This window comes from Cryptomeria japonica, chromosome 7 (genome assembly GCF_030272615.1).
Source record: "Cryptomeria japonica chromosome 7, Sugi_1.0, whole genome shotgun sequence".
Taxonomy (NCBI): domain Eukaryota; kingdom Viridiplantae; phylum Streptophyta; class Pinopsida; order Cupressales; family Cupressaceae; genus Cryptomeria; species Cryptomeria japonica.
Genome location: NC_081411.1, coordinates 294804756 through 294876844, shown reverse-complemented (window position 1 = coordinate 294876844; position 72089 = coordinate 294804756). Strand labels below are relative to the sequence as shown.

The window sequence follows — 72089 nt, the reverse complement described above, 5'->3', positions numbered from 1 at the left end:
TTGATCAGCTACCTCCTATTCCACCCTCAATTGATCTTCACACAAATCACCTTTCTCTTTCAATAAGGATCAATGTATTTAGGAGACCAAACTGAAATGTTGAAGAAACCATTAACCCATCTACCATGAAAAAGGAAACGAAACACAATAAGCTCAATGTGAAGGAGAAAAGTTACCCTTCACTCTCAACTGCAACCCTTCGAATGATCTTCCACCACCTCAATTATGTGAATCAAAGGGAGGTATCATTCCCAATGACCAAAATTTGTAGAAACCCTAGGCTCCACAATACCAATACAAGAGAAGATGTCAAATAACCATTCCATAACAATGAGCCACATCCCCTATTTATTTGTTTCCTCTCATGGATCAATCAACTTCTAGAAACTTCTACTTTTAATAAAATAATATTTAATATTATTTTATAAGTGACTTATTAATTTTTTTATTTTGTACTTAGCCACTTTATTAATTCAATAAAATATAAAGTCATCTCATGTATGTTTTCAAATAAATATAACGAGATAACTTGTATAATATTAAATTAAATAATGTGGAGGTGTAAATGTAACTATTTTTTAAATTAATAAAATTCTTTGGCCTTGGCCTTTTATCGATCAAAAAAAAATATTAAATTAAATAATTTCCCCTTATTTCTCCAACAATCAAATACAAACAACTCCAGGCCAAAATGGGGACATTACAATCCGCCCCTCCTAAAATTACTTGTCCCCAAGCAATCATGGCTGCAAGGAACTCTCTTCCCACCTGGATCCCAAGGGAAATTCTGTGTAATGTCCCTATCATTGTGAATTAGCTCCAACTGAATCCGTTGAACCAACCCAATCTCCACATTAAGTGTCACGGGAGTGTAAGTCTCAAGAGGGAGCAAGTGAAGTGACTGACCATACTTGCTCCCAACCTCTGCAAAAAGTGAGCCATCAAATAAACCATCTATCACATGTGCCCTTGAACTATGCATTTGAAATAAGTCATGAATATGAGGATCAAAGGCGAAGCTGTATAAACTCCTCACTATGTACACTTTTGAATTTCCCTCCATGAGACTTGTCTGAAATCCTAATGCACAAGAATAATCTAGAACACCATTATTGGGACTGAAATCAAGAGAGTGATCTACATCCAAATCATAGAGTGGATTATCCAACAACCATGGAGCATCAAGCTCAAACAATGGATTGTCCATCATCTCAAGCTCCTCTTGAATAACCACATGATCCCTCTTCCTGCTCTTCCCTTTACAAAGAGAAATAGAATGCAAGCTCCCATCTACAATTCCCCTCAACACATAAGTCTTGTCATTCAATTCAATCTTCATTTCCAACTTAGGCACATTGAGGGTAAATACTCCAATGCCTTGGAGCCATTTCGTGCCCAAGACTACATCCACTGCACCCATATTGACCACATAGAAATCAACATGTAGCTCATAATAATGATATTGTAAGGTAAGATTACCTGTCCATTTGGTGCACATGAGGGTATATCCATCTGCAACTCTAACTCTAAATTCATTGAAGTCCTCTGTCTGCAACTTGCAACTAGCCACAAATCCCCCATCAATAAAATTGTGTGATGAGCTCCAATGTCTAAGAGTGCAATGGAATGTTGTCCTTTGACTGTTCCTGTAAATTTGAAAGTAACCTCATCCTACTCGTCAACAAATAAAGCCATAGGAGATAGATTCTCATCCAGCTCACACACTGCTAAAACATTTCCACCCTGATTGTCCCTTGAAGCAGTTGGTTGATTCGAATTTTCAGAATTAGGATCCTCATAATATACCCACATTGCATGATTTTCCTTACCTTTAGGTCTCAAAGGGAACTCATGCTCTCTATTGTAAGGCTCCTTGCACCAAAATCATAATTTCCTTCTCCTTAGATCTTCTCGTGTCTCCTCATCCATCATGGGTGTTGATTTATTTTCTTTTCAGCAAGTTGTTGAGGACTCTCATTGTTGGTTGAAGGAGTTTCTTTATGTGAAACTTTTCTTTTGGGGGCTATGAACTCCATACACCTATCTTTTTTCATTGCCTCCTATAGTGAGGGTGGATCAAATTCTTTCAACCAGACTCTTAGTGGTTCCATCAATCCCTCCATGAACAAGACAACCAACCTTCTTTCGCTAATGTTAGGAGCCATAACTATTAATCTCTGAAAAATCAGCAACATAAATATCAATAGTTCCATGTTGCTTCAATTGTGCCAACTCATGAAAACTAACTTCAGGATCCTTGACATCGAACCTTTCAATCAGCTTATCAGTAAATTCATCATACGTGGTAATGAGATTGTGGCCAAGTGTGATCAAACCGTGGTATCACCACTCATGAGCAACACGTTCTAAATGTAGTGTGGCAAATCTTATAGCATCCTCTTTAGGCATAGGTCTTAGTGATAGATAATTATCAAGTTTTTGTACCCAAGACCTACATTTGTTACTTCCATCAAAATATAGCATAGTGATCTTACCAAGTGTCTGTTGATAATCATTTATTGGCGAGACATAATGATCATTTCTTCCACCTCCTCTCCTATTCCTTTGATTCATAAATTGATCAAAAGTCCATTGATCCTTCAAATCAATAGGTAATGCATTATACTCTTGGTAAGCTTTCCTCGCTTCATCTCTAAAGGTAGTGGATGCAACAACTGGTGGTTGTTCTTCCCTTGGTATGAAAGTAGGGAAAAGTAGTCTAGAGGTTGATCCTCTAGTAGTAGTTATGTGGACAAATCTTTCTCCCTCAGTATTCCTGATATTTTAATTGTTTTCACTATGTTTAGCTTCATGATGTTGATGGAAGTTATTGTTATTGGACTATTGTTCCATTTTTCCCAGGAATCGAGACATCATGTCAAGCATGGTGTCAAATTTCATCTCAATTTGCGCATCTTTGTCTTCTTCTGCCATAGTCTGAACTGTTTTACCAGTGTCGCTTTCTCTTAGTGCCACTGACAATGTATCCACTTCGAGTACTCATGGATTTTGGTACCATTGTCTCCATTGTTCCCTATTATAATACCTAACTTCTCTTGCACTCATTCAACAAAATCTAATCATAGGATGGCAAGATGAAAGATCTGATACCACTGTAATATCCCTGGTGCTATAAACTGAGATGTCCAAGGGATATTGTCAAACAATAGACTGATTTCCTTGCTTCTCAAGCTTCCTATCTATATAATCTGTGTGTTATGTGGTTTCTAAACTACTTGAATGTTATGTTGTTCTGATTGATGCAATACTTTAGACTAGTTCTGACACTATTAATTTTGGTTTACTAACATGACTGACTTGTAAACAATAGGACAACCATCTAAGTAGATAATGCAATTGTACTTTTATGTTTTTGATGCAATAGCATGAATAGATATACAAAAATATGTAACTACAATAAACTATAATTTTGACAAATAGCTGGCATGCAACCCATGTAATCATATATATATATATATATGAAATCAATCTTATCACTCCTTATTTAGAAATCATATGCTCATTACATTGGCCAACTTGTACCCAAACACATTGACTATTAACAGTGACCACTTTCAGATTATTTGAACATATATGACAGCCATGGACTCATGCATACAAACTGAGATTACAAGGAAATATCAATGTCAAATGAACCTAGAGTACAACGCCTTGAAGAAGCAAGCAATATCTTTGATCTTGAAACCTCTAATGATATAATTCATCCTTCCACCCAAATCACCCTTGTTGTTGTCATAAAGGTATGTGAATAAATGATTTGCAATACCAATCTCTTCTCCATTACACCCAAAAGAATCGTTATTCCTTCCCAAGAAGATCACCCATACCAAATATCAAAATCGATGCCAAGGTAGGAGTCAAGGAGCAAAATCATGGAATATGGCTGATTGTTGTGGTTTGTTCTCAGAACTGATATATCAACTAAAACCTTCCCTTTCCACCTCCCAATAACTTCTAATATAATCGCCTTGTGCTTCCAGGGCTAGCACTAATCATCATTGACTATTATGATGCTTCAACCAAGGAATATTAGCAAAATCATGGGTTATTGCTGATGAAGTCGATTTGTCTCAGACCTGCAATTTTGATCAACTACCTCCTAATTTCCATCCTCAATCGATCTTCACACAAATCACCTATCTCTTCCAATAAGGATCGATGCATTTAGGAGACCAAACTGAAATGATGAAGACACCATGAACCTGATGGACTTGAAAAACATTGAGAGGGGGGGGTGAATCAGTGACACCAAAAATAAAACTACTTCAAACACTAACCGGTGGAGGAACTTAACAAAACTTTTAAACACAATGCATGCCATCCAAAATGATATAACATCATCCACAAAAAGTAAAACATCCACCATAACACAAGTGTTTGTATGTGGAAAACCCAAATAGGTAAAAACCATGGTGAGATGGAACTCACAAGTTAACTATCTGTAGTAATAGATAACTGACCGGTTAAGGTCTACAAAGTGCTTTGCTAGGAGCAAATCTTGTTAGAGATCCCAAAGCTTGATTAGAAGCTTATACCATGTTAAAGGTAGTACCCTGTTAGGAGTAACCTCGATGGAGGATTTCTGAATCCAAACTAATGGATCACCCTGTTAGAGGATTTATACATTGAAGCTTGTTAGAACTTACCCGGTTAGGGGATTTGATTTTGTTGTAATTGTTAGAAAACAACAAGATTGTTTTGATCTGTTTGAGTAGCACAATACTTGCTTGATCAGATCCTTCTTAACATATTCAACAATGCTCTTCTGCATACTCTGCAACTTAACTCTTTTGACTTTTGCACACAACATAACACTTTCACTTATATCAAATAATCCATTGTGATGTCAATATATAGACATTATGATTTCATGTCGGCCTTAAGAAATTGTAACACAATTTCCTAGGTGCAGTGTATCTGGACAAGTGATCATAACTCATCACAAAAATACCGCCAAGCAGTTGGTGGTAGTAACTCATCACAAAATCAACAAATACTGGTTGGAACAATTAATACCAATTGGGGTTAAATATATGAACCGTTGTCCTTGAATCTCCTGACTATAGTCTCCTCTTGATCTTCATCTTGATGCTGACTAATGGTATTCACTGGTTGTCTTTTGTGCATATACCAGTTGACACAAAGTATCGGTTAGAGATAAACCTCTTAGTATAAACTCTAGCATACTATTTGTAGTACAAACAACTTCAAGTTATACCAGTAAACAATATAAACATGTGTGTGTATGTGTTCCATCAATGACAACATATGATGAATATATTACAATCATTATCAAGCCAACAATATCCCCCTTTGGCATTGATGGCAACACTTAGAAATTTTTTACAGTAATACCGCTAAGTGTGCATACAACAAAATTTTTTTACACATATACACATACTCCCCCTTAATACATGCATTATACAAAATTTTTAAAAACACACATACATATTTCTACTCCCCCTTTGACAACAATGCCAAATTGAAAAAGCAATATATATATATATATAGAGAGAGAGAGAGAGAGAGAGAGAGTGTGTGTGTTCAACATATACAACAATAACTTTAAAAAAATCTGTATCAAAATTTATGCATTCGCCAGTCTCATGAAAATATCATTAAAATTCTGCTTCAACTGTGATATGGTGTTTTTCCATGTCGCTAGCACAGTCTCAGTGTACTCCTTTGTAGATAGAAGTTGTGAATAGAAATTTGCCATTGAGTCCAGTGTACAGGTTTCTAGAGTTGCTAAGATAGCTTTTTCATTTGAGTAGGCACTCTGTAGTATGTCCACTTGTGATGTGGGTAGAATCTTGAGTTTCTTGAGAGACTGGAGTCTCTTTGCCTTCTCATGATCATAAGTTTCCAACCTATGGTGCAAATCATCTACAGATTTTCTAAAAGAAAATATAGAGTCCTAAAGTGGGACGTATGCCATGCATATCCTTTCCAGCTCTTGCTCTATTTCTGTTTGTCTTTTGGTGATACCAAAATAACAGAATGAAACATTAGAGGTAGAAGCAAGATACTTTCCTCTTGTTTCAATAGCTTTGCCCAATAAATCTTTGTTTTGTGATAGAGCCATTTTGCTAGTATTAATGTCCTTTGCAAGTTTCTCTCCATACTTCTTGTTGTGATTTTTCTCAGAATAGGTCTGAGCAGCTTCTTCAGGTGACTTGATTTAATCAGATGCATCTGCATCTAACTGACCAAGTTTGCTAATAGGGGATGTCAGATGTGCTATAGAAGTATCTAGTAGCAGACCAGATAAAATATCTACTGCATTTTGAATTGTTTCAGCTTCAACCCTTTGCTCTTTCAGTCTCTTCTTATGCACTCTAGATTGCATGACACTTGCAATCTTCATCATTTAAGATGCGCTCATGTTGTCAACATCAATAGGCCCTGAAATACCTAATGAATCATTATCATCCTCATCAATTTGCAGAGTGACTAATGGATTTGTCAGTTCAGAGGATGTAACCTTAATGAAATTGCTTTCTATTGATTCTTCTATGTTTCCTTTTCAAAAGTCTATGTGACAACAATTTCCGTAGACTCCTTCTGAGTATCTTGTAAGACCAGTGGAGATTGGGGTTTCTCCGATTGTTCTGTTTTTGGTGGATTGACCACTTTTAGTTAAGTTGCCAGTTGCTCATCTAAGGTAACCTATATATCAGTAATTACAGGAGGCTCCATATTTGGTGCAGTGTTGTCTCCATATAGATCAACTGAATCCTAAACTTCATCGACAACATGAATAATGGTGTCATCCTTCTTCTTGACAAGATAAACTTCATCAGCTTGAACAATCTCTTCTTCATCCATTTCCAATCGATTAACAACATCTTTCTCATTCTTAGAGCATTGGATGAGCTCTTCCATCTTTTTGATTTCATAGGCTATTCGATGGGTCTCAGTTTCAATAATTCCCCTCTTTCCACTGAGTAGCTTCAATCTTCTTTCTTTGAACATAAACTAAGCTTTGTATCGATCAACTAAAGCACTAATTTCATCTTTAGAAAATTCAGGAAAATATTGTACAAATGCGTATGTGCAGAGGATCATGGTGTGCCAAAACAAGCCCTTAAGTGGCAATGAAATTTCAGAAAATTAGAGTTATGCAACTTGACATGAAAATTTGAATAAGTTGTGAACGTTATTTTTAAAATATGTAAGAAGAGAATATATAGAAAATTGAATGTAGTTTCTAAGCTACTAGTTGTTTTTTGGAAAAAAAAATCCTATTTGATGAAAATTTCAAATTTCAATGAAGTGGTACTAAAATTTTAGGAAAAAGATAAGAAGTAGACGTATGTCTGACCACCCTAATCACAATCAAATCATAATATTTTTTTATAATATTTATAATATAATTATTAGACTCATGTCTGGATGTGACACATATTTTTTTAAATTTTTTTATAAAGTAAATAATGTTTATGATTTTTTTACTACAGCTTTTCAGAAATTCCTACATCTGACCACCTTAACTTGGTCAAAACCTTATGAAATTTAATTTTTTTTAGTTTTTCCCTATAGTAGACAAACCATAGGACGTGATGCATGTTTTGGATTCAAAAAATGTTATACCGTTTGAAAGTTATGAGTGTTTTTCAATCAGTCTATCAATCAGGACTATTGTCAGAATTCAATTAGAAAATAAATAATAATTATTTATTAAATTCAAAATAAGACAAGCCTTATATTGTTGGAAAGCTGAGAACGTCCTTAAAAAACCCTTTTCGTTTTATCAATTTTGGCTTAAAAAAAGTCATAAGCCACCAGTGTAAAGTCTGGAAAATCAAGGAACACTGACTTTCTAGGCTTGTCACTTCCAAGCCAAATCTCAAAGCGTTCCCAAGCCAAAATTTGAAATTTGAAAATTTTACAACACAAGTCGAGATCCGATTTTAATAAGTAAATTCACTAACTAAATTCGCACGTAATTAATCTAATGTTTATTAATATTTTAATATATTAATTTATAAATAAATTAGTATATGATATTAGGGAGAGGGAGAGGGGGGAGAGAGAGAGAGAGAGGGAGGGAGGGAGAGAGATAAAGAGATTAGCGGAGAGAGAGAGAGAGAGAGAGATTAGAGGAGAGGGGGAGAGAGAGAGAGAGAGATTAAGACACCAAATTATGTCGTTATGGGTCATATGGTGTCCTAAGAGGTCGTAGGACACTTGATATGACCCCTTAGGACACCATAGGACCCAAAGCGACCCAATATGGTGTCATAAGGGGTCATATTATTTTCTAAGGGGTCATATGACGTCTTAAAGGGGTCATATGACCTATTAGGACACAATATGACCCATAACGACCCAATATGGTGTCCTAAGGGGTCCTAGGACACCATATGACCCCTATGGACACCATATCGCCCCTTTATGACACCATATGAATCCTTATGACACCATATTGGGTCATTATGGGTCATATTGTGTCCTAATGGGTCATATTATGTCATATGACCCCTTTAAGACATCATATGACCCCTTAAGACACAATATGACCCCTTATGACACCATATTGGGTCGCTTTGGGTCTTATGGTGTCTTAAGGGGTCATAGGACAAAATATGACCCCTTAGGACATCAGAGGACCCAAAGCGACCCAATATGGTGTCATAAGGGGTCATATTGTGTCCTAAGGGGTTATATGATATCTTAAAGGGGTCATATGACACAATATGACCCATAACGACCAAATATGGTGTCTTAGGGGTCATATGGTGTCCTAAGGGGTTGTAGGACATCATATGACCCCTATGGACACCATAGGACCCCTTATGGCACCATATGGTGTCGTTAGGGATCATATGATGTCCTAAGGGGTTGTAGGACATAATATGACTCCTTAGGACACCATAGGACCCATAACAACCCAATATGGTGTCATAATGGGTCATATGGTGTCCTAAGGGGTCATAAGGGTTCATGGGACACCATATGACTCCTAAGGACAACATACGACCCCTTATGACATCATATGGTGTTGTTAGGGGTCATATGGTGTCCTAGGACACCATATGACCCCTTAAGACACCAAATTGTGTTGTTATGGGTTATATGGTGTCCTAAGGGGTCGTAGGACATAATATGACCCCTTCAAACACCATAGGACCCAAAGCGACCCAATATGGTGTCATAAGGGGTCATATTGTGTCCTAAGGTGTCATATGATATCTTAAAGGGGTCATATGACACAATATGACCCATTAGGACACAATATGACCCAATATGGTGTCTTAGGGGTCATATGGTGTCCTAAGGGGTTCTAGGACATCATATGACCCCTATGGACACCATAAGACCGATAACGACCCAATATGGTGTCTTAAGGGGTCATAGGTGTCCTAAGGGGTCGTAGAATGCCATATGACCCCTATGGACACTATAGGACCCCTTTATGACACCATATGGTGTCGTTAGGGGTCATATGGTGTCCTAAGAGGTCATATGGTGTCCAAAGGGGTCGTAGGACACAATATGAACCCTTAGGACACCATAGGACCCATAACAACCCAATATGGTGTCCTAAGGGGTCATAGGACACCATATAAACCCTTATGACACCATATGGTGTCGTTAGGGGTCATATGGTGTCCTAAGGGGTCATAGGACATAATATGACCCCTTAGGACACCATAAGACCCATAACGACCCAATATGGTGTCATAATGGGTCGTATGGTGTCCTAAGGGGTCATAAGGGTTCATGGGACACCATATGACCCCTAAGAACAACATACATCCCCTTATGACACAATATAGTGTCGTTAGAGGTCATATGGTGTCCTAGGAAACCACATGACCCCTTAAGACACCAAATTGTGTCGTTATGGGTCATATGGTTTCCTAAGGGATCGTAGGACACAATATGACCCCTCAGGACACCATAGGACACATAGCGACCCAATATGGTGTCATAAGGGGTCATATTGTTTCCTAAGGGGTCATATGATGTCTTAAAGGGGTCATACGGCACAATAGGACCCATTAGGACACAATATAACCCATAACAACCCAATATGGTGTCTTAAGGGGTCATATGGTGTCCTAAGGTGTCCTAGGACACCATATGACTCCTATGGACACCATAAGAGCCATAACGACCCAATATGGTGTCTTAAGGGGTCATATGGTGTCCTAAGGGGTCGTAGGACACCATATGACCCCTATGGACACCATAGGACCCCTTATGACACCATATGGTGTCGTTAGGGGTCATGTGTTGTCCTAAGACATCATATGACCCCTTAAGACACCAAATTGTGTCGTTATGGGTCGTATGGTGTCCTAAGGGATCATAGGACTTGATATGACCCCTTAGGACACCATAGGACCCAAAGTGACCCAATATGGTATCATAAGGGGTCATATTGTGTCCTAAGGGGTCATATGACACAATATGACCCATTAGGACACACTATGACCCATAACAACCCAATATGGTGTCATAAGCGGTCATATGGTGTCCTAAGGGGTCCTAGGACACCATATGACCCCTATAGACACCATATGACCCCTTATGACACCATATAACCCCTTATGGGTCATATTGTGTCCTAATGGGTTGTATTGTGTCAAATAACCCCTTTAAGACGTCATATGAACCCTTAAGACACAATATGACCCCTTATGACACCATATTGGGTCGCTTTGGGTCCTATGGTGTTCTAAGGGGTCATAGGACACAATATGTACCCTTAGGACATCATAGGACCCAAAGCGACCCAATATGGTGTCATAAGGGGTCATATGATATCTTAAAGGGGTCATATGACACAATATGACCCATAACAACCAAATATGGTGTCTTAGGGGTTATATGGTATCCTAAGGGGTTGTAGGACACCATATGACCCCTTATGACACCATATGGTGTCGTTAGGGGTCATATGATGTCCTAAGGGGTCGTAGGACACAATATGACCCCTTAGGACACCATAGGACCCATAACGACCCAATATGGTGTCATAACGGGTCGTATGGTGTCCTAAGGGGCCATAAGGGTTCATGGGACACCATATGACCCCTAAGGACAACATACGACCCCTTATGACACCATATGGTGTCCATAGGGGTCATATGGTGTCCTAGGATACCATATGACCCCTTAAGACACCAAATTGTGTTGTTATGGGTCATATGGTGTCTTAAGGGGTCGTAGGACACAATATGACACCTTAGGACACCATAGGACCCAAAGTGACCCAATATGGTGTCATAAGGGGTCATATTGTGTCCTAAGGTGTCATATGATGTCTTAAAAGGGGTCATATGACACAATATGACCCATAACGACCCAATATGGTGTCTTAAGGGGTCATATGGTGTCCTAAGGGGTTCTAGGACATCATATGACCCCTATGGACACCATAATACCCATAACGACCCAATATGGTGTCTTAAGGGGTCATATGGTGTCCTAAGGGGTCGTAGAATGCCATATGACCCCTATGGACACCATAGGACCCCTTATAGGGGTCATATGGTGTCCTAAGGGGTTGTAGGACACAATATGAACCCTTAGGACACCATAGGACCTATAATGACCCAATATGGTGTCTTAAGCAGTCATATGGTGTCCTAAGGGGTCGTAGGACACCATATAACCCCTTATGACACCATATGGTGTCGTTAGGGGTCATATGGTGCCCTCAGGGGTCATAGGACATAATATGACCCCTTAGGACACCATAAGACCCATAACGACCCATTATGGTGTCATAATGGGTCGTATGGTGTCCTGAGGGGTCATAAGGGTTCATGGGACACCATATGACCCCTAAGGACAACATACGACCCCTTATGACACAATATGGTGTCCTAGGACACCATATGACCCCTTAAGACACCAAATTGTGTCGTTATGGGTCATATGGTGTCCTAAGGGGTCGTAGGACACAATATGACCCCTTAGGACACCATAGGACCGAAAGCGACCCAATATCGTGTTATAAGGGGTCATATTGTGTCCTAAGGGGTCATATGATGTCTTAAAGGGGTCATATGGCACAATAGGACCCATTAGGACACAATATGACCCATAACGACCTAATACGGTGTCTTAAGGGGTCATATGGGGTCCTAAGGGGTCCTATGACACCATATGACTCCTATGGACACCATAAGAGCCATAACGACCCAATATGGTGTCTTAAGGGGTCATATGGTGTCCTAAGGGGTCGTGGGACACCATATGACCCCTATGGACACCATAGGACCCCTTATGACACCATATGGTGTCGTTAGGGGTCATATGGTGTCCATAGGGGTTATATGGTGTCCTAAGACATCATATGACCCCTTAAGACACCAAATTGTGTCGTTATGGGTCATATGGTGTCCTAAGGGGTCGTAGGACTTGATATGACCCCTTAGGACACCATAGGACCCAAAGTGACCCAATATGGTATCATAAGGGGTCATATTGTGTCCTAAGGGGTCATATAATGTCTTAAAGGGGTCATATGACACAATATGACCCATTAGGACACAATATGACCCATAACGACCCAATATGGTGTCATAAGGGTTCATATGGTGTCCTAAGGGGTCCTAGGACACCATATGTCCCCTATAGACACCATATGACCCCTTATGACACCATATAGCCCTTATGGGTCATATTGTGTCCTAATGGGTCGTATTGTGTCATATGACCCCTTTAAGACATCATATGACCCCTTAGGACACAATATGACCCCTTATGACACAATATGACCCCTTATGACACCATATTGGGTCGCTTTGGGTCCTATGGTGTCCTAAGGGGTCATAGGACACAGTATGACCCCTAATGACACCATAGGACCCAAAGTGACCCAATATGGTGTCATAAGGGGTCATATTGTGTCCTAAGGGGTCATATGACACAATATGACCCATTAGGACACAATATGATCATAACAACCAAATATGATGTCTTAAGGGGTCATATGGTGTCTTAAGGGGTTGTAGGACACCATAAGACCCCTTATGACACTATATGGTGTCGTTAGGGGTCATATAGTGTCCCAAGGGGTCGTAGGACATAATATGACCCCTTAGGACACCATAGGACCCATAACAACCCAATATGGTGTCATAATGAGTTGTATGGTGTCCTAAGGGGTCACAAGGGTTCATGGGACACCGTATGACCCCTTATGACACCATATGGTGTCGTTAGGGGTCATATGGTGTCCTAGGACACCATATGACCCCTTAAGACACCAAATTGTGTCATTATGGGTCATATGGTGTCCTAAGGGGTCATAGGGGACACCATATGACCCCTTAAGACACCAAATTGTGTCATTATGGGTCATATGGTGTCCTAAGGGGTCATAGGACACAATATGACCCCTCAGGACACCATAGGACCCAAAGCGACCCAGTATGGTGTCATAAGGGATCATATTGTGTTCTAAGGGGTCATATGATATCTTAAAGGGGTCATATGATACAATATGACCCATAACGACCAAATATGGTGTCTTAAGGGGTCATATGGTGTCCTAAGGGGTCGTAGGACACCATATGACCCCTATGGACACCATAGGACCCCTTATGACACCATATGGTGTCATTAGGGGTCATATGGTGTCCTAAAGGATCGTAAGACATAATATGACCCCTTAGGACACCATAAGACCCATAACAACCCAATATGGTGTTGTAACGGGTCGTATGGTGTCCTAAGGGGTCATAAGGGTTCATGGGACACCATATGACCCCTAAGGACAACATACGACCCCTTATGACACCATATGGTGTCGTTAGGGGTCATATGGCGTCCATAGGGGTCATATGGTGTCCTAGGACACCATGTGACCCCTTAAGACACCAAATTGTGTTGTTATGGGTCATATGGTGTCCTAAGTGGTTGCAGAACACAATATGACCCCTTAGGACACCATAGGACCCAAAGCGACCCAATATGGTGTCCTAAGGGGTCGTAGGATGCAATATGATCCCTTAGGACACCATATGACCCATAATGACCCAATATGGTGTCTTAAGGGTTCATATGGTGTCCTAAGGGGTTGTAGGACACCATAGGGCCTCTTAGGACCCCGAATGACCCATACCGACACAATATGACCCATCTCTCTCTCTCTCTCTCTCCCTCTCCCTTAATCTCTCTCTCCCCTAATCTCTCTCTCCCTCTCCTCTCTCTCTCTCTCCCCTAATCTCTCTCTCTCTCCTCCTCTCTCTCTCTCTCTCTCATGTGGCAATAGTAAAAAAAAGGCGGCAACGAGAAAAAATTTTGGGACCACAAATTTATAGATTAAAATTGGATATCCGATAAAATTTGATATCCGATTTTTGTAAATAAAAAAGAGCCTTGTGGGCCATTTTGTGGATTCCAACAGCCCACAGTCTACATATTCTATTTTTTGTCAACGTTCATAGGTTTTCAGATAGGTTGAGACAAATTTGTGCTTTTGGGAGATTCTTAAAGTCAAATCTTACATTGTCAATCATTTAGGAGCATCTGTGTGGAGGTAAATGGGGAGTAGTAGTCATCGGAAGTCTAAACTCAAAAGAAAACTTTCAAATGACCAAATTGAAGTGTATAGAGAAAGAGATAGAGAATGTCATAGGAGGAGAAGACAAGGTATGTTAAATATTGCTAATGTTACTTCAAGTGAAGAGGAAATTGAATTTGAAAATGTGTCACAAGTTATTGAAAATGAAAATGTAGATTTTGACAGTGAAAATTTTGAAAATGTTGAAAATGTTGAAAGTGATAATGAAAATGCTCAACATGTGGAAAATTTTGACAGAGGAGGTGAAAATGTGGAAAAATTTGACATTGAAGGTGGAATTGCTCAACCAAGTGAACCATATGTAACACCTAATTACTTTAGAAATGAAGACCCTCTCATGGATGAAAGACAAATTCCAAATCCAAGACCTTCAAGAACCCCAAAATGGTTATTTGAAATCGATGAGAACATCATTGCGAATCTTGAAGCCAAGAGGTCAACAAGAACCGTTCGGTTGTGGGATACACAACTTTCCGAGCAAAATTTTAGCAATAAGACATTGACAGAGCAATGCCAACTCTTTTTTCAATTGCTAAAGATGATAAAGATGAGACCATTGCTAAACAAATTGAAGATTCGTATGAACAAGAAGATGGAGAGAAATTCTATTATTGCAAAAAATCTATTTGATGCTCTCAATTCTATTGGAAAGAATACCAAAGAAAGAGATAAGAGATTCGTTCGAAGAGTGATTACGACCTCCTTAGTAATCCATCAATTGAGGAAGGCTCGTTAAATGAGACAAACTTGTGTTGATTTTAACATAAACCATAAAACTTTGGATAGAGCACTTGCAAGAAGACAAAGACTTGACGATCCACTTCAACAAGATACATGGGCTTTTGGTGGGAGGCTTCCACGTGTTGATAGAAAGTTGTCTGACAATGTGAAGGAGGAGATTCAACAATTTTGGCACTCTAATTCTAGAGTGTCACCCAATGTAAAGGACGTTTTGAAATTAAGAATCGACAACCAAGATCGCACACCGCATCCCAAACATTTCTTGGAATCAAGCCAAACAATGTTGTACAAATTTTTTTGTGAAGTACATCCAACTTTGCAAATATCACAAATGGCCTTTGAATCTTTGAAACCATTTTATTGTGTTCCTCTTAAGATTCGCAATACTTGTTGCAAGTACCATGTGGAGTTTTCAATATACCATGAAATTTTATGTCATATTCGTTCTACGATGCATACTAAGGAGATGTTGCAGGAGTGTGGTGCAATGCTATTTCCGAGATCATCAAGAGACTTGCAAGATCTATTTTTATGCCCTAGAGATGATGACAACTATTTCTATAGAAATGATTGTTTGAATGAGAAGTGCTCAGAATATGGTGGGTTGTCAAATTTTGTTTCATGTTTTCATAAGGGCAGTGAACATGAGTTTGGAAGGAATTATGTTGAGAAAAAAAGATATGAGACAATGAAATATAATTTGAAGAGTGGAGGTGAAGGTTCTAGATGTGAATTAGTCTCAAGAGAAATGAGTATTGCTGATTTTATTTTGGATTTTAAGGAAAATATTTTCTACAAGTATGCAAGGCACACCCATAGGTCTCAGTGGTTGGATCAACAGTTTAGGATGTGTAAGAACTCTTTCTCGATTGGCACTATTGTATCGGTGGTTGATTTTGCAGAGAACTATACATTGCAGCCATAGAATGAGACACAGTCTCAGTACTTCAATTCAATCCAGATTTCTATTTTTGTTCACATTACATATAGACATGCTCCTGATAGTACAAAAGAGGACACAAAGATAATCAGGGAGTATCATTTTTATATGAGTGATGATAGATCACACTCCTCTGAGTATGTGCAACATTCCTTCGAAATTTTTTTTGAGTTCTTGCATGAGAAAGATATTGCAATTGACCGACATATAATATGGTCAGATAACTGTATGGGTCAATTCAAGAATGCCCGTATGTTTTATAGGTTGAGTAGAATGCATGTAGACAGGCTTATACCTCATATTTGGTGTTTTTTTGAGGCAGGGCATGGGAAGGGGGAGCATGATGGAGCAGGTGCATGTTTGAAGTGAGCTCTAGTTAAGGAGAAATTGAGGATTTTAGGTGCAAATTTCTCTGATGCACGTTCTATTGTTGATTGGTGTAGTTCAACATTGTCACATGGAGGTACTCTTGATTCATCAGTGACCAAATTCTTTTGGTTGGTTGAGGAGGACACAATGGGAGATAGATTGGATTATCAAACAATTAAAGATTCTTCAAAGATGCATTCATTTCTCAGCTTAGATGCAAGTACATGGACCATTTGGACACGAGTGTTGGCTTGTTTTTGTCAAAGTTGTGTCTAGTATGATTGGGATTAGTGCGAGTCAAGTGAGTGGGTTGATACGTGGGTTCCCTAATATCTAACTCCTTTATCTCAAACAATATCCTTGTCAAACGATGACATGGAAAGTTCACTTGGGTGTGACTGTCTATTAGATCTTATACAACCAAGACATGTTTTTGTAGTTGTTGCACCACAAGGGAATGAAGAGAGATTAGAATATTGGTTGGCACGATGTGTATAGGGAAAACAAAAGCTAACACAACCAATGACAGATGATGACGGGCTCACATATCCTATAGGTAGTTGTTATTGTGGGAACTTGGTTGCAAACATACATGATTAGAAAGAATGGCATACATGCATTTGAAGACTATGAGAAACACAAAACCATTATAATGTATTCACACCTTATTATAGCTACAAATGTCAAGTTGTTGAAGCATCAAGCAAAACCAAAGACCAAAGAGCTATGGACAGTGACTACTGCTGATCATGAAGCAATATTGGATACTTTTAAGCAAAGAGATGACCCTTCAAGCACACTTGAGTCGTAGGTCTTTAATGGTGCCTTATTTTTTTTATCATGCATTTCATTTCAAATAATGGTCATTAAACCTTAATATTCAAGTTTGTTATATGTATATTAAGGATGTGTTCAAAATGCAGGTCTATTGATGAACGTTTTCTTTTGGCAACACGGTTTTTGCATGCACAGCGGGTACACTCGATATAATCAAAAGGGACGTATTTTTGCAACACGACTTATTATCATGTATTTGATGAGTTTTACCATTTTTGTTATTCAAGAACACTATTTGACAATTTTTGATGATATAATTATCGCAAAACCTTTATGCTCATGCAGGTCTTTTTTGATGATATACAATAGTATCACATTATGATTTTTGCATCAACATAGTGGGTTTTGTTGGTATAATTTGAAGGGACATATTTTTATGGTATATAATCCCACCTTTTCATTTATTATCATGCATTTCAGTTGAAGTGATTATCATAAAGCCTTTATGTTCATCCATGCATTTTATGTGTAGACTAACAATTCTTAAAAATACAGGTTCATGCTAGATCATTCACCGTTGACAAGACCCTCTCTTAGTGATGGTACATATTCCTTTGTGCATTAATGAGATTAAATTTTGTGCATAAATATTAAGTCAAGTGAATGTATTGCTATTTAGAAATGACCATATCTACCATCGTCTTCAACCATGTAGAGAAATGCAGTGAGAAGGGCTTTAATCAACATGTGTCTTTCTTCAAAGTTATGCTTGTATAATTTGCAGAGAAACTGGTAAGTTTCGTAATTATACAATCTTGTACGTCTTAAAAATGTTTCAAATGATCTATTTATAATTTGACAAACTAATCTATATTAAGTGTTATAATTTGTTTCTTGTAGCACATTCATTCCGCATAAAAAGGTTGCTTATTTTGGTCTTCATTTATATGCAGGCATTGTTGTACGTAAGCTTTTCTCTTAGGACATGAGGATGTCTGATGTAGATGAAGTGGGATGTTGTATTTGTATATGGATGTGAATTGATGTAACTTTGTTATGATGTTATATTTGTATATGGATTTGAATTGATGTAACTTTGTTATGATGATATACAATGACCATGAGCAAATTGGTTTAGGTGCCATGGATTTCGAGTTAGGGCCCGCCAAAGTTTGACAATTTTTAGCACTTAGGGTGCTCAAGGGACGACGCTAGTAGGGTATGACCCCGATTGTTCGACCGAGTGGGGGGGAAAAACAGGAGCATGCATAGGGTAACAATGCCTAACTAGACATGTCGGAGCCGACAGTTCATCATCGCGACGAGCAGAATGAGAAATTGGTCACGAGACAACATTCGAATGAATGAGACTGATGATTTTTTCACTAGCCAAAAAATTGCTGCCCTAATAAAATCGTAGGGAAACTTGAAAAACTGAGATACGCTTTTTTAGGGACCCCTCTCGTAGCCCCGTGGGTTCAAACTGATCATTCACAGGTACCATGGATTCCGAGCTGGGGCCCGTCAAAGTTTGACAATTTTAAGCACTTAGGGCGCTCAAGGGATGACACTGGTATGGTATGACCCCAAGCGTTTGACCAAGTGGGGGGGAAAAATAGGACCATGAATAGGGTAATAATGCCTAACTGGACATGTCAGAGCCAACGATTCGTCATCACGACGAGCAAAACGAGAAATTGGCCATGAGACAACATTCAAATGAATGAGACTGATGATTTTTTTGCCAACCGAAAAATTGCTGTCCTAATAAAACTGTAGGGAAAATTGAAAAACCAAGATAGGATTTTGTAGGGACCCCTCTCGTGGCCTCATAGGTTCAAACTGATCATTCGCAGGTGCCACGGATTCCATGTTAGGGCCCGTCAAAGTTTGATAATTTTTAGCACTTAGGGCGCTCAAGGGACGACGTTGGTAGGGTATGATCTCGAGCGTTTGACCAAGTGGGGGGGAAAAATAGGACCATGCACAGGGTAATAATGCCTAACTGGACATGTTGGAGTCGATGGTTCATCATCACGATGAGAAGAACGAGAAATTGGCCACAAGACAACATTCGAATGAATGAGATTGACGATTTTTTCGCCAACTGAAAAATTGCTGCCTTAATAAAACCGTAGGGAAACTTGAAAAACCGAGATAGGCTTTTGTAGGGACCCCTCTCGTGGCCCCATAGGTTCAAGCTGATCATTCGCAAGTGCCACGGATTCCAAGTTAGGGCCGTCAAAATTTGACAATTTTTAGCACTTAGGGTGCTCAAGGGACGACATCGGTAGGGTATGACCCTGAGCGTTCGACCGAGTGGGGGGGTAAAATAGGACCATGCATAGGGTAATAATGCCTAACTGGACATGTTGGAGCCGATGGTTCATCATCATGATGAGCAGAACGAGAAATTGGCCACGAGACAACATTCGAATGAATGAGACTGACGATTTTTTCACCAACCAAAAAATTGCTGCCCTAATAAAACCATAGGGAAATTTGAAAAATCGAGATAGGCTTTCGTAGGGACCCCTCTCGTGGCCTCGTAGGTTCAAACTGATCATTCGCAGGTGTCATGGATTCCGAGTTAGGGCCCGTCAAATTTTGACACTTTTTAGCACTTAGGGCGCTCGAGGGACGATGCCAGTAGGGTATGACCCCAAGCTTTTGACCAAGTGGCGGGGGGGGGGGGGAATAGGACCATGAATAGGGTAATAATGCCTAGCTGGACATGTCAGAGCCGACGGTTCGTCATCACGACGAGCAGAACGAGAAATTGGCCACGAGACAACATTCAAATGAATGAGACTGACGATTTTTTGCCAACCGAAAAATTGCTTCCCTAATAAAACTGTAGGGAAAATTGGAAAATCGAGAACCCCTCTCGTGGCCCCGTAGGTTCAAACCGATCGTTCGTAGGTGCCACGTATTTCAAGTTAGGGCCTGCCAAAGTTTGACAATTTTTAGCACTTAGGGTGCTCAAGGGATGACGTCGGTAGGGTATGACCCCGAGCGTTTGACCAAGTGGGGGGGGGGGAAATAGGGCCATGCATAGAGTAATAATGCCTAATTGAACATGTCAGAGCTGACGGTTTGTCATCGCGACGAGAAGAACAAGAAATTGGCCACGAGACAACATTCAAATGAATGAGATTGACGATTTTTTTGCCAACCGAAAAATTATTGCCCTAATAAAACCGTAGGGAAAATTGAAAAACCGAGATAGGCTTTTGTAGGGACCCCTCTCATGGTCACGTAGGTTCAGACCGATCATTCGCAGGTGCCACGGATTCCGAGTTAGGGCCTGCCAAAGTTTGACAATTTTAGCACTTAGGGCGCTGAAGGGAAGACACCAGTAGGGTATGACCCCGAGCGTTCGACCGAGGTGGGGGGAAAAATAGGACCATGCATAGGGTAATAATGAATTGTATCAAGTATTATTCATTAAATGAATTGTATTGTATTGTTTATTAAATGAATTGTATCATTCATTAAATGAATTATATCGTTCATTATATGAATTGTATTGTTCATTATACAAACAACACTTACGATGAAATGAAATGAATTGTATTGTTCATTAAATAACCATTATTAACCATTTTTAATTATTGTAATGAAGATTAAATATTTCCATGGTGTGTTCCATGATAACACCATGCACAGATGAGCAACAATTTATATGATCGAATATCAACTTCTGTATATATAAAAATGTCAAATGATTACAAATGTATGTCCATACACAAATATGGCATAAACGCCAACTCAAACAAAATGTATGTCTAAATATGTGAATGCATGTCCATATATAAAATATACATGCCAACTAAACATGTAAGAATCTCAAAACTATCTATAACATCCTAAGTTGCTGATGGATCATCAAAATCAATCCTCTTCACTGCACTGCTCGACTCTGAAGGATGTTGCACAAGAAAAACAAACCACGATTAACCTTAACCTTCTCCTTCTCCTTCTCCTCCTCCTCCTCCTCCTCCTTCTCCTTCTCCTTCTCCTTCTCCTTCTTCTCCTTCTTCTCCTCCTGTCTAGATGTGTATAATCACTCTAAGCTATTTAAACTATTCATTCAATCATATTTGCATTCAATTACCTTTCCCTTGTCTCCAACTGCACTACCAAATCCTAAATCATACTGCCCCACACTCGTGGTGCTATTTCCCTACAAGAGTAAAATAAGATATACATGCAAGTTACTACATAATCTAATTAATACCAATATAAATGATGAGCATGTATGTACAATAAAACACAAACAACTAGGTGCAATAATATATGTACCGTCAAGCTATCAAGGCCAAATGAAATGGCCCACAAGGTGCCCTCCCGAATCTGTCTCAACTCCTCCTTAGTCATCAACTGTTAAATAGACCATGTAAATAAAAATGAGTACTTAATATTATCTAGATTATAAATATTTATTTAAAATATAGCATGGACTGTGAAAATACAAATCTTACCACTACATCATCAATGTATGATGATAGTGCCTCCTCGCCTCTAGCATGCGAGGACTCCCCAGGGTATCCTCTAGTCTATGTCATAACATCTGGTGCATCATGCATCTCATGCACCTCATAATCTGCACTATCTGTAGGAGGATCAATAGGATGTCCAACTGGACCCAAGCATATGTGCCCACGCATGACACAACTATGGGGCACACATATGTGTGGAGCCGAGGATGACGTGTCAGCGCCACCGGATGCACCGCTACGATCAAAAGTAGGTTGAGCTATTGACCCAGCCTGAGAAACCAAAAGGCTACTCAAAGAGTGAATAGCTGATATGGTATGTGAAGCCGCCTCACAAATGATATCTAGATGCTGCATTGGAGGTGGGGGATCAACAGGAGGAGGGGAGACATATGGGCCCTAGACTATGCTGACTGCCCCAAGTCTAGTTTGGGGCATACCTAAACCCACACCCTGGAAAGGTTGGATGTCAAAGTAATTCACATGTTTGCCTAAAACAAACTCAGCATACAATTTTTGTATAAAGTAGAAGGGGACATCAAGATTGTTGTTGGGTGATTTGTCAAAAACCATCCACCAACGATCACAAAAGTTTTTCACAATACCATAATTTGTGCACCGTTTAATAGAAAGTTTTATTTTTTTGGGGTCTACGGGTTGACCAGTGCAGGGATTCACAAACAATGAGGCGATATCGACTTTCGATATCTCGAGATCCTTGATCTCCTTATACGACAAGTCATCCGCATATTGTTCCCTCATAGAATCTCACCACAAAAGGGCGGCATTGTGCTCCTTAGTCATGGTTTCCATACTCTTTATGATCGACATGAGAGGATCAAACTTTGGGTTTAGACTAGGGATCCTACGATATACATCTGCAATCCCCCTCAATTCATTCAAATTTTTTTACAATCAAATCTTGAATTGAGGGGGGGTTTGGTTGTTGCACTTGTGGTTGATCAATGTTTTCATTGTTATCCCTTATTTTTAACCTAATTGAATGTAAACAATTGAATTTAGTTAACAAATTTAAACAATTTTGTATTTGATTTAAAAAAACCTAGTTTTCATGAAAAAACCATATTTTCAATGAAAAATCAAATAAACATTTAAAAAAATACAAAAATTGAATGAAAATGATTGAAAACAATAAAAATCTTACCTTTCAATCTATTTTTTAGCAATTTTTGGGCAAAACACCGGATATCGGATTTCTATAAAATCACGCAGCTCGTGGGTTAAAAATGACTCACGGGCTGTCACAGTCGAAACATATTGTCTCAGAAAATCGGATATCCGATTTTTATACTTAAATTATTTTAAAATAACATTATATTATATTATATAATACGTATTATATTATATTATAAAATATAATTATATATATATACTATATTATTACATTATATATATATATATTATATAATATTATATTATATAATATAGTAATATAGTATATAATATATAATATAATATTTTATAATCTAATATTATAATATATAATATATAATATAATATAATAATATATTATATATTATATAATATGTAATATATAATATTACATTAAATATTATATAATATATTTTTTAATTTAAAATTATAAATAAAAATCAGATATCCAATTTGCTTAGGTAATTACCATGCCAAGGTGTACTGACACCCAGGCCAAACAAAAAGTCAACACGGATTGTCGCATTTTTAGGTGAGTGGAGAAGGCTATTTTTTTCACATCACCACTTTTTGGCCCCTCGTGATCTTGCACTAACCCAAATACTTCATCAATGATTTCTTTTTCCAATTTTATATCTTCCTCCCATTTATCTAAAAGAATATTGTACAAAGAAATTGAGATATCCTTTTCCAGATTATGTGGATATCTATTGTAATGACACAAATGAGTGATTACCTATTCAATGACTTGCTTCTTCTCATCTTCAGTTAAGGAATCAAAGTGCTCTTTTACATTGTCAAACCTATTCCTCCCTATTGTCTTCATTGTTCTTTCAAAATCGTTTTTAGGCTTGTAAGATGCTATATCAATAGGCACAGCTACCTTTGGCACTTCCTTAACTGTTTTTGCTACTCTACCGGTAGCCTTCATCTTCTTAGGTTCTTCTTCAGTATCTGTACCCTCAGATTCTGGTTGGAGAATAAGTTTTTGATTCCTCTTCTTTGGTGCATTCTTCTTCTTTGTATAGACTTTAGGTGTCGGCTCCTTTTTGGTTTGGATACTCTGAGTCACCCTTATAGTCTTTATCACTGGAGGTGAATCAATTTTCTTTTTCTTTCCTTTCCCACTTGTGGTAGGAGCAATACTGGTTTTGTCTTGTGCATCCTGGAATACCACAATATCCAGTTTTGCCTTCTTTTTATCTTTAGGAGATGCTAATAGGGTATTAGCATAACCAACTAGCAAGTCATGGTTCACCTCATAACTCATATCTTCCATTTCTTCTTCTCTTGGCTCAATTGCTTGCATCAAACAAAAATCAATGGTAGCTGTAAAAATAATGTCTTTTGCAAAATGACTTACCATATCTTCAATCAATCTCATTCTCATGCTCATCTTCTTTTTAAACTCGTTGAAATACTTATTCATAGTAGCAAGAAAAGTATTCTTTACAACCTTGATGTTGTTCTTGATTTGTGCTGATACGGGTAGGTCCTTTGACCATTCAATATCACCTATTCCCGGTAGCAAATTTTGAAAATAGAAGAATATCTCAACCAATAGCTGACCATACTTGAATTTTAGACTGTTGTCCTTTTTGATAGATTACAAATTTAGAAAGTCTTCTAATTGCCTCACAAAGATCATAATTTGCATTTTCAGCTATCATCTTGTAAGCTGTGTGTACTGCTGCTGATGGAACACTATTTAGTCTATTGGAGTAAAATACTCGGTAGCCTATCACTATTGCTGCCAGTTTCATATCAGGGTCTCTGATATTGTTAACATAAAAAGCACGCTTGTCAGAGGTTGAACCGGTTAGTGAGAATACCGTCTCTTTTGAAATTCGTCTTAACTCAGGGACTACACCGATTGAGAAATAACCATTTACAGTCTGAATGGCTTCCTTGGTAATTGTGTGAGTTCTCTCTAAGTACATGTTCTCACCATGAACCCGACTCAAAATAATTCTGATATGCTCTTCCTCAAAATCTTCTAGAAAATAAGCGAAGTTATGAAAACCCTTCTCAAAAACCCTAGCATACTGTGATTGAATCTTTTCATTTTCATCACAAAGGGATTTAGCTAAGTGTAAATATAAAGTGACCCTATATCCTCTATCTTACAATCAATATAACTTGACAAATCTCCTTTAACCAAAACTCCACTCAGAACTTGTGATAATGCATTATACGACATAATTTGTTCTGCCTCTACAACTTCCATTGGCTCAGAAGTAATCATTAACCTTTCTACAATTTTTGAAGTTGATGCCATTCTAGATGAACAAGATTCAAAGTAGGATGTTCAAAGAAATACCTTGTTTTGCACACGTTGCCCCGTTTACCGGTTGAATGCCCGAGTGCATACCGGTTTGATCTTTTGCAACCTTCAAATCAACTTGATTACAAATCACAATGCAACTTCGACAATTATCAACCAACAATCTTTCTATTCTCAGCAAACACTCCAAATTTCTTTCTCGAATGCGTTAGGGTAAAAATGACAAAGTAAAAAATCACTTTTATCCTTTTTACCTACTGCATTAAATGCTCACCTATTAGGGTTACAAACCCTAATTTCACCACTCAAGGAGAAAAACCGGTTGATAACATATTGACAAAAAGTTACCAAAATTTCATGCTTTAAAATTCTTTTACCGCTCATTTTTCTCAAGGGGTCGGGAGGTAATTTGACCGTTAAGCTCCCCTTAGCCATATTAAAAAGACTTAAGACACTGGTGTAGGGTTCTCTTCACTGGGTGAAGAAACAATTTCTTCTCCAGGTGAGTCATCACTTTTCTTCTTCCAAATCCAGTTCATTTCATCTCTGGTTTCTTCAACATTAACTTTCTGCTTTCCTTTATGATCCTTAGAAGAATTGACCAGTTTGCTATTTCTTGATCTACAAAATTTTGCTAAGTGCCCCGGTTTGTTACAGTGATAACAGGCCATACCAGATTATCTCCAAGGTCCTGCATTTCTTCATCATGTTCTTCTTCTGCAGTTCATAGCCACATGACCAAAGTTATTATAGATGGCACGAATAACATTTGTTACCTTTTCTATCTCAAATGGACTAAATTGGTTGTCGTAGGGTCTTTGTCAGTTAAGATTTACCCGGTTGTCAAAATTCCTCATTCGATCACCATTTGGTCTTGGATGCATGTGTGGTACATGATTGTTTGCTCCATATTTGCACTCAATTGATCTATGTCCATACATTTCACATGTGAAGCAATGACCTTCAAATTTATTGGACACATACCTAGCATTAGTATTGTAACTTTCATTTCTGTTAGGTTTGTCTCTACAAACATTTGCAGTGTGACCAGGTTTATGGCAAACATAACAGACAAGTTTAAAGACCTTCTTACTAGTAGGTTTATTGATCTTAGGAGCATATTTGTTCTTAAGAGTGTTGCTCTTTGTACCAGAGGATTCACCTTTTTCAGATGTGTGAAAACCAAGTCCAGAGATATCACCCTTCATCCTTTGTGATTGAATTTGTTCTTCCAACATGGTAGAACTTCTGTTGAACTTTTCCAATTTCTCATTAGCTTCAATAAGTTGTTTGGTGAGATCTTCATTATGCTTTGATAGGTTCTCTCTCAGAGATGATGCTAGTTCAAGATCTATTTGTAGGTTCTCCTTTCCTTCTCTTTCAGCAACCAAATGCTCATGCATAGTGACATTTTCCTGCTTGATCTTGGCAATCTCTTGATCTCTTTCCTTGATAAGATCTTCAACAGCTCTTCTGGCTTCCAGTTCCTGACTCACGCGGATAGTGAGACCTTCTAACTCTCTCCTCAGATTTAGCTTTTCATCATTTAAATTTTCAACCTCCTCAACTAAAGCATCAATGTTGGCTTCATCTGAAGAACTATTATCAGATATCTCTAGCAATTGTTCAGTTAGCTCTCTCCTTTTGACTTGTGAATCTTTTAGTTTGACCCTAAGGGTTTCAAGCTCATTTCTGCTAGCTTCTATCTCTCTATCCATCTCTAAGTAGCTCATGTCCCCATGATGGTTTCAAGGCTCTTTTCTAAGCGATTAGGTTTCAAAGAAGTTAGGCTCTGATACCAATTGATGGACTTGAAAAGCACTGAGAGGGGGGGGGGGGGGGTGAATCAATGACACCAAAAATAAAACTACTTCAAACACTAACCGGTAGATGAACTTAACAAAACTTTTAAACACAATGCATGCGATCCAAAATGATATAACAACATCCACAAAAAGTAAAACATCCACCATAATACAAGTGTTTGTACATGGAAAACCCAAATAGGTAAAAACCATGGTGAGATGGAACTCACAAGTTAACTATCTGCAGTAATAGATAACTGGCCGGTTAAGGTCTACAAAGTGGTCTGCTAGGACCAAATCTTGTTAGAGATCCCAAATCTTGATTAGAAGCTTATACCCTGTTAAAGGTAGTACCCTATTAGGAGTAACCTGGATGGAGGATTTCTAAATCCAAACTAATGGATCACCCTGTTAGAGGATTTATACATTGAAGCTTGTTAGAGCTTACTCGGTTAGGGGATTTGATTCTGCTATAATTGTTAGAAAACAACAGGATTGTTTTGATCTGTCTGAGTAGCACAATACTTTCTTGATCAGATCCTTCTGAACATATTCAACACTTCTCTTATGTATACTATGCAACTTAACTCTTTTGACTTTCGCACACAACATAACACTTTCACTTATATCAAATAATTCATTGTGATGTCAATATATAGACATTATGATTTCATGTCGGCCTTAAGAAATCATAACTCAATTTCCTAGGTGCAGTGTATCTGGACAAGTGATCATAACTCATCACAAAAATACTGCCAAGTAGTCAGTAGTAGTAACTCATCACAAAATCAATAAATATTGGTTGGAACAATTAATAGCGGTTGGGGTTAAATATATGAACCATTATCCTTGAATCTCTTGACTATAATCTCCTCTTGATTTTCATCTTGATGCCAACTAATGGTATTCACTGGTTGTCTTTTGTGCATATACCGGTTGACACAAAGTACCGGTTAGAGATAAACCTCTTAGTATAACCTCTAGCATACCGGTTGTAGTATAAACAACTTGAAGTTATATCGGTAAACAATATAAACATGTGTGTGTGTATGTGTTTCATCAATGACAACATATGATGAATATATTACAATCATCATCAAGCCAACAATCTTCTACCATGAAAATGCAACCAAACACAATAAGCTCAATGTGAAGGACAAAAGTTACCCTTCATTCTCAGATGCAACCCTTTGGAGGATCTTCCACCCCCTCAGTTATGCGAATCAAAGGGAGGTATCATTCCCAATGACAAAAATCTGCAGAAACCCTAGGCTCCACAATACCAATACAAGAGAAGGTGTCAAATAACCGTGGGATAATAATGAGCCACATCCCCTATTTATTCGTTTCCTCTCATGGATCGATCAACTTCTAGAAACTTCTCCTTTTAATAAAATAATATTTAATATTATTTTATAAGTGACTTATTAATTATTTTTAATTTTGTACTTAGTCACTTTATTAATTTAATAAAATATAAAGTCATCTCACATATCTTTTTAAATAAATATAATGAGACAAATTAAATAATATTAAATTAAATAATTTCCCCTTATTTCTCCAACAATCAAATACAAACAACTACAGACCAAAACAGGGACATTACATTTAATTTTGTACTATTTCCCCAATTCAGTCCAAGTGTTCATGCATATGTTAGATCAAGGTTTCGACCAATAAATCTAATGTATCTTATTTTTACCAGAATCTCATCTTGATTTTTGGCTGATGATTCATCTTTTTTAAAGAAATTTTTTTAGATGAGCCATGATTCTTGGCAATTTTATCTAATGTTGGTCATTTCATTTGTACCATGTAAAGCATAATGTGACATTTAGGGCTAAGCATCATGATGGACTTGTAATACCTTTGGACGCATTCTTATAATGAGAGGAAAAACCTCGCATAATGACATTCCAAGGCATTCAATGGCATTATTAATTGTTGAGAATTTTCAGCATGAGAAAATTTAGTCCTTTATTTGAAAGCTACTTGTTGAGCCTCCGAAAGAGCCGATTGAATGCATACTATCTATTCTCAATATAGTGTGAGATAAAATAATCTAGGAGTAAATTGTAAATGGATCTACAAAAGTTTTCTTGATTTGGCTAATTCCTTTACATACATTTCTTCCAGAGTACAATGAATTAAATGCTTAAACTTTTCTTGCATTGCTTGATTTTTCCTAAATAATTGGGAATTGTTATTATATATGTTAATGAAGTTTAAGAACTTGGAATGCCAAAAGAATTGTGTGCAAAGTCAAGAATTACTGACTGCCAACATTTAAACAACATTTGAAGAAGAGAAAAAAATCTCCAATACTACACAGGAGGTTGGTCTTCCATAAGCATAAGATATTGTGACTAATCTTCAATGTTGTTGATCTACGAACTTATGTAACTGATGATAATATTGTGGCAAATGTTCTAGATGTTAAAGACATTGCTAATTAGATTAATCATTTTTTTAGAGCACATAACAAATTGATAAATGTTATAGGAAAAGGGTTGCATATTGAAGTATTGAAGCAGGGTATTTGTGGTTGTGTGAGGTAAATATGCATGCTAAACATAAATGATTGAAACAATAAGGAAATGAACCAAGCAAACCATTAACTACATACACTTCAAGCTAGGGATGCTTAAAAAGAAAGAAATGAAGAATAATGGTATAAAACGAGTGAATGCAAACCTCATTTTCAAACTTTGATTTGATTATCCCATGTTTGGATGTGCGCTCATGACGTAGCTTGTGTTCAATTGCTCCATGATCTGATTATGGTAATTGGATTTAGGATATAAGGATTGTATGAGTGGATGTAAGGATGAAATTAAGCATTATGATAATATTGATGTGCTAATGAAAGATGGAATTCTACATTATGGTATTATGAATGTATGAAAGTGGAGGATTTGCTAGAAAAAGAGAGGGGCTTAAATAGGAATTGGAAGGAGAGGAAGGGATGGTGAGAACACAACACTAGGACAAGTGGCAATCCTAGAAATGATGTGTGTCTTTAAGAGAGACACATGTCAAAAGAGGTTTGACATATGTCCTTGAGGACACGTCTCTTTTGGGAGGAAGCCACCCAAAATAGGGTTTAATTTCCTAATATTAAGGAAATTAGGGAATATGTGTGTGTACACACATGTGAGGGGAGGTTAGGATAAGGTTAGTTTGGGAAGATAGGGTTGGTTATAACCCAAGGTTAGATTGGAAGTTGCATTAGAAAAGGGTTAGTTAGGTAGTTAGAAGTTAGGAGACGTGTGATCAAAAAAGAATATTTGAATTTAATTAATTCAAATAAAAGGGATGAAAAGGGGAATTAATTAATTAATTCAAAGATTGGAAAAGGGGGAATTAATTAATTCAAGGATTGGAAAAAGGGGGAACTAATTAATTGGATTAATTAATTCAAGGATTGGGGGGAGATAATTGATTGATTGATTAATTAATTGGCTAATGGGGCATGGGTTCATTTAATTAAATTAGCTAAAAGGGATACTTGATCTTAATTGAATAACATGAATTGTTCAACTAATACAAGGAACTTAGGATATTTGATCTGATTAAATTAATTAGCCAAATCTAAGTGTCTACAGTGGTATCAAAGTGTAGCATCCTAAAATTGTGACACTTGCAATTTCGACTGCATTTCGGTCTTCACGATGGCGACGCAACACGCAACCTGAATGGAGACCCCGAAACTTGCTCACGACACCAAAAACTGCATTTTTCAAGTACCCTGACCTGAACCTCCTTGCACCCTGCTGTCCCGGGAGGTGGGACCAGAGCGCCTAGCGCCCTGGTCCCTCAGGACCAGGGCGCCCAACGCCCTGGTCCCCAGGACCATGGCGCCTAGCGCCTTGGTCCCTGGGTCCTATTTTGGGCCTGGTCTCCTAAGGAGATTGCGGGTCTTTTTGTTTGCAATTTGGAAATTACATTCCCTGGTCGGCCTAAGGTCGGGAAAATCAGTCTATCAGCCCTAATTGACAAGTATATAAACTACATTTTTCTCTCTCATTTAAACATAACACATACATGACGGAAAAAGCGTGGAAACTATACTCAAACATTCAAGCATTCAAGCATTCCTTCTAAGTCTCCATTCAAGGCTAAGTGTTGCATTCAAGTCAAGGATTCAACCATTGAAGAGGAGATCACTTACTACATACTACTACAACATACAACAAACAACAACATCTAAACCTTCGCACATAAGAATACAAACATCCTTAGAACAAGGTATTAGTACTTGTTTTACATTATAGTCATTTACATTTACAACACTTGCTCATTTCTTGGTTAATTCCAAAACCGGGGTTTGACCTAAAGGCAAACCCCTAATCCCTAACCCCCCAATCGTCTTCGCTTTTCTGTGTGTAGGTTGCAGGTACGCGGCTGAAATTGAAGATCTGGAATCCTTGTACAGAGACGAACAGATCCCCCTTCGTTTCGCGGATTTTTCGGAGGACCGTGGCGCCGGGCGCCATCATCCCGACAACTTTTGCTCAAATTTGCAGGACAACGTCGTATCGACATTTTACTGCTAATTCTAGGTCCGCAACTTCATACTATATCCCTAACTCAGCTTATAAAGCGAATCTTTGTCACTTTCTATGCATTCCTAGCTTAATTCCTTTATCAATATTCTTTACAAAAGAGGGTAGCCTTGCTGTGTTGACCCTTGAAATTCATTTAGCATCCAATCTTGCATTATGTGGGATTGGATCTTATGAGTTTCAACCCCTCTTTTGAATGTAAAGTCTCTCCCCTAAGTGAAAACCATCGAATCCTAGCGAACCTCCCTTCTCTCTCCTCGAAGTTGGAAGAGGGGAGAACAACTAGGGTTTGATTACGATTTTCCGCTTTACATTTTGGTGAACCCGACGTGAACATCCTTTCTGATTTTTCATGCTTAGATCTAAAAATTGATTCCTTGATTACATTTCCATGTTTGATCTTTTGCAAAATTTTAGAGGTTGATTGCATAAAAACCCTAAATTTTCTTTTTGAAAATTGAACTTGTGAAATGCTTAGTTGTTAATGTTTGTTTCAGATCTACCCTTCTATTACAAATTATCAATTCATATTTGTGCTTTAATTTTGAAAATTAAGTGGTTAAATGTCAAAACCCTAATTTTTGAAACCCTCTTGATTCAACCTTTGTCCGACAATTTCACTGATCAAAACATCTCCAAATCAGCTGTAACTTTGGATTCCGCAATAAAATCACAATATCTTTCATCCCTAAAAATTTGGAAAAAAGTTGCGAGGACCGTGTTGCACTCCGAGCGCCATCGTCCCCGACATTTTTTCCAAAATTTCGGGAGCGAGATCTTACTGTATTTTCCTGCTAAAATCCAAAATTTTGGCTGATTTTGTCAATCATAACACTTTCAAAATTACAGTCAAAGTTGGTCTTGTGATTGCTTGGTTTAAGGCTTCTAATCATTCAAAAAATTGTTGAAATTGAAATTTTGTGTCAAAATTGTGTTCTTACTGTCCTAAATCTGAAAAGTGTGTTTGCATTCACTCGAAATTTCAGTGCTTTATTCAAATTCTTGCAATTTGTGACTTTTGAAATTAAGTGCTTAATTACAACAACTTGGATTTCCGCTTTCAAAATTGAATTTTGCGTGAAATTGAGTCAATTTTTAAATTTCAAAACTTGCATTGCTTTTGGCATTCCCTCTAAAATCATAAAATTCAAAATTTCAGTTTCCCTCTCTTTTTCAAATTTCAAATTTTGCATTTTTCGACAATCTTGATAGGGTTCAATTTTGAGATTGCAACTTTAATTTGGCCTATCTACAGATCGTAAAATCACTCAATTTTTTCAGATTAGCTGTAAAATCATCATACCTTTCATCCCTGCAAATTTCAAAAAAAGTTGCAAGGACCGTGTTGCACTCCGAGCGCCACGGTCCCGAACATTTTTTTCGAAATTTCGGGAGACTGTCGTGATTGCATTTAATAGCTTAAATCTGGAAGATTGGCTGGTTTTACTGAAAATTGCTACCTCTAAAATCAAAATCTTTTCTCTCTCTCTAGTGCATGAGTTTTACAACAACAAGCCCTACTTACACTATTCCCGTTAGACGAAGCCGTAGAATTAAGTCTTTCCGAGGTTTAACTACCGAGGAGATGGAACCTAATTTGAGTAGCCTTTTTAACGAGGACATGGGAAATTCCTCTAATCCTCCTAATGATGAAGAAGCTCTCCATGAGGTTTCTGTTGAACAACTTTCGAAATTGGATAACCAATTTGATGATTTTCACCAATGGATGTCTCATGAGTATCCCGATAGTCAAGCTCTTCCTTTAATTGAGGGTCTAAAACATATGCTTCAAAGTGATAAGAATGGAATTGATATTTTGCATGGTATTGCACACATTGTGGATTCGAATGTGATGCCTATGAAGAGTTGCACTGAAACTTTAGGTTATACACAACCTCCCACTAAAGACAATCATTCTATTCCTTTGTCAACTCCTATTGCTAGCATACCTACCTTTACATCAAACATCATGGCTACTTCTATACAAGATATTCCTCCTGTGATCACTAGTCATGGGGGCAATCCCTCTTCTTCAATTAATCCTCTTCCTTCATTTAATCCAACTTCTTCATACATTCCTTCAATGAGTGTTCCTATTACATCTTCACAAATGAACATGACGCAAGGGGGCAATTCATTTAACCATTCCATTCCTCCTTGTAGTGTCCCTCTTGTCCAATCATCCCCTATGGTTGACTATCATAGGGTCCCACCACCTTACTCTTTACCTTCTTTCAATAACATAACACCTCCATCCCAATCTAACACACCTAATATGAATTCTTCGACTGAAGCTACCATTAACACTCTTGCACAAACTGTCTCTTCTTTACAGCAACAAATTGCCTCTATGAATCAATCTAAGTTTAGTGTGCCCACATTTGATGTTGCGAGCCCACTTTCTCTCGACATTGTTCGAGCTATCCCTCCTAAACATGTTGAAATCCCACATTTGGAACTTTATAATGGTAAAGGTGATCCTCTAACACATGTTAAGACTTTTCAAACAATTTGTACCGATTTTGCTTATGACCAAAGGTTGCTTGCGAAACTGTTTACTAGAACATTAAGAGACAAAGCCCTACAATGGTATTGCTCGTTGCCTTCTTATTCTATTACTTCTTTCGAACAACTTGCAAATGCTTTCATTCAACAATTTCAAAACAATATAAGTCCTAAAGTTACTTTGATTGATTTAATGCATTGTAAACAAGGTGTTAAAGAAAAAGTGACTGATTTCATTGGTAGATATAAGCATTTGTATGCTCAAATTTCTTTTCCAGTGCCTGACAATGATATTCAAAGAATCTTTATTTCTAATTTACAAAAAGATATTCGAGACAAACTTCTATTTTCTGAGTTTACTTCTTTCCAACAGTTGTGTGCAACTCTTCACAATTATCAACTGACTGTGAGTCAAATGGAACAATCACATCCTATGGCTCCGAGTGATAAGGGTGATAGCAGTCAACAACCATTTGGGAAGTTTAAACCGAACAGAGATTCCACCAAATTCAATGAAAACATCATCAACAACAATGTGAATGCAGCATCAGGTGTGCCTCCTATTTCTAAATTTTTCAAGAAACAAAGAAAGTATACTCCTTTGAATGAATCATTGCATAGTATTATGAATAAGTTATTGGAACAAAATGTGCTTACTCTTCCTCCTATAAGGCAAATTGATCCTGCAAAGATTACTTCACCTTATTTTGATAGCAAATCTTTTTGTCACTTTCATCGTCAGCCTGGGCATGATACTGAAAAATGTTTTTCTTTAAAGGGTAAGATTCAAGATTTGATTGATGATAATACTATCTCTGTTTCTGGAGTGAATGATAAAGGCAACACATCTGTAGCTCCTCCTAACCAAAATCTTCAGATTTTTACCGATCCATTACCTTCTCATACCTCTAATGCAATTGAGGCTAATGATTCCTCTCTCTCATCTGATGGTCTTGTGTCTATGACTCCGAATGTGATTAACTTTGTAGAGCAGCAAGAAAATCCTAAAGAACCTTCCATCACGTTTGATTCTAGTGAAACCATTAGGGCACCTGATGGTCCTTTATACATAGTTGCAAAAGTCAAGAATACACCTTGCCGTGGAGTGCTTATTGATCCTTCGTGCATGGTTAATGTTATTACTGAAGAGTTTCTTTTTACTTTGCAATTGAATCAAGTGATCTATGACAAAACAGATGTGGTTGTGAAATTATTTGATGCATTTTCTTCTCCTGCAATTGGTTCTATTACATTGCCTATTGAGGTCCATAACAAATCCCTTGATGTGAACTTTGCTATTATTCCTTCATCCAAACAATTTCGTGTGAAGCTTGGCTATCCTTGGCTATCTTCCATGAAAGCTATTGCCTCTCCTATACATAAATGCTTGAAATTTCCCCATAATGGTGAAGTTGTTACTGTCAATCATAGTCTCTTTAAACCAGCTGAAAGAACTTCTAGTGTTCCTATTGATTACTTTTGGCCTAAACAATTCCAATCTCTTCCTCCGCGAAGTGATCATCTTTTCAAATCTTATCAAAAGTGGAAAACGGATATGATCCTATCTCTAAGTGAACCTAGAACACCTAAACTTGACATTCCTATCGTTCTTGAGAAGGAAGTTCTTCCTTTGAAAGATAAAACTAATGTTTTTCCTCAAGAAGATTCTCAACCCATCCCTATGGATGTGACTATGTCTATGCCTAATAAACCTCCTAAAAGTAGACCTATACCTCCTCGTCATGATGAACTTGGTCTTCTTCCTAAACCAAAAATTCCTCCTTTATATGGAGCAATTCCTCCTCCTTCTTTTTATAGAGAGAAGAGACCTTCTTCTTCTCCTATTATCAGCCTCAGAGACCACAACCTAAACACCCAAGTGATAAGGATGAGAACATTCCTCCTCCTCAATCTTCTCCACTTCCTACTAAGACTAGACGTAATCGTTCTGCACGTGAACGCCGACGAAAGCGTCGTCTTAGGGCTCAAGCAGCTGCTTCTCAAACTTTACAATCTCCAAAAACACCTTCAACAAGCATTATTCCATTTTCTCCTCAGCCAGAAATTGAGCCTAAATCTCCTAAACATAAGATGCATGATGGTCTTGATCCTGTGCAAGTTAAAGATCCTATTTTTATAAATCTTGATGATGCTATAGATGAAAATGTTATTCATGATGAAAATGTTACTCCTCTTGCTTCTGATAGTGAATATGAACTTGTTGACATTGATAACCATTTATCTAATGAATTTTCTAAAGCACTTATCCTAGCTCCTAGACAAAAACACTGTGGCTTGGAACATGAACATAGCCCTTGTTTGGATCTTGTGATAGCTCCATCTGCTGTGTTGGATGTTCCTCCTCTAGCGTGTTCCCTGCCTTCCCGAAACATTGATCAGCAAGATCGGGGGGTAGATGACGTGCTAGACTAGTTACATTAGCATAGCAGATTCTCTCCTCCTCTCTGTTGTTACTTCTTCTATATGTTATTCTCATTCTTCTATTTGTTGTCCTTAGTGTTGTCTACTTGAGGACGATGCAAAGCATTGAGATCTCTTTTGGTCTCTCTCATGTTGACTCAAAAGACACATGTGTTCCCTTCTTCTAGGTGACCTTCCTTGATTGGGGAATGAAGAACAATTATGCATACATACATATGATATATATACATGACTTATCATACAACATACTGACCCCGAGGAAAGCGAAGTCACCTTGTGCTTTGTGTTTTGTGTCTATTATCCTTGGGTTTATCTCACACTTGGGGGCTAAATCTTTGTGATAACGTGCTCCTTTCCTTTCTCATTTCTTATGTGTATCACTACGTTAAAACAATCACCCCCGTTGAGGCGTGTGTGATCGCTTTAACGTAGGGGGGCATACACCCTATCTATCCCTTCAATATACTTGAAAATTTCTTGGCGAACTTAGCTTTGCCTTGAAAATTTTTGGTATTTCTCTTGCATGACTCATAGTGAGGGAACCTTACTACTGACAGCCATGGTTCTCCCTCATGATCTTCCCTTTTACTTTGTCAATCAAAGTTGTAAGATCCTTAGTCCACTGGGGGCTTGGTGTATCTTGCCTCCTTGACATGGTGAAAGTCTTTCAATGTTGTTTCCTTGTACTTTACCGGAAGTATGAGTATACATACTCCCGCTAAAGTGGGGGCTAAATGTAGCGTCCTAAAATTGCGACACTTACAATTTCGACTGCATTTCGGTCTTCACGATGGCGACGCAACACGCAACCTGAATGGAGACCCCGAAACTTGCTCACGACACCAAAAACTGCATTTTTCAAGTACCCTGGCCTGAACCTCCTTGCACCCTGCTGTCCCGGGAGGTGGGACCAGAGCGCCCAGTGCCCTGGTCCCTCAGGACCAGGGCGCCCAGCGCCCTGGTCCCCAGGACCATGGCGCCCAGCACTTGCTTTACATTATTAGTACTTGTTTTACATTACAGTCATTTACATTTACAGCACTTGCTCATTTCTTGGTTAATTCCAAAACCGGGGTTTGACCTAAAGGAAAACCCCTAATCCCTAACCCCCCAATCGTCTTCTCTTTTCTGTGTGTAGGTTGCAGGTACGCGGCTGAAATTGAAGATCTAGAATCCTTGTACAGAGACGAACAGATCCCCTTTCGTTTCGCGGATTTTTCAGAGGACCATGGCGCCGGGCGCCATCGTCCTGACAACTTTTGCTCAAATTTGCAGGACAGCGCCGTATCGACATTTTACTGCTAATTCCAGGTCCGCAACTTCATACTATATCCCTAACTCAGCTTATAAAGCGAATCTTTGTCACTTTCTATGCATTCCTAGCTTAATTCCTTTATCAATATTCTTTACAAAAGAGGGTAGCCTTGCTGTGTTGACCCTTGAAATTCATTTAGCATCCAATCTTGCATTATGTGGGATTGGATCTTATGAGTTTCAACCCCTCTTTTGAATGTAAAGTCTCTCCCCTAAGTGAAAACCATCGAATCCTAGCGAACCTCCCTTCTCTCTCCTCGGAGTTGGAAGAGGGGAGAACAACTAGGGTTCGATTGCGATTTTCCGCTTTACACAAAGGCATACAATAGAATGAGTACTTTTAAAAATCTTGTTGTGAGCTTAAGCTCTTAGGATTTATCTTGGACTCAATTGTGACCTACTATCACTACCTATGTGACCATAATAGGACTCAGAATTCCTTTTGGATTGAGGTTGAGTATCATTTGCTTTGTATCTAGAATCTGAAAGTTAATAATATTTTGTGTTCAGTTCTTACTAAAAAAAATTTAAAAAAAATTAAAAAGTTGTTGTTGTGTAACTATGATTTGCTTTGCTTGGAGTTTGTTGGTTTTATCTGATCTAGCCCAGCTATTGGGTCAAAAAATATTATTTATTTTTGAGTCCTTTTCTCATCTCAAATATATTGTAACTATGCCAACATGGTTAAGATGGGTTCTTATGCGGAGGCCATAGTTCTTATTTATTTTTTGTAGATGAGCCCATTAAGTGTTTGCAAATGTAAGACATGACTAAACAAAATATTTTGTATAGAATGGTAAAAGATAGAAATAATTTGTAATAGATTTCATAGATAGTTCTCATAAGGTGAATGAAATTCATTGTTAAGCACTTGGAATTATAGGTGTAATACATTGCCTAGATAGTGAATAAAATTCACAGGTAATTGGAACTTGAAAGCTCAAGTCACTAGAAATCTCATACATAGAAGATGTAATTTTGCAGCAAATGTCTAAATATAACACAAAATATTCAACCTTTATCAATAAATTAACTTGAAAGGTACTATTTAAAGAATTTATAATTTGATAAATATTAATATTGTTTATGCACTGCAATCTCCATGCTTCTTATTTGCAAACATTTATTGGCTCACTGTCACATGAAAAAACATGCAACTACTAGTTATATATATATATATATATATATATATATATATATATATATTAAATGGTTGTTATGGGGTTTCTTGATTTTAAGGTGTATAGTTTTTACAGATTATTTATGTACTAGCAGTTGCAGGGGGAGTGCCTGCAACAGGAGGTCGATAGGTCTGATTGTAAAGGCAATATGTTAGTAGATGTATTAGAGTTGTAATATTGAGAGGTATACTGATTTACATTCATGCCATAGAAGTATTGTATAACTGAATAACAAAATTCTATTAAAGTTAAACAGATAATTGTACAGTAAGAAAAATTTGGTGTACATAACCCAACCAATGGTTGTTCCCAAAGTTGAAAATTTTCCACCCACCATCCCCCATGTTGGTGTATGCAGCATGATGTACTTGAAGAAAATGTTATGAATATTTGATTTACATTTTTTTTTGTAGGCTATATTATTCCCAACCAAATGTTTTTGTTGGACCTAGAGTATTGTTGTTATCCACCCTCCATCCGCCATGCTGGTAAGAGCAACATGTTATATAGCCTTTTGTTGAATTTCATGTGATATATATGATGAAACACCCGCATCATTGTTTCATTTATATAAGTTAGATTTGGATAACATGTAAGATTGGTGAAGTTAAATACTTTTAAAATCTTAAAATTTTGAAATACAGTAATTTTTAGTAATATAATACCTCACAGATGTGAAATGGCAGAATTGGAATCTCACCTATCATTCATGTTAGTATTTGTTTGTTGTGAGAGAGCTTTTCTGTAGAGAAATTTTTGAAATCAATAATTAAATTTGGTTTAAGAAGTGAAAGCAAGTTAATTTTTCTAAGTGGTTATGATACAGTTATCTACCTAATAGTATTTTGTATTCTGAAAAGATTTACATACCTTGATAGTAATGAGTTTGGTGTATTGGCTGTTGTTCTTTATGGAAAGTTGAATTCTTGAGTGAAGAGAACTTGAAAGTGTGAAGGGGTGTTAAAGAGAGAAGGTATTTAATGTTGAATAGAATAATAGTTACCAATTGAAAACCTTCACAAACCATAATACGTGTAAAAGTGAACATGTCCAGAGATAGTTGAACAACCTAAACAAAGTAAGAAGCCTGCAAGCACAGGTTGGAAAATCTTAAGGTTGTTGTAAATAATATGTATTTTTGCATTATTAGATGATATTAAATATATTGAACAAGTGAGTAAGGTTTACACACCGTGAAAGTAATGACCTTGCTGCATTCGATGCTATGCTGCATTCGATGCTATTCTTTACTGAAAGCTCAATTATTCAATCAAAAGAACTTGAAGGTGTAAAAGAATGTTAATGAGAAAAGGTAGATAATGATAAATAGTATAATACTTACCAATTGTAAAGAGAGATACAATGAACAAATACCATCAGAAACCATTATACGTGTAAAAGTGAACAGGTGCCTTGCAGATTGAAAGTGGTCAAATCTACAAACAGTTAAAGAACATAAACAAAGCAAGAAGCCTGGAAGTACACCACATAAAATCTAAAGAGTGTTGCAAATAATATGTATTAGAACATTAGTACTGGATATTAAATGTATTGAACAAGTGGGTAAGGTTTACATACCTTAAAATGAATGAGCTTGGTGTATTGGATGTTCTTCTTTATCGAAAGCTAACCTTCACTAGCCATAATACCTGTGAAAGGGAAGAGGTGTCTTGCAGACTGAAAGTGGTCACGTCCACAAACAGTTAAAAAACATAAACAAAATAAGAACCCTATATTAGAACATCATTAGTGGATATTAAATGCATTGAACAAGTGGCTAATATTTGTAATTGTTATATTCATATATTTTACAACTTTCTTTGTTGGGTTGCATTTGGAACCTGTGATAAATAACAATTTATGAGAAAGTAATTTTGACAAATAGGAGGGGAAAAAATTGTTGAAAGCAACAAATAGTTGAACAGGAAGTGGGTGTTAGATGTGTACCTTTTGTTGCAAAGTTGGGACATGTAAAAGGGCTCTTCAATTTCATAGACGTTAGTTGTGTTGTTGATCCTGAAAAGTACAAATATTGTTTTGGGTTGATACATTGAATAGAAGATATACAATACGTGAAAACATAATGAAGATGTGATGTGCATACTTGATTGTGTTTGTTCTGTAGGTATGTTTCTTCTGTTTTGTGCGAAAGCTCCAACAAAGTAGCTTCCTTGGTCTTTCGTAGAATTGTTGATGTTGCACCTTTCAATCGTGAGTACCTTTGGTAGGTGAAGGCTGGTTGTATACGTAGGTGTTCAATTGCTTTTATTCTTGAAAGTGTTGTGAATGTTAGGCCTTGTTTCTCTATTTTGCCGATGTCAACTATGGAAAAGTCTAATGTTAGCCCCTATGATTTGTGAATAGTAATGCCCCATGCCATTGCTAGTGGAATTTGTGTGTGGTTTCCTCTAGTAATTGGTGGAATAGGCACATGTTTTTCATTTTGTGGATCCCATGAAGGCCTAGTATAATGTTTGAAAATAATGACCACATATTTTGGCAAATCAGGTGGTTTGGAAGCTGCATCATAGACAATTTGTTTGATTTGACCCAAAGCACCATTTACAAGGCCAGCTTCTATCCATAAATTTACAATAAGCATAATTTCCTGGTCTATAGAAAGAAGAATTTCAAATGGTAGTTGTTCTTCTTGGTGTGCCTGCTTATCTCTTTGATGGGCAATGATTGATGTTGAACATGCAATGGGTGAGTGCAATTATGTTGACATTTTTATGTTGTGTGCACTTGAAGCTGCATTTGTTGCAAACAAATGCTTCTGTTGGCTGAAGTCGTTATTCTGATCAAGTGTCAAAGCATGGGTTGACCGCAATTGGAGGGATTCCCAGTCTGTTTGTAATGGTGTTGTGTTGTGGCTATTAAGCAACATTTCACGGAAACTTATCTGTGAAGAACTTGTGCCTTGTTGACGAAATGGAATATCCAAGGTCACAACAGTATTAAATGTGTGCCATAGAGCCAGTGTCGTTGAGTGAGATGTGTATAATGGCCTATCCATAACTGGGGGAAGTTGTGCAAGATCACCAATCAGAATGACTAAGATAGCTGCAAATGATTCATGTTGTCTACTGGGAAAAGTTTCTCGCAATCTTTTATCAATATTAATGACTAATTAAGGGCCAAGAAAGCTCATTTCATCTATTAAAATGTAACATAAATGTTTGCATTTCTCTTGAAACATTAATAGGGAATGGTCTGTTAAGGGTTTGTATTCTTGAATGGGTATACAGAGGGTAGCATGGATTGTGGTTGCTTGGATATTATATGCGAAAACACCTGTTGGTGCTAGTACAAGAAAAGGGTATTGTGCATGTTTTGAATTTGAATTTAACTGTTTGCGTATGTAGTCAATAAGAAATGATTTTCCAGTGCCTGTTGTGCCTTGAATGATTAATCGTAATGGTGAAGAATGCAAGTTCTGTTCAGCATGAGTTTTAATGATATCAAGTGCAATAATTTGGTTTCTTGCAAGCTCATAGTTAGTAGGTGCATTTAAATGCGGGTTGGCAAGGTTGTGGGGTGCTTGGCTTTTCTTTGTTAAAATAAATTGAGATGCTTTTGAATGGAGTGCTTCATTAGGTATAGAAGCAATCCAATCAAAGTGTAGATCAAAATCACGTCTGCCAAGCATTTGAAGAGCAACAATGTCAAAGTTGTTTGATGCTCCCATTTATGATAAGAACTCCCATTCGTACAAATCTTCATGAGTAGATTGTTGAATGTCTTCTGGTTGTAGCTCTTCACCATTTTCTGTTGTAATGTGTTCTTCAAAACCATTTACATGCCAGCAGATGTAATTTGTACTTTGAAGATGTTTCCAATTTATTATAATTTCTTCAGCTGAGTTCCCTATATGTAGAGGAATGATTCGAAATGGTTTGTAAAGAAGCAATTCACTCAAACAGAAACTTTCAAAACTACTATCCTCTTCTAAAGGTAAAGATTTGTGTTGTGGGTAGACATTTACAATTGCTGGTAGCTTTCTTTTCATCCATTTACATGATTTACGCTGGTCAAAGTATGTATATAGCTAGGCTGAACGAAGCAGAGTCAGGTTTGCAAATTCTGATGGTCGTTTCATGTAGTTTGAGATGTAAGATATTGAGGTTTGAGATCCTTCATCACAATTAGATATGCGTTGGAAGATTCTTTTGCCAACATTGAGTGTTACAAATTGGCATGTGCAAGATATCAATGGGAGTTTAAGCAACATGTGACAAGTTTCTTGTGCGCTAATGTCCCTATCAGCAACAATTCCCATCAGCAGTCTTTGGTATGCTAAGAGAATTGTATCGTCTGAATTTGTTGATTCAACTATGCATTTCATGATATCAATATAAATTTTTGACTTATGTTTAGTTTTGATGCGTACTTTGAGATATATTGTAGAACTGCTTTTTTGGAGCAGACAGGTTGACAGTCAACATTAGGCCTCCATATGGCGAGCATTGTTGGGTTGTGTACATTTAGACGATTGTCATTCCTTGCTAGTTTGTATGATGGGTTATTGTTGTGGTCTAATATCAATGAGGATTCATGTTGTTCAGGCCAAGGAGCTTTGTATCGACATTAAAGGGTTGAGTTTTTTTTCCTCAAGCAGGTATACTCTGAACACTTTGTATGCCGTTCAACAACATTGACCAACTCAGTATAATCAGTGCAAGGATCAGACCTAGATATGATCTTTGTATCTGCAAGACATGGATCTAAAATTGCGGGCATATATTGCCTGTTCAAGCAAGCTTCTTCAAGACGTGGATTCCATGTTGTGATGTACTGGTCAAAGAAGTGTTTAACTGATTGGATACTTGCATGATCTGACCAATCAAGGTTATCAACATTTGGTGCTTCTAGTAACCAAAGAAAGCCATGTATATGTGCAGATCCTCGATGTTTCCATTCATATTTGTACCAGTGGTCAATGGTTTTCAGTTCTTTGACAATGACTTCATCACGAAAGATTTGAAATCTTAAGTGCAAGTATAAAGTTGTAATGTGTGGATTATTGACTAAATTTTCAATAAATTGTCTTCTGTTGTTGGGTACAGTAGTTGACTTTGTTTTTTACAACAACTTATGCAAGTCTGGCCATTTTGTATCAGCTGAGCTTAAGGTAAAGAATAGTGTAGGTACACCTAACTGTTCTATCATTGATGTAAGGTCACTCCGAGATTTGCTCCAAAATGCTCGTGTACCATGCAACGAGGCTGCATATCGCATGATATGATTTGGTAATTCACTTGAGGGTGTATTTTGTAAGTATTCTTTAGGCCGTGAAGATTGCGTGGAAGACTATCTTCTAGATTAGTCTTAATGAACACAACAATTGATTGTTGGGATCGATGTCTCATCATAAGATTGTAGATATAATATATAAAGAAAACATGTTGCCCAAATCTTTGATCATAATATTTGATCAGGTGGAAAGCATATTCATGTAAATGTACATGTCTTATTCTTTGTTGTAGTGGTAAAGCCATTCCAGAAGGGAAAAGTGTTGGGAATGCCATGGAAAGGAGGCCCTCTATATTGTACTCATTGATAGGCGATGTACTGATTTGTGCCCAAGGAACAACGGTGTTGTTGCTATTATCTAGATGGAGGATTTTTTTTATGGCATCAAGTTTAGGTATTGATGATGGTAGTTGTGGGATAAATGAGGAAGTATTCTCCCCTATTTGTTCTTCATTGTTAATATTTGGCAGACTAGAAGTATCTTGAACGCCATCTTCTTGTAGTGAATGCACTGAATGCAGTAGCTCTGTAATGTCAGTGGTTTGTTCTGGCAATAGATGCACTGCATCTAGATCAATGACTAAATCCTTGTAGTATTGATCATGTTTCATTTTGTAAGCCAATGCATTCATGATGTGAAATCTATTCACGTAACAGTCATAAGTTAATCCTTGCAAATTGGTTCTATGGACAATAAGAATTTCTAATTGCTTAATATGACGAGGTAATGTTATTGCAATTTCAGAAATATCTTGTGGGAAGTTTATTGTATGGCCAAAATATTTATATTGGCCTCCCCTTGCATGCGTTACTTGTAAAACATGGGCAATTCTTGATATGAGCATTTCTTCTACTTGAGAGAGAGACTTTAAAACAGAAGGTTGCTCACCTGGGTCCATATTGTTTGATAATGAGAAACAGTGGAGGCCTTTTTCACCATAACATCTCATGCACATAAGTATGTGATTGACTTTTTTAATAGTCATGCCCACATACATTTCTTTACAAACAGAACATGGATCTATGACCTCCAACATATCAATCCTTTTGCGGAAATTAGACAATGTATTTTGAAATGAAGGAGTCTTTAGAGCAAGTTTAGGAGCAGTAGAATATGTTTGATTGACATTAATTTTCTCAAGATCATTGTTTTCTATTTGTAATAACTTTCCTGAGTTATTGCCAGGTCTGTGTAGTGCATGACGTCTCAATTGTCGTTTCTTGGAGATATTGGCTCTGTTATTTTCATAGTAAGTTCTATTGGTCTGGCTTCTCTTCAATTTGATAGCATCAATTTCTTGAGTGCAAGGCTGGATAGATATGTAATATTTCAAATAGAGTAGAGGTATGTCAGAATTTTCATAATTGACGATAGTTAACTTTGAAGTATTTATTAAGAATGTATGAGAATTGAAAATTGCTTCATCTATGGTTATGTGATTTTAGAGGATTTGTTCTGTATGTAAAGTGGTTTTGTGATGTTTATTTGTATGTGTGGTGACTTGTTTTGTTGTTTTGTTTCTCTCATTTACTCAACTTATATGTACACATATTTATATGCATGTAAATGACTTTACTTGAAATGTATGGGTTTTGCAAAGTCATAAATTGACTTTGTAGTGTTCTTCTGCGTACACTTGTTGTTGTTAGTAACTTGGTTTTTCAAAAGCATCATTGTAATATAGGTATGCATAGATATAGTAATTTTTGATACATACAGATGTATGTATACATATACAAATGTATATATAAATATGAATTAAATATTCGAAGTGTTGTATACAAACATATGCACATATATAACTACACATGTATATATCAAAAAAACTAAGACTATGAATATATATATATATATATATATATATATATATATATATATATATATATATATATATATATATGAGTGTATATATGTATAATTCTTTGTTGTTGTTAGTTGCTTGTTGTTTTTAAAAGCATGATTCTAATATAGGTATGCACAAATATAGTAATTTCTGATACATACAAATGTATGTATACATATACACATGTATCATTTAAAAATTCAAAGTTCTGTATATGAACATATGCACATATATAACTACACATGTATATATCAAAAAGACTATAACTATGAATACTTATATATAGATATGTACATATATAAGTATACTTGTATATCTACATAATTCTATAACTATGAATAATTATGGTGTTGTATAGTTATACAAAATAGATATTATAAAAAAAAAAGATATATGTGCATATATGTATAAATTTTCTGCAAATAAGATAGAGTTCAGTACATTTAAAAGTAATGAATATGAGTGAAAATAACTTATGTCAGGAGGAAAAACTTTCAAAGAGATAAGAGATAGATGTAAGAAATGTACATATAGATATTTATAGAAGCAACCATGTGTTCGTAAAAGGTAATTGTTTGTATATGTAAAACTATTAAATATGTAAATTATCTAATGTAATAATTGTATTGTAAATTGAAAGTTTAATAATCAGGAAAGATGCATTATAACTCTAAGCCTCATTACTTAGGCAGCCAATTTTTGCAAGTAGTGCATGACACTTAGCTTTGAAGTCAACAGGAGAGACTTTATTGACTGTGACTTTCATCTTTGATTCTGAATTATACGTGTTAGTGGAAACCAGTAGTGTGAATGAATAGTGATGTGACAATAGTCTCTTGATCATTGAGCAAGGTGTTTCTGTTGTTGTTGCATCATTTTGTAGTGCACAAAGCTCTTTTGCAGTTTTGTGTAGCAAGTGAATGCCACCCTCATCAAATGCAGTGGCCCATAGAGTACCTGTGGCATCTTGTAACTTTACTAGCAAGAGGTAACTATAATTACAGTCTTGCATAGTCATTTCACATATAGGGAAGAACCAAGAATCATCAACTTGCTGTGTACATTTTTTTTTGCAAGGCCTTCCATTGACTATTAGTGGACAAGGTGCGTAATAGAAATTTTGGTCAATTACGTTTACAAAACGTAGAACAACTAGCAAAGTAGTCTAAATTGTTTCTGGTTTGATACTCATCCTCTCACAGATTGAAGAAATAGTCATTCTAGTATATTTCCCATCTATGTGGATAGTTTCTGCAATAAAGGGTACAATAAGCAAAGGCTCCTTTCCTCTTAATGTTAGAGGTTCTGCTTCTGGAAAAGTTGGGTTGATATGTAATGTGGTTGCAGCTATTATGTTTATAAACTTCCCATTGAAATAGCCAACATGAGCATTACACAAAGCAAGGATAACCACACTATCATTGGTTAACATATTTTTCAATTCTAGGCCTTTTTGTTCTGCCATTGGACCCCATAGGTTGATGTCAATTGTTGAACTAGATAGATCATTAATTTTCACAACACGTTTCAATATTTGACTGCCATCATTCCTGTGTATTGGAATGATATCTCCAACGTATAAAACAAGGCCAATTATGTCAACCAACGTGTTATTTGTTAGATGAAACAATTCACTAATGGGCGTGAAAAGAGGACGTTGTTGATCTGCTTGTTCTTTGTTGCTACAACATTTTAGTCTGGATGCATCAAACAAGATGATTTCTAAATGACTATTTAGTTTGTTGTACCTCGCATTTGCCTCCTTAATGGATCCCTTTGAGATAATATAATGTGAACCTTCGTCCACACGGTTAGAGTGTAACTGAGCTATTTCATCAAAGCATGTGACTCTAATTTCACAGCTCTCACAGTCAACAATGTCAAAGCTAAACACATGGCCATTTTTTGTGGCTGTGCTATATGTCTTAATAGGGCGTTTATGAGTAACTCTCCCTTTGATTGTCCATTTATTCTAGTATGGATTCAAAGTTTAGATAGGGCTTATATTTTCAAAAGTTGTTGTTTGTGGGGATGGCAATTCAATGGCAAACTGAAGAGATCATTTAGATGTTGATGGTCTATCCTCAAACATTATTTCTGGTTGTTGTTCTTTGAACAAGTATACTGGTTTACCAAAGAATGGGCAATCACTTTGTTTCACTTCCAGACTAAGTATTACAATAGTCCTGTGAAAACAACAGACTTCTTTTTAAATTACTGTTAATTATACTTAAACAAAATTAAAAAGAGATGAAACATATTGTATTTAATAACCATAGTTTGTTTCCTACCTTGTGTTCCATATGTATCGGCATGTATAACTCGATAACTGGACTATTGTGCCTATTTTTAGAATATCTGAATCTATCAGAGTATCATATTTAGAAGGCAAGACTGCCAACTGCATGTATGTGCCATCAGATAACACTAATTTATGTCTTTCAGTATCATCTGTGTTGTTTTGCATTTTCTGAAATGACAAAACTTGTAGCAATGTTGAAGGAAGGTCATCCCCAGCATTGATAGATTGAATTGCAAAAGGGGTAGGGGCATACTCTTGGGTTTTTGCCTACAAAAAATAATATGAATATAGAGGATTTAATTTTAACATTAAGCAAGTCATATATTTGCTTACTTGTTAATGTAAAGCTTGTGTTATTAAAGTATGCGATCAAGCTATGTTATCTATAGAGTATTCATCTACTTTTGCACTATGCTATGAAAAAAGGATGCATGTGGTAATGAAAAGGTTGGTATGGAAAAGAGAGATGTATTGTAAAAAAAAAGAGCATAAAAGCTTTCTATTTTGAAAAGCTTTGATAATTTAGCTTACCAAACTATCAATTGTGGAGTGCTCTATCGATTCAGAGGTGGCTGTTGAAGATGCCATTGTACATACATACCTTTTGACAATTAAAAGTAAATTATAAACATGATGAATTGTAGTTCTTATATCAGAATACGATCACAACATGATTTAAGATGATCAAAGGTATATATGCACAAGCACAACAAAATTAATTGAGCATAGAGTAACGCTGTTAGAGTTTAAATTTTGTTTCAAATGGTAACGAATTGATCATAATGTGATTGAAACATGTATTCAAAATGATAATTGGTCATATGCTGATAAGCTTAAAAAACATAAAGTATCACTTTATGATTTACATATTTGAGAGCATGTTAACAAAATATGAGTTCATCTCATCAAAGATCATTCCAAATATAAGATGCATCTGTTTGTTTTGAATGTTAATAAAAAAATGAATGTAACTTTTCAAAGATTCAATAATTACAAAAACACAGGATCAACCCAAGCAACCCATCCAAGCTCGTTATCAGTCCATTTAAATACTATGTCTCCCAATGTGAAAATAATCGTTGGATCAGTTAATTGTTCAGTACTTGGTATTGGTAAAGGCGCTAATTCAATACTATGTATGGTTGTTACAACACTACAAAATGTAGAGAGGTTCATTGTTGTTTGGTTTGGTGATTTATGTTCGTAGTGCTGAATTATCTTTCTGAGGTTGCTCTTTAACTTGTTGCTTTCTTGCAACATTCTTTCAATGACATTGTTGATGTCCTTTGTTTCTTTTAATCTTCTATCCATTGTTGAAATTTGATTGTGTTAGTGTGGTTATTTTCTATTGGAATGACAAAATCGAAATTCATTACTAAAAAAAGTGAACATAGAAGAATAATACAACATATCTTTAAGTATATCATTTTTTTTTTTGTAAATCTTAACGAATTTAGTATTGACTGATTATAAAAACTTGTAATAATTAGTTGAATACTTTAAGCTTTGTAAAATGACTAATGAGCCAACTTTGAGATGTGATTACTTTTTTTTTGGATATATAAATTTAAGAACGAATTTACATGTAGGCAATGCTTTCACTCTGCAAGACAAGTGCTTAGTTTGATTTATTTTAGAGTATGTGTATATATATATCCATGTGTATATATACAGGTATACATGTCTATATAGATGTACATGCACGTATACATATACATCTGATATATATACATCTATATCTATATATATATACATGGATATATATTTAAGTATGGGCATGAATGCTTTCACTTTGCAAGGTAAGTATTCAGTTTTACAGTTCGAAGGGTCTGTGAAATGAATACAATAACGAAATCAAATACACTTGTGCATTTGGTTGGGGAGGAAAACATTGAAGACAACACCATTTCAAAAATGAGAATTTATAATTAGTAAAGGAAAGAATGCATCTATCTTATATAATAAGCTGGTCACAAAATCAAAATTATACACATCAATTGCAATATATTAATGTTGTAAATGTGGAACATTTGTTAGTGGTTATTTATCTTGGAGATTAAATGCCTTCATGTGCACAAAGTCAGTTATCTGATTTGTGTGAGTCTGAGCAAACATTTTGTGAAGCAACATTGTGTTTAATGTTTTCCTGTGTGAGATGCAGAATCCTGCTATCAATCCTTGTCATTGTCAAGCTTGGGAAAATATACCGAGAAGTGTCCTTTTCATGTATAAATCCTCAAGATATATATGTGAATGTTGAGCAAGACTCCATGTGATAGTTTAATAGGGAGAAATCACAGGGATAATCATGGTAGGATTAAAACAAATGCAAGGAGTCATGGCCTAATAATGAGAATTTCATATAATGTATCCTTAGACTTGATAAACGTGTAGGTACTTATATGTGACGAGGTTTACATGACAATAGAAAGTGAACAATGATAGTCGTCAAGGAAGACATTTTTTGAAAAAAAATAGATCTTAGATAACATGGAGCAAAAATAAAGAAGATAGTGAATTATTAGAGAAATCACAAGGATTTTCATAATAAGATTATATAAACCTTAAGGGGTTTCCTACGTAAAATGACAAAGAACTTTACAAAGTAGAGGAAAATTTAGAATCTTATAACAAGCAGTTAATGACATCCTTTAAATATCAGGCAATAACCTATAGTATTCATCAATAGTATCAACCAAGGTTAACCATGAAAAAGTGAAATTTATCGAGTTGCATTTTTTTGAGTTTATAGATTAATATTGAATTGGGTTTTAAGCAATGCTTTATGAAACACTTTCGGTTTGTGTGCATTCTGTTGTAGGTTAAAAGGGTTTTAGTTGGGTGTTGCAGTTTGGAGATATTCATTGATTTAAGTTTTAACCAGTATCAATAGTTTAAGGTTCTATTTCAACTACGATATTTCTTAATTTGCTTTAATGTTTTCGTCCCTAACGGTGTGCATGAATGTTGATGTTCTTTATGGCCGCTTCGAACAGTAAAATGTAATTTGTTTTGTTGCTCTCGAAAATATTTTGGTCTGCAAATTTTCACATAATGTTGGATGTAGTTGTTGAGCTAGGTTTTATTCTGCCTGTTAGTGTTTTGTTGGGCTTGTTTGTGAGCTTCTAGCCATGAATGATTTTACTCTACAAGGTAAGTATTTATTTTAATTTTTTTTAATTTGTAATGCATTGTTTTATAGTGTGTTATGGGCGCTTGAAACTATAAAATGTAATTTGTTTTGTTGTTGTTGTAAGTATTTTGCTCTGTAAATTTTCTTGTAACATTGGATTTAGTTGTCGAGTTAGGTTTTCTTTTGCCTGTGAGTGTTTTCTTGATGGGGTTTCTAAGCTTCTCACTGCAAGGTAACTGTTTTGTTGTTGTTGTTGTAAGTATTTTACTCTGCAAGGTAATTGTTTACTAACGTTTGTATTGCATTGCTTTTAATTTACAATGGTATTTATGTGATTGCTGTTGTGTGCACATGAAGGCTTTTATTCTGTAAGATATATATATATATATATATATATATATATATATATATATCATGTGTATATATATGCACATATATATGTATGTATATACATATGTATGTATATATACATATATATGTGTATATATATACATATATATACATATATATATATATGTATATATACACATATATATGTATATATATATATATATATATATATATATGTAGATGTGTTGGCACTCTAAAAATTTCTTTATCCTTGCAGGCTTGCTACTTTGTTTATGTTATTTAACTATTTGTGGATGTGACTACTTTCAGACTACAATGCAGACTTGTATCAATAAATCCTACACACTTTAGAATGGAGTTATTAAAACAGATATTTGATAAAACTATATATATATATATATATGCACATGTGTATATACACATACATGCATATATATATATGCATACATGTGTGTATTTATATACACGTATACATGCCTATACATACATGTATATGTGTGTGTGTGTGTGTGTGTGTACATATACATATATCAACACTACAAAGCATTCTAAGAAAAAGAATTATATATATACTTTGTTTATGTTATTTAACTATTTGTGGACGTGACTACTTTCAGACTACAACGCAGACTTGTATCAATAAATCCTACACACTTTAGAATGGAGTTATTAAAACAAAGATTTGATAAAACCCTATTTATATACATATGCACATGTGTATATATACATATATATATATATATATATATATATATATATATATATATATATATATATATATATATATATATATATATATATATATATATATGCGTACATGTGTGTATGTACATATACATATATCAGCACTACAAAGCATTCTAAGAAAAACAATTATATATATATGTACATCATGTGTGTGTGTGTATATATATATATATTGGCACTCTAAAAATTTGTTTATCCTTGCAGGGTTCTTACTTTGTTTATGTTGTTTAACTATTTGTGGACATGACTACTTTCAGACTGCAATCCACACTTCTATATATAAATGCTACAGACTTTAGAATGGACTTATTAAAATACTTATATACATATAGGTGTACGCATAAAGAACGTCAACATTCGTGCACACCCTCGGGGACGAAAACATTAAAGACAACGTCACTTTGAAAATAGAGCGCACGCATGGACGAGATGGGAAGCGGATAGTTGAGGAAAATGCAGGGACACGTCACCATGCAGGCTAAAATGCTGGGTAGTGGACACATCACCACAAGAGGGAAAACGTCGGCTACAAGACATTCTGGTGGTCGACAGAATGTCTTGCACTTTGCAGGCGAGTTTCTCCCACTAAAAGCCTATCGGCTTAATAAATGCTACAGACTTCAGAATGGAGTTATTAAAACACACATACACACACACACACACACACACACACATATATATATATGTATTGTTGGTATTTTGGTATGGTTTTGTCATTGATGTCAACACCTACTAAACACTTATCAACTCAGGCATTTTGGAGTATCAACAACATTCACCAGCAAGCAAGTGACTTATGCACAGTCACCGGTATCTGGTACACCGACAAGATATAATGATCACCGACACTTGGAATGATATGGAAAACACTTGGTTATGTCAAAGACATCGTGTGGACACTTTGTCTTAGAGTTTTGTTTATTGGTATATTAGCATTTGCATATTTGCTGTTACCGGCAAATAGGTCCAGGTTACACCAACAAGTTTATCTTTTCCAGATCAGCATGGCACGCTATGGAGATGACTTATTATTGTTGTAAATGCATTAAGACGACATATTGAATTGGTTATTGCGTTAGGTATTAATTGATATGTAAATTAATTTTATTGTAATATCTTGTAGAGCCAACCTACTAAAATTGGTCCTAGGTTATGGTATAAATGCAAAATCTTATTTGTAAGATCGGATGTGGAGTGTGAAAAAGGATTGTGTGAAGGTATATGCGAGAATAAGAAGAGCTATACACACAGACATCATTTGAAGATTGAAAGAGGGTTTTTGAGAAGACAATCAGAACTACATCGGTACTGAATCCAGCATATGAAGATGCTATTTTGAGCAGTACATTCTTATTGGATTTAACCATCCAACTGTAGTCAGTGTGACTCCCATTTTGTGATTGAGCAGTGAGCTCTAGGCGCTTGGCCTTTCTGCATGTGCAAACCCCATTTGTATACACTTACTATCTGCAGTAGTATCATCTGATTGTGGGTAAGGTTTCCCACCGTGGTTTTTCCCCTTACAGAGTTTCCACATACAAATATTGGTGTTATGTGTTGTGGATGACTTTGTCTTTTTGTTTCATACATTAATCCTTACCGGTATTGCAATTAACTGTTAAAACTGTCTACCGACATATTAGACTGGTTTACCGGTATTAAGCCTTAAGTTGGTTAAGTTATTTTTGGTTTGAATTTATCAGACAACTGATTCACCCCCCCTCTCAGTTGTCTCCGGGACCTAACACGTACATGTGTATATATACATGCATATATATATGCATACACGTGTGTATATATATAGATGTATACATGCCTATACATACATGTATATATATAAATATACATATATACATATATATATGTATATATTTGTACATGTCTATATGTACATATACATATATCAACACTACATATATATTCAGGCCGAGGGAAAATTATAACCAAAGTTCTCTACAATAAATGACAAACACCAAGAAATTAAAAGCCAAACAAAGATCATTTACCTTGAAGAGTGAAAGTATTGATATTCAAAATGTTTAAAAAGTAAAAAAATCTGTAAAAATAATCACTTACCTTGCAAACTAAAAGCATTGACAAACAAACTTTCGAAAGCAAGTCATTGCAGAGATTGTTACAACATAGTCACATAAAGAACATTATGATATTTCAATTGAACCACAAGTGTGATTAACAATTCAAAACATCTAAAACAAAACAACATTGTGCAAAGGCAAACTAAATGTTACTTATTAAATATGGTTCCAAAAAAGCGAGAATTAGACCTTTCCAACAATGCTTTCACAATAAAATTAAGTTTCCAAAGTCATACTCTATCAACAGACAATCTATAATCATAGAAGTAAATATTTTCAATTGTACCTAGGTATGATTGGTTGTAGAATTTGTTTGATTGTTTGGAGGGAGATGAGAATAGAATGTGGAACCAAAGAAAGAAGACGTGAAAATAAAAATGGGACACAACACAATTGTTTAGATAAACAAAAACTGCAACCAATAAGAGGAGTAGAAGAACACGAAATATCACCATGTTGAGTGCTCAAGAGATAGGTTTCTAAGGCAAACATTATTTACAGTTATGGGTTAGGAGTGATGGGATCATTTGACATGGGAAGGTATCAACATCAAATGAGGAATGTGTTGGGAAATGTGGAATGTATTTGAATAAACTTATCTGCTCCATTTTGTTCATACCAGTTCCATTTTGTTCATTCTTGTTGCTTTGCCATGAATATCAAAGTTTGGGGATGCAATGACTCATTGGCTTTAGGTCTTTTTGCAATATAAATGTACATTGTCTTGGTTTCTTATATGTGATCTACAAAACTCCTAGGCATTGACCTTTCTAAACATGGATCCAGTAGCTGGAATTGATCGGCTTAACGAAAATAAGGTTAGTTAGATTTTCCCGTCTCATTTTCATACCCATTTAATCAAGTTCATTTTTCTTGTTTTGGCAAGAATCTTTTATATATAGTGAAGCTTCTATATTAATCACCATTACCATTGTAGTACATTGGGAAAATGTGAAAACATGGTAGGGTTCGACTAAAGGAACTGAAATTCATTATGATTCGCTAAATCAGACTAATGTCATTATTATTATTTTGAACTTAATTAGATTTGAAAGTCAAGACAAACAGTAGCTATTCCATGAGTTGTATATGCCCTTGGGCATTGGTTCCCATGGGATAAGAAGTCTGTTTATTACCAAATTTGATTTTTTGTCTTTTTAGCTGTTTACAATTTGCTCAAAACAACAGTGTGTACCATGGAAATAGCAGTAAGAGGGCAGATTTGTGTTGGTTGTTAAGATAGAGAAAAATGTTTCTCTTCCAATGGGATAAAATTTAGCTGGTGAAATTTCTGTCTCACAGAGACTCCATGAAGATTTGATTTCACCTAGAAATTGCCTCACAAGTACATTCTATACTATGAATCTCCAATTAAGATCCCTTTACCTTAAATGCACAGAAAAAATTAGGGAATCCTTTATGTTTCATTAGGCTCTAAGCCCTACATAATTAAGGGCATACATTTCTCTGAACTTGCCTATTGCTCTTTGAGGAGTAAGTCTCTTAGTATCTTCCTTCTCTTTAAGATATTTCTCATATTAAGATTACGAAAGATTTATTTTGTGCATTTTACCGTATACAACACTTCTCCATCCCACAATAGGGAAGTGTTAGAAAGGAAAATTAGATCTCCTCAAGGATATTATACATACGTACATCTGTATATATATATATATGTGTGTGTGTGTGTGTGTGTGTGTGTGTGTGTGTGTGTGTGTGTGTGTATTTATATAAATGTATACATGCCTATACATACATGTGTATACATATATGTACATATAGTACCTGTCAAAGTGAACAGGTGTCATGTGTATATATATACATGCATATGTGTGTGTGTGTGTGTGTGTGTGTGTGTTCATGTGTGTATTTATATACATGAATACATACCTATGCATACATGTACGTAGTCAAGTCCACAAACAGTTAAATAACATAAACAAAGTAACAACCCTGCAAGTACACCACGTGAAAAAAATAAGCACACTATAAAATAATGCACTATAAATTTTTAAAACTTCAAAATCAACAGTGAACATTCCGTGAAAATTTTCACAACAAAATATTCTCGAGAACAACAAAACAAATTACATTTTAGGTTCCAAGTGGCCATAAAGAACGTCGACATTAGTGCAGATGGTTGGAAACAAAAACATTAAACTAAATTAAGAAATATCGTGTTTGAAATAGAGCCTTAAACTATTGATGGTGATTAAAGCTTAAATCAATAAAAATATTTGCAAAATCCAAAACCAAACTAAAATTCTTTTAACCTAGACCATAATTTAATCGGAAACAGAATGCTCAAAACCTAAATACCTGTCAAAGTGAACAAATATGTTGCAGACTGAAAGTAATCACGTCCACAAACAATTAAACAACATAACCAAAGTAACAACCCTGCAAGCACACCACGGCCAAAAATAAGGACGCTATCAAATAATGCATTACGAATTTTGAAAACTTAAAAATAAACTAAACAGGTACCTAGCAAAGTAAAACCATTCATGATGAGAACCTCAGAAACAAGCCCAACAAAACAGTCCACATTCGTGCACATCATCGGGGACGAAAACATTAAAACGAAGTAAGAAATATTGTATTGGACTATTGATGGTGATTAAAAATTAAATCAATAAATATCTGCAAACTACAAAACCCAACTAAAACCCTTTTAATCTACAAAAAAATGTACACAAACCGAAAGTGTTTCGTAAACCATTGCTCAAACCCAACTCAATATTAACCTGCTAAAAAAGTGTTTTACCCTACAACACAATGACACATACTTTGAAAGTAGTCACGTCTACAAACAATTAAATAACATAAACAAAGTACCAACCCTGCAAGCACAACACGAGAAAAAATAAGCACACCATAAAATAATGAATTGCAAATTGTAAAAACTTTAAAATAAAATAAGCACTTACCTTGCAAGGTAAAACCATGCACGACGTGAAGCTCAAAAACAAGCCCAACAAAACACAATGAGCCAGAAGAAAACCTAACTCGACAACTATATCTAACGTTATGTGAAAATGCCTTGCAGACTGAAAGTAGTCACGCCCACAAACAATTAAATAACATAAACAAAGTAACAACCCTGCAAGCACACGAAGGGGGAAAATAAGCAGAGTATAAAAAAATACATTACAAAACAAAAATAAATTTAAATAAAAGCAAAAGTTACCTTGCAAATTCAAACCATTCACGACGTGAAGCTCACAAAGAAGCCCAATAAAATAGTCACAACCAGAAGAAAACCTAACTTGACGACTATATACAACGTTATGTGAAAATTTGCAAAGCCAAATATTGCCGACAACAACAAAACAAATTAGATTTTAGGGTTGCAAGTGGCCATAAAGAACATCGATATTCATGCACAGCCTCGGGGACGAAATCATTAAAGACAGTGTCGCTTCAAAAACAGAGCGCACACACGGACACGACCAAAAGTGGACAGCTAACGAAAACGCAGGCACACGTCACCACGTGGGGTAAAACACCGGGCAGTGGACACATCAGCATGGGAGGGAAAACGCCGGCGGCAAGACCTTCCAGCAACCGCCGATATGTCTTGCACTTTGTAGGTGGGTTTCTCCCACTAAAAGCCCATCGACTTAAATATAGAGTTTTTATTTATTTTGATTTGTAATTATTTTTAATTAATTATGATTAAATTTATTTTTGTTTATTTTAAATCTAGATTAATTGTATTTATGTATGAATTTCATTAGATTATTTTAGATTGATATTAGGAATTGCCTCTTTCCCCTTTCAATATTTAAATGGTTTGCAAGTTTAAAAGGATATATGTTCTTTTATATAAGTTCAATTAAAACAATAGTAGTAGACTTTTTTTATGTTTTAAGAATTATTTTAATTAATGCATGGTACAATTTTATTAAACATTTGGACACTAAAATATATCAAGTGGTGCATTGACACTATTAAACAATAGTTTTCAATTAACTAAGTATATAATATTTTTTGATGTGTTTACATATGAAACAATTAATGCATATTGATTCATTGCTTAATTGAAAAATGGAATTCTGATTTATCCTCTATTTAATCTTCATTGTATTCATATCATGGATATATTCTTGAACATCAAATTTTTAAATTGGTGGATAACAAGTGAACAAACAAGTTAATTATCAAAATAGGTTGATTTAAAACACTAATGGTTCAACTATTGTATTATGACAATCTAGAATTAGATGGAGGTTTCTATTACTGAGATCCTCTCTTATGAGCCATAGATGTTTGTTAGATTAGTTATTGTAGACACCCAATTCTATCCACTTAATTCAAACTATTAATTAAATAAATAAGACATATTTGTTTAATTAATTCATCTTAACCCCTTATCCCTTCTCTCACATTTAAATAAAATATTATTTAAATTCCTAAAGTTGCAAGTTAACCCTCCTCCTAGTCATTTCTAAACCCCCTATCATTAGCCTAATCACCCTTTAATGGTTTGCACATTTCTAAACCAAAGGTGAACTTAAAACCCATCAAATCAAGCCTTTAATGGCTTCCTTCAAAGTCTTCAAGCCTTCAATGGCTTCTTTTAAAGTCTTCTTAAGCCTTTACTGGCTTCCTCAAGTTCAAACAAAGAGATAGGCCGAAGGAGAGTTTCACTCATCTTATTGGAGACCAAAGAAGGAATACAGTCCAAAATTTGATTTTCTTCAACATCAACATGAGTAGAATCTTTAGAAAACAAAGCTGAATAAAACCGAGTAGTCTCATGAGACATCTCACCCAAAGATGTCAATTGGATGCCAACTAAGTTAACCAAGGAGGAGATAAAACAAACTTGTCAATGAGCTTTGATAGAATTGTGAAATAAAGTTGTATTCTTGTCCCCTTTCTACAGCCAATCTATCCGACCTTTTTGTTTCCAAAAAAATTCCTCTCGAAGATCCCATTCCTCAAGATCTTTCATAGATTGAGACTCATCTCTATGCAAATCCCATGTTAAACCATTGTCTCTAATTTGGCGAGTAATGGCATCCAAATAGGCTTGAGATTTCCTCTTGTTAGCTTGGACATTACCAAAGAACTGTCTATTCCACCATTTGAGTTTATATTTAATTTCTTAATAAAAGAATACATAGCAGTGTCATAGGCCAGGCTACCCTGCATCCACTAATGTCATATCAACTTATGAAGTAATGAATCTCAAAGCAACATAAGTTGAAACTTAAATGAAGGGTGCTTGGGACCACATAATATGGTAGCTGAAAATTTAATGAGCTAGTGATCTGACCCCTGCCAATCAAGAATCTTAGAGCGGGTATTCCACCTATCCCTAATCCAAAAACAAGAAACAAGAAATCTGGCTAGCCGCTCGTGAGTAGCATCCTCACCACACCTTCTATTATTTCAAATAAAGATGCCATTAGAAGGTTTTACATCAAATAAAGTAAGCATCTCTATATGCCATTGAAGAAGAGCAGAATATGGATCCAACCTTGCAATTCCCCCTCTTTTTTCTTTCAAACTCAATATAGAATTAAAATCACCAGCAAGAATCCAAGGGAGGAAAGGAACAAGGGACCACACATACCTTATATGAGACTAAAGAGCTGACTTACCAGGGAGATCAGTCAGAGCATAAACATTAGTCAACAAAAAAGTTTCACCAAAATCCAAAGAGGAAGCCGCTAGAGAGATAGAAGAATGGCTAGACATCCACCATAGCAGAAAAACCTTCCTTGGGTTCCAAAAACAAGCTAGTACTCCTAAACTACCAAAAGCTCCAATGCACTGACACTAACTAAACCCCCAAATACCTAGTGCATCGTACAACAAGCCATACACAGGAAATTTAGTTTCCTGGGTGCAAAGAATATTTAAAGAATGAGCCTTAATTAAATCATCAATAGCCTTTTGTTGAGGGATGTTATTCAGACCCCTAACATTCCATGAGAAGACAATCATTGAAGAGGTTGGGAGAGATGAGACTCAATGGGCTTCACTAACCCCGATTCCACCAACATTTCCCTAGCTAATTTAACTTTTCCTTGGTCTTTCTTACTGCTAGCCTTAGAACATTTCTCTGGTAGCACCTTTTTAAGGGGCTTATGATGTAGCCTTAACACAGGAAGGGCATGGGGACTTCACTAGTTAGGCAATATTATATCATGTGCATTCATATTGGGGGTTTTAATATCCCAAAATTCTTTAACAATATGTTGTCTATCTGGTGAAAATAGGGGGTTTTTAATTTAGGCTATGAAAAAATACAATATTTGGTGAAAATAGGGGGGTTTAAATTCGGGTTGTTTATTGGGAGGGGGTGACAAAAAAGGATTTTAGAGTAATATTTTTAAAAATTAGGGGGATTCTTTACTATCCCATGAATGCACGTGCTATAACCCAGGTTCACTAAAGGAAGCCCCCATGAGGAAGGGCACATGAGCCTTTCCTAAAACTCAAAACCTCCTTAGCCAAGTCAGCCAAAATGGTATCATCAACTACATCCATAGAAAAATTTGGTGCCAAAGGGACAATACCACTAGAAGGCCCCTCGGGAACCTGCCTCCCATCCTCCCACAAGATGTCTGGGACATTCCCTTTCTCCTGCTCCACATCCATACACAAACCTATAGCCCCAGTCCAAAGATGCATAGGAATTCCTTCTACCAAGGCCATATCCTCTAACACCTCAAAATGATTGAAACCCTCCTCCTTCAACCTACCTCTAAAAGTTATTTTCTAACCTCTCCCCTAAAAGCAATCATATCTTAAATATTATATATTAAGCACAATATATCGTGAAGTTTTTAAGTTAAAACCCCATTCTCGTCAATTTCAACAAGTCTATTAAAGAGAAGAGATATGTATATCTTACTAATGATTCAAGTGAAACATAAGGTTTTGAGTTTACAACCTATTCTCGCCATTTTTTCAAGAAGTCTATTAAAGAGCATGAGCATGAGTATTTGTCTGAATGAATGACAAGGAATACAAATAACTTATTATAGACCCATTTTATTATTTTGGTTAAAAAAATATATCCATAAGTTTTAAGCCCGATTCTATCTAAATATGACACTTATTTCTTACAAGAGAGCTATATCTAATTAATTTGGTGATTTTAGAACATTCAACCACATCTATTACTCAATTTTAGGAAGATCGAATGTTCAAATGACATGTTTACTTCTATTTCCACCTTTGTGCAATATTGCAGTACTAGCTAGTGGAAAATAACCAAAAATAGGTCGATGGCAATATTAGTAAAAAGTTTGTAAGGGTTTTCATTCAACTAGAAAATAACCTCTTTGACATCCAATATTAGACCTTGGTTTTTAGGTTCAATAATAAGCATAAATTTAGTAAATACCACCACACTAAAAGTGCATAAATTGAATCTCATATTCACTACGTTGAAGTTGGTGATAAAGTCACTAAAGAAAATGTTCAATTACTTTTTCTGAAAGTAGGCGAGAGAACAACTTAAGGCTATCCAATTTGATCATTAACAACGCATGTCCCTCTCTAGGATTTATAAGGCCTTTCAAGGCTATCATTGTAAGCTAATATTTTTAAACCCAAGAGAATCTTATGAAGTACTTTAAAGCTTTAAAACAACACATAAGTATTTTCTCTAATCTCAATTTGTCGACTCAAGTTTATTGTGATTCTCCACTTAAATTTTATGATCTTATTATTTTATGCTTATGTAAATGTCTAATGAGAAGGTCCATAACCTTTAAAGCTTCCCCTATGAGTTCTTCAAAGCTAATATTTAGCATTTTACTACTCTAAGCTTGTTGTAACTCTATAAGGAATCTCTTCTTAAAACAATGTTTAGATAAAGACAACGCTTGAAATAATATTAAGTCGATAGGTCTAAGAATTGTGATTCTAAATTGATTTCCAACTAGAATTTGTGTAAAAATAGTGGACCAATTCATAATGATAATGATCACAATTAGAATAAATCTTCACATTATTTTATTCTAGCAATTTGCATGCCAATTTTTTTATATTTTATATATGTATTAATTTTGCTACTATGTTTCAATCTTATATCACTCATTTTGAAAAGGCCCATAGTAAAAAGTTGCTTAAAATGCTAGATAATTGCAATTCTAGCTCTCTCATTCATTTTTCTGTCCAAAAAAATGGTTAGCCTAGTAAATTGTAGAATCCTAAGTGTTTTCATTCAATACTAACATATGAATCAAATATTGCAAAACAAATTAGTTTCGATGAAATAATGGAGAAGATAAAATAGAATAATAGAGTATTGGGGTAAGCCTCATGTTAAGTCTTCTTTTCTTCAAGTTGCTTGGGCTCTTGGCCCCACTTTCATCATGTGGCATATTTGGTTGCAGAAGAATTGAATCATATTTTTTGTGATGCTAGGATGGTGGTTCAACACTTGTGGTAACACCTTATTCATTCTCTTCATGAGTCTGTCTTGGTAAAGTGTGACTTTGTTGGAGTTGTGGATCTTAGAGATGTTGATGGTTGTAGTCGGCTCAATTTTCCTCTTCACAGAGGTGTTCCTTCTCTTGGGGTGAAGTGTGCTAGGTAGGTCATGAGCAACAAATGTAGACATCCTTTGAAAAAGGTAAATCAAGAGGGTCGATGGTACCCTCCTCCTCAGCGAGTTTTAAAAATTAATACTGATGATTCATCTAGGGGGAATTATGGTCATGTTAGTATTAGGGGAGTAGGACGTGGCAACTCTAGAGTTGTTCAGTTTATAAAGGTCTTCATACAAATAATTACATGGAGGCTCTTGCCATTTTGTTTGGTGTGTTGCGTAGTAGTGTTCTTGGTTGGAAAATGATTATTTGTGAATCGGATTCTCAAGTGGTGGTGACTTTGTTGAATGAGTAGCGACTAGATGACGTCAGCTAACTCTTATCTTTAGTTATTAGACAAATTCTTCGGTTGTGTGGGTCCTTGGAATTTGTTACTTTTAGCGACATTCCATGTGAGTGGATTGGCGTTGCAGAATTGTTTGGCCAAATGGGCTTTTGATCCAATGCAGAGTTGGAATATTGTGGATAGGGGACAATTATCTCTAGAAATGTCTCATATGTTGGATAATTTAGTGGACACTAACAGTGCTATGTGATGATCTTTTTGTTGGGCGGTTGGTCCTTCTTGCTTTGTGTCTCTTTCTGTGATTCAGTAACTTTTTACCCCTCTTTTAGTTTAAGAAACATTTTTACAAGGTAAAACCTTGACAATATGTCAAGATAACATTCATAGAAAGGGTATCGTTATTCTTATTGTTCAATGGAATAAATAATTACAATCTTCATGTAATTGTTAGTGTTACAGAATTACTTATCTTTCTCTAGAGTATATATATATATATAACAACAACCATGAAATTTAAAATAATCTAGATTTTTCCATTAAATTATCCGAAGTGTAAATAAGTTTTCATAAGAAAAAGTTATAACCAGATAGTTACATATTTATTCAATTGATAGAAGTACAGTCCTTGCAAAATAATGATAGTTAAAAGTCACCACTTGGGCTTCAAAATCATGTATGTTAATCTTCTGAACTCAGTTGAAACCTAGAGAGTGCATTCAAGAGGAAAACCCTATGGAAAGTTTTTACTATTCGAACAGTAATTGTAAATCATGCAATTCTTGTGCACCCATTCAGTTTTCAACAGCGCACTCGATAGTAAAGCCTCTGCACTGTACCATACTCACATATCATTTAAAGGAGGCAGAGCACATCTCTATTTTGGAATTTCCATAAGAAGCAACAAAAAGAAGGTTGCTGCAGTCAATCTTCACTGCACCGTTTCCCGTTGCCCAATCATCAGCATTCTACAGGCTTGAATATATTCTCATTTCTGGATTCGTAGGATATGCCGCTCTTGAATCCTCTCTGTTCTTAAAGACTGTCAATGGAATTTCATCCATAGAAAACCTGCAAAAGTTTCATGAATACATATTGCAACAACAATGATGATGTCAAAACTACAAGGCCAAGCCGAAGACGACATCCATTGGTTGATTTGAAGTTGCAGGGGTAATATTGATATTGATTACATAAGTTTTGGGGATTCTAGAGTAGGGTGTAAGTGTGGAAGGCAGCAGTGGGTTCAAACCAGGACTTATCTAAAATCATTTCAACAAATCTATTTTTGTGCATATCCTGCGATTATGTAATTTTTTTGAGGCATTTTGTCAAACAGTTCGCGTGCCTTGTCTATCCTTCCACGCGTTGCATACATCTTTAACAGAACAGTTGCAAATACAAAATCTGAGAAAGTTCCTCTATTCCTTACGCTTTAATGGACGTCCATACCCTGTTCCAAATATCCCATTTAGCAGGCAAAAATTGTCAAGTCTGGCTTTAGAGCTGCCAGCATTTGCATGAAAGTTTCTATAGCCTTATTAACAAATCCACTTTGTGGATATCCTGCAATCAGGGTATTCTATGAGAACAAGTTTCTTCTATATTTGAAAAATAAAATTAAACAACTTCGATAGACATACGAGTAATGCCAAATGCAAAATTGCGCATCCGGGGAATCGAACCCCGGTCAGTACCGTGGGAGGGTACTATGATACCACTACACTAGATGCGCGTTTCTAATAAATATTTTGTCAAACAGTTTACGTGCCTTGTATATGCTTCCACATTTTGCATACACGAATACTAGAGCATTTCCAACTACAACATCTGATCAAATTCCCCTATTCCTTATGATGTTATGGATACCTATACCTTATTCCAAAGCTCCCATTTTGGCATAGGCTGCGAGTACGTTGGAAAATATAAACTGATTGGAGTAGAGCCCTGTGCATATGGTTGTAATAGGCCCTCACAACTAAAGGTTGTAATCACAATTTTTTACTAACTACTTGAATTTTATTTGGAGTCTTTTTTATTTATTTGGTACTAATTATCATTATGAGGTGTTTTGTAATAGGTGGGAATAGTTTTCGTTAATAAAAATTATGTATGTTTTAAATTGATATACTGATTAGTTATTGTAATGAGAATGAAATAGACAATAGCTGATAGTTTAGATCAAAGAGTAAGAAGGTGAGTTCTTGGAATGAAATAGATAATAGTTTTTGTTTCATCTGAGGATAGAAGTTTGGTGTTACAAAAAACTTGTGTCTAAGGAGAGCAGTCTTTTTCCATTGTTTAACCAGACTAGACTCCCCTTTCAATCACCTCACCAAACCACTATGCACATCCAATCTGGGTTATATTGCCTAATCTTCCCCTTTAGTTTGTAGAGGAAACCCATTACGAGGCTATCAAAAAATCAGTTGGTCCTTTTTTGAAGTTTGATGAGTTCACTTCATGCATGGATCACTCCACCTTTTCTCACATTCTAGTTGACATCAACATCTCCAAATCTCTTTCATGGGGATGTGGTTTTGATTGTTACGATAGGGTTTGGATGCAATTGTTTCATTTTTTATGTCATTACTACTTGGTTACCAATCATCTAGCTCCATATTGCTCTCCAATGTGTCAGAAATGTGTAGCTACTTGGTGGAAGTATGCTAAGGAAGATTACTTAACCATTGAGATCTCCTCCTCCTCTATGATTGACTTTGCCCATGATTCTATTGAGCTTCCTATTCATGATATGGCTTCATCATGCCTTGGTGTCCCTACTGCAATTCCTCTTTCTCCTAGTTAGTCTATAGTCATGCAAGTTGTCTCCTTGCAGCTATAGTCTTCTTCGGTGCTTGATAGTATGGATTGTAATCTTGAAGCCCCTCCTTTGATTGTTGTTGATACTCCAATTGGGGGTTCACCTCTTATTTTTCCCTATAATGGGATGTTCGATGATAGCATCACTTGGATGGTAGTTCGTAAAGGGATGAAAGGTCCTCCTTTCCTTCCTCTTTCATTATGGTCCATGGTCCATCCATATTGCAAATCCATAAGATCATGGTCAATGCATTATGTATCAAACACAAACACTCATATAATGCATAGGGACTGTATGTTGAATACAATTCGTTTATATATATATATATATGAATACAATTGAAATTTATCTCTTTATATCTCTCTTTATGGAGGGAGTCACATCCATTCACCATTAATGCCCTTTTGAAAGGGCTACAACCCTTCATGTTAATTGCTACCCTTTCATGGTAAGTTTTAATTAAAATGCTTTTGTTGTTAGTCCAACGCATCCCTTATTAGAGTTATTTAATATTGTTTGTAGTTGTTAATCCTTCAAATAATGTTGATATTGTCACTTATAGGAGCCCCATTGTTGGCATTACAACAAAAAAGGAGATTGTTGACATTTCAATAAGGATATTGAGAAGGTTGTTGAAGATCATTGATATAACTGAAGAAGGATGATTACTATCTTAATAATATTATTTTGTCATTGATGTCAAGCAATTGATTTTCTGACTCAGAATGATGTTGCCATATCTTAAGAAGTATGTTTTGATGAAAATTAAGAGGTTGGTAAGTGACTCAAAAAGAATGTGACAATGAAGGAGAATAATAAGTTATTCAATGGGCAACTATTATCGAGTTAGACAATGATGAGATCATGTTGTTTTGATTGTTTTGATATCCTACATATGATGTTTAATACTGTACTATATCACCGAGCAAAGAACCTAGTCGGTAAACCCTACGGTTATCGCTATTGGTTAAAGAAGGAAGAATGTAAACCAAGTGAAGTTCAGTATTTACCGAGTAACAACCAAGTTATAATAGATCGCATTGGATGGATAAAAGCATTATTTAATAAAGGATGTTGATGAGCTAGAGATGAATAAATGATTGGTATGTCGTGCATGAAGTATGTTGAGGATCGACGACATGGAAAATAAAAAAGGAAGATCTATAGCACAGATTGAACCGTAATAACCTAGTACAAGTTCCAAGGAAGGAATACAAGTTCCAAGGCAAGGTAAAACATTTTTCAGATCGAAGGATACATTGAACCTGGTCAAGTTTGAAGATCTGATGGCTAAGATTGATCATGAGAAATGTGATAAAAGAGATTTAGGGGTTAGATATTGTTTATAAATAAGGAATTGTTGATGAACAATGTATGCACAATGATGCTACAGTAATGTTTACCGAACACAAAAGCTTGAAGATCTGATTCAAGAATAGATTGAGAAGCCCAACAAGCCCAACAAGGGACAAGATAAGTCGTATGACAAGATAGTTTTGAGCAAATAGAATCTGCTTTAGCATTTCAGATGTGAAGTTGCAGATATATTTTATTACTGTTGTTTATTTTGTAAGTAATAGAAAATCTCTTAACCAAGTGGACTTAACAGTCTTATTTGTAAACCCTCTAGCAAGGTAACATTATAAATGAGTGTTTGAAATCCTTTGACAAGGTCACTTCTAACAAAGTGCAAGACTCTAACAAGTCTAAAGGAAATCCCTTAATCGGGTCACATCTAGCAATGTGTTTGTAATCTTTAACAGGATTTGCTTTTAACCGAGCATACTCTAGAAGGGTATATTTCTTAGTGGGTCCGAAATCCCACAATGGTTTTTCCCTATTTGGGTTTCCACTTTAAATCTGGTGGTATATGTGTTATGATGTTTAAGTGTGTCTATTTATAAGTATTGAATGATTTACAGTCTTAGTTGCATATCATGAAAGGCTACCGAGGTTGAATCTGTTGAATATATTGGATTGTCAGTTTTTATGATTCACCCCCCCCCTCTCATCTCAACTAACAATTGGTATCAGAGCTTTGGGCTTCAGAAGAAAAGTTTAAAGGTACTTGAGGCAAAGATCCAAAGATGTACAAAAGGGATGCACCAAAGCTGAACAAGTCTAGTTTCTCCACATGGCAGAAAAGGATGAAGCTGCACTTATCAGGAATTGGAGAATATGCAACATATTATCTGGAGAATGATTACATAGCACCCAGCACCAACCCGATGACAATGGAAGAGATAAATTCAAAGCAAGAACATATTCAAGTTATGATTGAAATAACATCTGCATTAACCGACTCAGAGTTTAATGACCTAGAAGGCTGCAACGATGCCAAAGTGATGTGGAAAAAGCTCATATCTATGTATGGTGGTGATGAACATGTTCAGAGAGAAAAAGTAGATAGCCTAAGAGGTCAACTTGAATCCATGAGAATGAATGAAGGTGAGAACATAACTCAATACAGTATAAGGTTAAAGGAGATTGTCAATCAAATCAAAGGAGCAGGGGGAACTATTGAAGAAAAGGATGTAACAAGTAAGTTGCTTAGAACACTTCTACCTACTTATGTTATTCGAGTCTCTGCAATCAATGAATTAAGATTTGTACCAAACATGTCAGTTTCTTTGGATGCTACTATTGGTAAGCTACATGCATTTGAGTTAAGTAATTTTGATAACAGTGGGTCTTCGGTAAATAAAGTTGAATCTGCATTTAGTTCTTTTCATATTGGTGAATCTGATGATTGCAATGATAGAATGTATAAGTATACTGAAGGAAATCATAGTGGAGCAAGTGAAAGATTTTGCAAAAATATGGAAGAGGTACACAAACTATATGAAGAAATCAAAAAACAAGAAGAGTTTGAAGCATTATTAGCCAGAAGGTTACTGAGAGGAAAAGGTAAGTATAAAGGAAAGCTACCTTTAAAATGTTTTAATTGTGATAGAATAGGACATATGGCTTCTAATTGTCTTGACAAAGAATCTAGTGAAAAGAGAGACTACCAAGATGACAAACAGAAAGACAACCAATACAGAGGACATCGAGACTTCAGAAGGAAAGATAGAAAGACATGCCTAGTAGCTAATGAGGAATCCAACGATGATAAATTTGATGGAACTGATACAGAGGAAGTTGTTTATGTGGCCATCAAAGATGGATCAAATGAAGAAAGGTATGAAGAAAAATCCCTAATATCTCACATAAATAAAAATGATTCTTGGATCATAGATAGTGGATGCTCACATCACATGACAGATGATAAACACAAATTTGTTAAACTAGAAGACTATGATGGAGGTTATGTAAGATTCGGTAATGATGCACCATGTCTGGTGAAAGGTAAAGGATCCATAACACTTCTTGACAATGCTAAATGTGATGATGTATACTAGGTTGAAGGTTTGAAATACAATTTGTTGAGTGTAGCACAACTAAACAATACAGGATACTGAATAGAATTTCAGAAGGGATGAGTTGAAGTTCATGACAAACATGGAAAGCTAGCTGCTACTGAGACATAAACAAAAGGTAATACATTTCATCTTGACTCAACTAAGAACAATTGTCTGTATGCTAACTTAGATGATACCAAGTTATGGCATAAAAGGTTTTGTCATGTAAATTTTGATAACCTGATCAAAATAAGCAAGAAGCACCAAGTAAGAGGTCTACCTAGCTTGGAAAAACTAGAGAATGCAATATGTTGTGGATGCTAGATGGGTAAGATGACAAGGTCAAGTTTTACAAGTAAGTCCTACACTTCTAAAGGAATTTTAGATCTTGTGCACACTGATCTTTGTGGTCCTATAAAAGTTCAAAGTTATTATGGAGATAGATACTTCATATTATTTGTGGATGATTACTCAAGAATGATGTCAGTTATGTTTTTAAAAGAGAAATCAGAAGCATTTCAAATGTTCAAATGGTATAAGGCTAAAGTTGAAAAAGAAACAGGAAGACAGTTGAAATTTCTAAGATCTAATAGAGGAGGAGAATTCATTTCTGATGAATTTAACCTATTTTGCAATGATCATGGTATAAAGAGACAAGTGTCTACACCGAGAACACCTTAGCAAAATGGGATAGCTGAAAGAAGAAATAGATCAATTGTAGATTGTGCGAGAACCCTGATGATAGAAAAGAGGGTACCTCAAACATTTTGGAGAGAAGTAATCAACATTGCAGTTTACACCTTGAACCGAGTACAACTGAAGAAAGGAACTTTGAAGACACCATATGAAATCTGGTATGATAAGAAACCCAATGTAAGTTATTTTAAGATATTTGGAAGTAGATATTATGCTCATAAAGATGACAGAAATGGAAAGTTTGATCAGAAAAGCGATGAAGGAACATTTCTTGGTTATTCTTCTAGAAGCAAAGCTTTTAAATGTCTGATAAAATCATCTAACAAAATAGTAGAAAGTGCAAATGTGAAAATTGATGAATTTGCATAAAGAAATGATGAAGGAAATTCCAAAGACCCAGAAAATTATGAAGAATTTTTTTTATGTTTAACCGAGAAATCCTACCAAGAAAGTTGATGAAGAAAATGAAGAGAATACTCAATTACTGAGTGATGAAGAAGATCATATAGAGCCTACCGAGCCCATATTAGCCAAGTATGTCAAAAGAAATCATGCATCAAATCAGATTATAGGAGATAAGGATGATCCAGTAATGACAAGGAACAAACTGAGATAAAACACATGTTTGATATCTGAATTTGAACTGAAGATAGTAAAAGAGGCATTTAGTAATAAAGATTGGATAAATGCTATGACAGAAGAGATTGATCAAATCAAGAAGAATGAAACATGGACATTGGTCTCAAGAACAAAAGAGAAAAATGCAATCGGTACAAAGTGGATTTTCAGAAACAAGCTGAATGAAAAAGGTGAGGTCATTCGGAATAAAGCAAGACTAGTTTGCAAAGGTTATGCTCAAGAAGAAGGAATTGATTATGGTGAGACTTTTGCACTTGTGGCAAGACTTGAAGGAGTAAGAACATTGTTGGCATATGCTGCTTACAAAAATTTTAAGGTATATCAAATGGACGTTAAATCCACATTTTTGAATGGTATACTAGAAGAAGAAGTTTACATTGAACAACCTGAAGGATTTATTGAAGACAAGAATAAAGATCAGGTATATAAGCTGAATAAAGCATTATATGGTCTAAAGCAAGCACCTAGAGCATTGTATGAAAGATTGCACTCTTATTTGATCAAGATTGGATTTATAAGGACAAGTGAAAACAACAACATATATATGAAGAATGATGAGAACAATGGTATATTGCTTTCAGCCATATTTGTTGATGATATTATTTTTTGTGGAAATGACTCCCTATGCAAGAACTTTGGAAATGAAATGTGCAAAGAATTTGAGATGTCATTAATTGGTGAAATAAAGTATTCTATATGTTTACAAATACTGCAAATGAAAAAAGAGATTTTCATTACTCAATCCAAGTATATAAAGGAAATCCTAAATAAATTTGG

The 72089-nt window shown here is 35.9% G+C and overlaps 1 protein-coding gene and 1 non-coding gene across 2 annotated transcripts; both read right to left on the bottom strand.

The window, feature by feature from the left end:
- Positions 1–47426: 47426 nt before the first annotated feature.
- LOC131068976 (replication protein A 70 kDa DNA-binding subunit C-like) lies at positions 47427–61562 on the bottom strand. The gene is made up of 4 exons (XM_059208574.1): positions 61350–61562; positions 48553–48830; positions 48387–48447; positions 47427–48233 (listed from the first exon to the last, which is right to left on the bottom strand). The coding sequence occupies exons 1-4, from the start codon at positions 61560–61562 to the stop codon at positions 47427–47429; spliced, it is 1359 nt and encodes a 452-aa protein (XP_059064557.1).
- Positions 61563–65416: 3854 nt separating this feature from the next.
- TRNAG-CCC (transfer RNA glycine (anticodon CCC)) lies at positions 65417–65487 on the bottom strand. Its single transcript has one exon. It is a non-coding gene; the product is annotated as a tRNA-Gly (tRNA).
- Between the last annotated feature and the right edge of the window lie 6602 nt (positions 65488–72089).

Excerpts from the sequence above, each read along its gene's own strand:
- LOC131068976 (XM_059208574.1), bottom strand. The coding sequence starts at position 61,562 with ATGGCCTTGGTAGAAGGAATTCCTATGCATCTTTGGACTGGGGCTATA. Across the intron at positions 48,831-61,349 it reads TGGCTGACTTGGCTAAGGAG|GCAAAAACCCAAGAGTATGC; the intron begins GTTTTGAGTTTT and ends TATTTTTTGTAG. Across the intron at positions 48,448-48,552 it reads CGATACATATGGAACACAAG|GACTATTGTAATACTTAGTC; the intron begins GTAGGAAACAAA and ends TTGTTTTCACAG.